Source organism: Dipodomys merriami, unplaced genomic scaffold (assembly GCF_024711535.1).
Source record: "Dipodomys merriami isolate MVZ:Mamm:240054 unplaced genomic scaffold, mDipMer1.0.p SCAF_129, whole genome shotgun sequence".
NCBI classification, from domain to species: Eukaryota; Metazoa; Chordata; class Mammalia; order Rodentia; family Heteromyidae; genus Dipodomys; species Dipodomys merriami.
The window spans coordinates 2698367-2770049 of record NW_027202593.1 but is presented as its reverse complement, the minus strand read 5'-3'; the positions used below and the strand labels follow the sequence as shown (position 1 = coordinate 2770049).

At 46.6% G+C, this 71683-nt stretch overlaps 1 protein-coding gene, 1 long non-coding RNA gene and 1 pseudogene across 6 annotated transcripts; 1 reads left to right on the top strand and 2 right to left on the bottom strand.

Annotated features, from left to right (window-relative positions):
- Nucleotides 1-18724: 18724 nt before the first annotated feature.
- Nucleotides 18725-24895, bottom strand: LOC138824430 (angiopoietin-related protein 5-like; annotated as a pseudogene).
- A 4815-nt stretch (nt 24896-29710) lies between these two features.
- On the bottom strand, nt 29711-35397 carry LOC138824464 (uncharacterized). The gene is made up of 3 exons (XR_011371090.1): nt 35319-35397; nt 31617-31827; nt 29711-30266 (listed from the first exon to the last, which is right to left on the bottom strand). It is a non-coding gene; the product is annotated as an uncharacterized lncRNA (long non-coding RNA).
- Nucleotides 35398-35669: 272 nt separating this feature from the next.
- On the top strand, nt 35670-70989 carry LOC138824463 (centrosomal protein of 126 kDa-like). 5 transcript variants are annotated; one of them, XM_070018348.1, is made up of 11 exons: nt 35670-35971; nt 40145-40264; nt 42266-42411; nt 43836-43947; nt 49729-49921; nt 51432-53511; nt 54915-55027; nt 55578-55653; nt 56774-56983; nt 58632-58696; nt 70720-70987. In XM_070018348.1, exons 1-11 carry the CDS (start codon nt 35889-35891, stop codon nt 70891-70893), a joined length of 3372 nt encoding a protein of 1123 aa, XP_069874449.1. In that variant the 5' UTR covers nt 35670-35888; the 3' UTR covers nt 70894-70987. The 5 variants fall into 5 exon arrangements, with proteins under 5 accessions (XP_069874449.1, XP_069874450.1, XP_069874451.1 ...); XM_070018349.1 differs by lacking the exon at nt 70720-70987 and adding an exon at nt 60870-61185; XM_070018350.1 differs by lacking the exon at nt 56774-56983 and having other exon boundaries at nt 70720-70989.
- The last annotated feature ends 694 nt before the right edge of the window (nt 70990-71683 follow it).

Below are 71683 nucleotides of genomic sequence, written 5' to 3'. Positions count from 1 at the left end.
GACTTTCACGCGCGGGTTGGCTGCGCGTTTGCGTCTCTGTGCAGTGATCGTCTCCGCAGTGGTGTTTAAGGTTACGTTGCCACCTGCTGGTCGCCGGTTAGGACTGTCCTGTAATGAGGTGACTTCCTACTCCTAACTCCTGTGCTCTGGAGGAGTACCTATTCCACTTTAAAATGGAAAGACAACACCTATTCCACTTTAAAATGGAAAGACAACGCCGGGGCCGTCCTATCACTGGCCGCAGTGCGAAGCGGGCGCTTTGCTTTCGTCGGTCGTGGGGCTTGAACTCGCGGCCTGGGCGCTGGCCCTGCGCTCTTCAGCTCTGCCGCCTGGGCCACGGCCCCACGTCCGGTTTTCTAGTGGTTCACTGGAGATCAGAGTCTCACGGACTTTCCTGCCCGGGCTGGCTTTGAACCGCGATCTTCAGATCTTTGTGAAGCCTGAGCCCGCGGCCGCCCAGCTCCAGGCCGGTCCCCCGGCTATCGGGCCCGGGCCGCCAGGAGCCAGCGGCTCGGCCAGAGCACGGGAGGAGAGAAGGGACCCGTCCAAGGACGGCACCGCGTGGAAACATCGCGGAGCAGACACACACCGTCCCGTTGGGCGCCCAGGACTCCGCCTGTCAGTAACTGCTTCCAAAGGCGGAGCTGCTGCCCGCGGCCGCCCCGTCCCTGTGAGGCAGGCCCCGGCTCCTCGTGAGGCAGACCCCAGCCCCGGCTCCTCGTGAGGCAGGCCCCGGCTCCTCGTGAGGCAGGCCCCGGCCCCGGCCCCGCGTGAGGCAGGCCCCGGCTCCTCGTGAGGCAGGCCCCAGCCCCGGCTCCTCGTGAGGCAGGCCCCGGCCCCGGCCCCGCGTGAGGCAGGCCTCGGCTCCTCCTTAGGCAGGCCCCGGCCCCGGCCCCGCGTAAGGCAGGCCCCAGCCCCGGCCCCGCGTAAGGCAGGCCCCAGCCCCGGCCCCGCGTGAGGCAGGCCTCGGCTCCCTCCTCGTGAGGCAGGCCCCAGCCCCCGCCCCGCGTGAGGCAGGCCTCGGCCCCGGCCCCGCATGGGGCAGGCCCCGGCTCCCTCCTCATGAGGCAGGCCCAAGCCCCGGCCCCGCGTGGGGCAGGCCTCGGCTCCCTCCTCGTGAGGCAGGCCCAAGCCCCGGCCCCGCGTGGGGCAGGCCCCGGCTCCTCATGAGGCAGGACCCGGCCCCGCGTGGGGCAGGCCCCCGGCCCTCGCGGCGTCCACGTTCCGCGCGAGGAAGGCCTGCCTGGCGCCGGGCCTCACCCATCACGGCGGTCAGGCAACGCGGTGTCCTCTGCCTCCTCAGGTTCCCTGGTTCCCACTGCCACCGAGATGGCCAACTGCCGAGGGCAGGACGCCGCCCGGGCCGGCGCCGGGCCCTCCACGGCGCAGGACTCACGCGTGGCATCGCCCCGCCCCGCCCCGCGCCCCGCCCCGCCCCGCCCCGCCCCGCCCCGCCCCGCGCCCCGCCCCGCCCCGGCCGCTGCTCTCCCTGCCTGCTGCGGGCGGAGGGCGGGCGCGGCTGCCCGGTCGGCGGGGCCGGCACCCGGGGGCGAGGCTCCCACCGAGGCGGCCTCCGCGGCCCCGACCTCCCCACGCAGCGGGTCGCGTGCGGAGAAAACCCTGCGGCTCGGGCGGGCTCGAGCGCCTTGAACGCGGCGTGGCGTCCCCGCGTGGCGTTCCGTGTCCTGTGTGCGGAGCGCGAGGACCTGACCCCGCCACGCACGAGGCCCTCACCAAACCCCTGAGCTGTGTCCCGCACGGACCAGGAAGCCAGTGAGACAGAGGAGCCCGGCCAGACCGCCGCCTGCGCCGCACCGCGGCCTGCACCGCACCGCACCGCACCGCCGCCTGCACCGCACCGCACCGCACCGCACCGCACCGCACCGCACCGCCGCCTGCACCGCACCGCACCGCACCGCCGCCTGCGCCGCACCGCACCGCACCGCCGCCTGCACCGCACCGCACCGCCGCCTGCACCGCACCGCCGCCTGCACCGCACCGCACCGCACCGCCGCCTGCACCGCACCGCACCGCACCGCACCGCACCGCACCGCCGCCTGCACCGCACCGCCGCCTGCACCGCACCGCGCCGCACCGCCGCCTGCGCCGCACCGCCGCCTGCGCCGCACCGCACCGCCGCCTGCACCGCACCGCACCGCACCGCCGCCTGCGCCGCACCGCGCACCGCCGCCTGCGCCGCACCGCACCGCACCGCCGCCTGCACCGCACCGCACCGCCGCCTGCACCGCACCGCACCGCCGCCTGCACCGCACCGCACCGCACCGCACCGCCGCCTGCACCGCACCGCACCGCACCGCCGCCTGCACCGCACCGCACCGCACCGCTGCCTGCACCGCACCGCCGCCTGCACCACACCACACCGCACCGCCGCCTGCACCGCACCGCACCGCCGCCTGCACCACACCGCACCGCACCGCCGCCTGCACCGCACCGCACCGCCGCCTGCACCGCACCGCACCGCCGCCTGCACCGCACCGCCGCCTGCACCGCACCGTCGCCTGCACCGCACCACCGCCTGCACCGCCGCCTGCACCGCACCGCCGCCTGCACCGCACCACCGCCTGCACCGCCGCCTGCACCGCACCGCCGCCTGCACCGCACCGCACCGCCGCCTGCACCACACCGCCGCCTGCACCGCCGCCTGCACCGCACCGCTGCCTGCACCGCACCGCCGCCTGCACCGCACCGCACCGCCGCCTGCACCGCACCGCAGCCTGCACCGCACCGCACCGCCGCCTGCACCGCACCGCCGCCTGCACCGCACCGCCGCCTGCACCGCACCGCACCGCTGCCTGCACCGCACCGCTGCCTGCACCGCACCACACCGCACCGCACCGCCGCCTGCACCACACCACACCGCACCGCCGCCTGCACCGCACCGCACCGCACCGCCGCCTGCACCACACCGCACCGCACCGCCGCCTGCACCGCACCGCACCGCCGCCTGCACCGCACCGCACCGCACCGCCGCCTGCACCGCACCGCCGCCTGCACCGCCGCCTGCACCGCACCGCCGCCTGCACCGCACCGCACCGCCGCCTGCACCACACCGCCGCCTGCACCGCCGCCTGCACCGCACCGCTGCCTGCACCGCACCGCCGCCTGCACCGCACCGCACCGCCGCCTGCACCGCACCGCACCGCCGCCTGCACCGCACCGCGGCCTGCACCGCGGCCTGCACCGCTGCCTACACTGCACCGCCACCTGCACCGCGGCCTGCACCGCTGCCTGCACCGTGGCCTGCACCGCTGCCTACACTGCACCGCCGCCTGCACCGCCGCCTGCACCGCACTGCCGCCTGCACCGCACTGCCGCCTGCACCGCTGCCTACACTGCACCGCGGCCTGCACCGCCGCCTGCACCGCACTGCCGCCTGCACCGCTGCCTACACTGCACCGCTGCCTGCACCGCCACCTGCACCGCGGCCTGCACCGCTGCCTGCACCGCCACCTGCACCGCGGCCTGCACCGCGGCCTGCACCGCACCGCACCGCACCGCCGCCTGCACTGCACCGCTGCCTGCACCGCCACCTGCACTGCGGCCTGCACCGCGGCCTGCACCGCGGCCTGCACCGCCACCTGCACCGCGGCCTGCACCGCCACCTGCACCGCGGCCTGCACCGCCACCTGCACCGTGGCCTGCACCGCGGCCTGCACTGTTGCCTGCGCCGCCCGGCTCCACCGGTGTCCAGCTCGGGCAGTACTACCCTGAGGACTGGGGTTGGTTTCTAACGTGTCCCACCGGTGTCCAGCTCGGGCAGTACTACCCTGAGGACTGGGGTTGGTTTCTAACGCGTCCAGTGAGTCCCGCGGGGACCCCACCTTAGCACCTCCACTAGCGTGGCAGCCCACCTCGTGCGTCCCTAGTAGAAACACGAAACCGTCAAGGCCGGCCATGAATTCCTGGAGAGCCGGGCTGCGCTGTGGCCCTCATCACAGTGGGGTTTGGAGGATCAAGACAGCAGGGCCCCTGACTCCAAACCACTCCTAAGTCCATTTCAAGAATAAATCAAAGACCATGCATCAGCTCTATTAGTGTCGCATCTCCAAAGTCTTGAGGAAATCCAGGGCTAGGATTCACATTGCTTCCCTGTTTGTCCAGCACAGGGCCTCGGGCTCTGTCCCTGAGCTTCTTTTGCTCAAACCTAGCAGGCTACCACTTGAGCCACAGCACCACTTCCAGCTTTTTCTGTGTATGTGGTACTGAGGAGTCAAACCCAGGGCTTCATGCATGCTAGGTAAGCGCTCTACCACTGAGCCACATTCCCAGCCCGCTTACTACTCTTGTGAAGAAAAACCTGACAGCATCTCACTGCAAGCAATTGTGACTCTTGGTGTAAAGGCTTCCTTTGGCTGCCACAGCCCACGGGACTATGTTCAGAATGGACCACAAGTACAAAAGGTTTAGCACACCCACTTAACAGCCATCAATCACACTTACGGGGCCCAGGATTGGGATAACTCCAGACAATCATTGAGACCTATGGAGACTGCCTACTCAGGAATCTAGCCCATAATGGTTCCCTTCTCTTCGTTTTAATCATTACCCTACTTCCTTGGTTCTCCTGAGATTCTCTTCCACATGGCCACAATGAACACAAACACATAATTCTCCAATAAAATACTTGCAAACCAAGTTGAACAACATGCTAAAAAGATCATGCACTACGGTTGATTTCATTTCAAGGATGCAAAAATGGCTCAAATACATAAATCAATCAATAATACAGTACATCAACTGAAATCAATCAATAATACAGTACATCAGCTGAATTAAGGACAAAAAAAATCACATAATCATTGTAAGGTCCGCTCCTGGATGGCGAGCAGACTCCACCCTCCTCGCAGCAAAGTCTCCACCCAGTACCTGCATTACCTAGGCAACTGGGACACCCGGAAGAGGTCACATCTGCATCCGCTGAGGTCACATCTGAATTTGATGTGGCCACACCTTTCCCCGCCCATACCCTAGATAAGGCCTAGCCCAGGCCCAGATGCTCTCTTGCTCTTGCTCTTGCTGCTCTCTTCTAGCTCTCTCTGTTCTATTCTAGCTCTCTCTCTGTTCTTTTCTTGCTCTCTCTTTCCCAGCCACGTGGAGTGCCAACCTTGCCTGGTCCCAGCAGGTCTACCCCTTACCTGAATACCACGTGAGTGCTACTGTTCTTACCCCTCTCTCTGCTCTTTTCTCTCTCTTTCCTCTCTTCCCAGCTCTCTCTCATTCCCAGGCCTTTCCCAGCCACGTGGAGTGCCAACCTTGCCTGGTCCCAGCAGGTCTACTGAATAAACCTACCCCTTACCTGAATACCACGTGCGTGCTGGTGCTGCTCTTACTCGGCTACCTCTTTTTAGAAACCTAACATAAATGGTGCCGTGACTCGGATAAAAGCTTAAAGTCAGGAAAGCTGGGATTTCTCTGTTTTTTTCCTCTTTTTTTTTTTTTTTGTTCTTCCCTTTTTGCTCTGAGGAATACCCGCAGTTCTGACGGCCTTTTGCGAACCAGTCTGTCTGCAGCGGAATCAACGCATCGATACCATTGCTGCCTTCACATCCAAGTCCACACCACATCTCTACTCTGGTGAGTGAAACTACTCTGTCGCTCAGTCTCTGTCCAGACGTGGCGCCACACCAGAGAGCTCCTACGGCCTTTAGCTGAAAGGCGGTCACCTCTGAAGCTGAGGACGCTTGGCTTTGGGGGCTTGGCCATTTCTCTCTAGAGGGCTCTGGGGGAAGTCGGGACGCCGCTTCTGCCTGGTCAGCTCTCCTTCACTCACCACACTGACTGTCCTACTCATTTAATGGGGTGCTATGAATCACGCCTGAGCCGTGAAACCCCTTTGAAATGTCTCCCTCGCTCCCTGGAAAGCCAGAGAGCCTCATTTTTATGCCATTCTCAGAAGTACACAGTTTTTGCTACTGCAATGGTAAATGATCAGAAGTCTGTTTACTTTCGGACTCTTTTCTCTCTCTCTGCCATTCATGGGCAACTTTCTACCCTTTTTTTCTACAACTTTTTGGCTTGTGCCTTGAAGAGTGCCACGCAGGCTGGGTCCCAGGGACCGCCCCCCCTCTAGGTTCCCTCTCAAAGGCTAGCCAATGTAGGCTTAATCTATTCAGGCTTTCTTTGCATTCTTTCAGAGATTCGCCATCTTGAATCCGCCATCTTGGCCACGTGGTGGGTTAAGGGATTGGCCCCATCTGACCCTTAACCTTCCACTAAGTTTACTACTCCATCTATTCTAAGGTGCCTTGCTAACAAGTTGCTCTTTTCACAGGCCCTGGTAACTGAGGCCCAACCATCTGATGTGCTTTGTTAGCAAAGATGTCTAAACGTTGTCGAAATTTTAGGTTTTAAGTTTTGCCTTTTTTGTTTGTGTTGTGTATTCTACTACTGACTACGTGGTTCTAAAATACTGGGCATATCTATGCTAAAATTTTCATCACATCTAATGAGTTTTGTCATTTCAGAATATTTGTTGGCAATTCTTGATAAGAACCAGGTAAGCTCTACTTATTCTACTTGATCTCCTTGTTGCTTTAATTGGAAATAATAAAGGGCTTTTGTGGCAAAGATTTCAGTTCAAAGCCATCTCGGGCTAAAAAATCCCTAAGACTCCGTCTCCCAGCTAAACTCTGCAAGTGGTACTATAACTCAAAGTGGTTCAGTGCTAGCCTTGAGCAGAAGTGCTCAGGGACAGTGCCAAGGCCTTGAGTTCAAACCTCCTTAAATACTAGTGGTACTATAACTCAAAGTGGTTCAGTGCTAGCCTTGAGCGGAAGCGCTCAGGGACAGTGCCCAGGCCTTGAGTTCAAATCTTGAATACCAACTGGGACAAGCCATCCCAGCAACGAGCACCTAGACTCAGCCAGTCTAGGGAACAAGAGAACGTGGAAAGGAGTAAGAGGAGATGATGTCACATCAGCTACTTTGTGCCTGCCCTTTCAAAATTAACCTGAGCCGGGAGGTCAGTAGAAGTAAGAAGCCTACCCAGCCAATGTCTATACCTGTCTACCTATTAACTGAACAGGAATTTATATTCTTGCCTTTGTCACCTGAATTCTCTACCTAGTCGCCAGATGTCAGAAGTAACTAGGGACATTTCTACCAACATTTTCAGCCCCAAGTCCTTCCTCTTGCCATTTATTTGCTCTCTAGTATTTTTTTCCAGCCCCTCAATGCTCATGAGACTTCTCCTGACTTCATCTAAGGATTCATGCCACCAAGGGACAGCTGCTGCTCACTGCCTTCTCTGGGAGACCAAATTCCAGCCTTTTATCCCTATTGTCGACACCCCTTGTCAGCAGGAAGTAGCCAGAGAGAATCCTCGTCCTATTTCATGATTATTAAAAGGCTGGAATGTAAGGTCTGCACCTGGATGGCGAGCAGACTCCACCCTCCTCACAGCAAAGTCTCCACCCAGTACCTGCGTTACCTAGGCAACTGGGACACCCGGAAGAGGTCACATCTGAATTTGATGTGGCCACACCTTTCCCCGCCCATACCCTACATAAGGCCTAACCCAGGCCCAGATGCTATCTTGCTCTTGCTGCTCTCTTCTTGCTCTCTCTGTTCTATTCTAGCTCTCTCTCTGTTCTTTTCTTGCTCTCTCTCTTTCCCAGCCACGTGGAGTGCCAACCTTGCCTGGTCCCAGCAGGTCTACCCCTTACCTGAATACCACGTGAGTGCTACTGTTCTTACCCCTCTCTCTGCTCTTTTCTGGCTCTTTTCTCTCTCTTTCCTCTCTTCCCAGCTCTCTCTCATTCCCAGGCCTTTCCCAGCCACGTGGAGTGCCAACCTTGCCTGGTCCCAGCAGGTCTACTGAATAAACCTACCCCTTACCTGAATATCACGTGCGTGCTGGTGCGGTTCTTACTTACCTACCTCTTTTTAAAAACCTAACAATCATCTCAATGGATGGAGAAAGAGCCTTTGACAAAACTCTATACTTAAAAACCGAGGAAGGCATTACAAGATCCATACACATAGATGTGCAGAATTAATATTGTGAAAATGGCTACAATACTAAATTCAGTCTATAGATCCAATGCATCAAAATCACAAAAACATTCTTTACAGAAAACAGGGGGGAAATTAATCATATGGAAACATAAAAGACCCCAAATAGCTAGAGACATCCTGATCACAGAGAACAATGCTGGAGGTATCATATCTGACCACAAATTATACAACAAAGCCATAGAATAATGGCACTGGGGCAAAAGCAGACACGTGATAGAAGACACAGGAAGCCATGCAGCTATAACCATCTGAATCTGGACAAAGATGCCAAACAGATGAGAAGAAAAGACACCCTATTCAATAAATGATACTGGGAAAACTGGTTATCTATACATAAAAGACTAAAATGAGACCTCTGTATACCCCACACCCTGCACAAAAATCAATTCAAAATGGATTGAAGACCTTCACATAAGAACTCAACCTTAGGGGCTGGGAAGGTGGCTCAGTGGTAGAGCGCTTGCCTCGCATGCCTGATGCCCTGGGTTCGATTCCTCAGCACCACATAAGCAAAAAGAAAAAAGCTGGAAGTGGCTCAAATGGTAGAGCGCTAGCCTTGAGCTGAAGAGCTGAGGGACAGCGCCCAGGCCCAGAGTTCAGGCCCCATTACCGGACCAAACAAAAAGAACTCCACCTTAGAAACTACTATAGGAAAACATAAGAAAATGACTTCAAGAGACAGGCACATGCAACTATTTCCTGAATAGAACTCTAGCAGCTCAGAAAACCTATCCAGAACAGACAAATGGGATTGGATATAATTTTAAAGCTTCTGCATAACAAAGGAAAAGTATCAGAATGATAAACCCACAGAATGGGAGAAAGATCCTTGCCACTGATTCACGTATTCAATGTCCAAAATATACCTCACGGTGAAAGACCCCCGTCGGCGTGGGGTGCCCTTCGATCTGAAGAGACCCTTCCCCAAGGAACAACGAGACCACTTGTGCGGATGCAAACAGCAAGAGGTTTATTCGGGCATGCCTCGGCTCCCAGGTGCACTCAACCTCGAGATCCACAAGGTTCGGGTTGAGTGTCTGGGAACCGGTTACACGGGTACCCGGGGCGACAAAGTCTATCGGGAGACTTGCGCCCCGAGTGCTTGAAAGCACCCTCCTTTTATGGACAGCAGAAGCAAGGTTACAGAAGCGAGATGCTTGGTTACAGAATATTGATTGGTTAATTTCAAATTACGCTCAGGGTGGGGATTGGTCAGGTTAAGCTGGCCAGATGGGGCAGGTGGGGTTGGGGGAAAGCTGACGTGTCGGTACTTGCCCCGGCAAGTCTGTGCTGGTCGTCATGCACCGAAACTGTTCGTTCCCTAATTTTGACAAGTGATTTATTACCTCCTGACCTACCCTGCCATTATAGCTAAGTTTTACAGGAAGGGACGGGAGGGTCGGCTATTTTTCAGGAATGCCTGGCTTTAGGGCATGTAATGACTTGCCTGTGTCCTGCTTCGCTCTCTTAGGTATGCAGGGGAAGGGGCAGCAGTTTTCCTTAAAGGGCTCAATGGGGGGCTCAATGGGTGAACATATACTGGAGTCTGGGGTCTTTTCATTCCCCCATTTTCTTTTTGCCTGAATGAAATCCTTCATTCAACTGGAGGTTCCTCCGTTAATTTAAGTTGATGATATTGTTGGGTTAATACTAGGGCCTGCACGACCGATAGGCGGTCCTTACAAATTGTATTAGGCGATTTACGATGCAGGGGCCCACAGTAAGGATTAACATGAGGAGTATTAGGGGTCCCATTAAGGATGATATTAGGGTAGTAAACCATGGAGTCCACAACCCTTCATACCAAGTTTGTTGAGACTCAAATTCTCGCTGTCTATTGTTTAATCTTTCTTGGAGTTTGTCTAGGGTCCTGATTACCACTCCTGTTTTGTTAGCATAAAAACAACATTCTTCCTTTAAGGCTGCACATAGGCCCCCTTCCTTTAGAAAAAGCAAGTCTAACCCCCTTCGATTTTGGAATGCTGAGTGCTGAGTGCGATTTTACGGAGTTTGTCAGCGCCCAGACAGACTAATGTAGAGGATAACAAACTTTTATCAGCAAAAGGTTATACAATCTTGCTGCAAGGCTTCGTTCTTGGATGGTCACCAGCTGGTCGCCTGATATACCAGCTGTACTTGTAAGCTCCAATTTTAAGACATACTCATACCATTTGCGACATACTTAAACTTTCTGAGGTTTGTCTTAAAGACAATCCTTACTTTTCAAATTTCCCCAATTCTCTTTCCAAGGCTTTCTTTACTTCCTTCTTTCTTTACAATTCCTTTCCCAAGGCTTTCATTACCACCCTCTTTTTTACAATCTCTTGACCATCTTTGTGGCTGTAGTTTAAAACTGCCCAATTTTTCCTTTGGCTTGCGGAACCTTTATCTTAGGACAGCCTTAAGGCACCACCGTGATGCAGAAGCTTGCTAGATTTTAAGGCTAAGAGTATTACCTCTATTGATAACACACTCAGGTTATTACCATATCAGAGTCAAACTAGGCTGTGACCCTAGAGTGGATTTTCAGTCACTATGCACTGAAGTGCCTAAGACAAGCAAGCCAGTGATATCCTTGTCCCCAATATCCACTGTGGGAAGAGAGGGTTTCTGGATATCACCCAAAAGAATGTCCCACAAGATCTTAGATTTAGCAGCTTTCAACCAGGAAGCAGACTCAGGTGATGGAATCAAGCAGGAGTTCCTCCAGGTGACTGTCAGGCCGTCGTTGAACTTTACCCATTACGGTGTACAGCAGCAGCAGCAACCGGAACAGCAGGGTCTCTCAGTGGCTCCAAGGGACTGTCGTCACACCTCATGCTGGGCTGTAAATTCCTACACAGACTGGTTAAAGATACATTGCCTAGGCTTGGCAGGCTTTGATCCTGCTGGTTTTTAAGATCTTTTAAACAATAGCTCAGGACAATTTACCAAAATCACAACTTTTTACTAACCAGATATTTTTGTAAATAGACACAGAAGGCTTAGTCTTGTAACCATCTCTGACAAATGCAGTCTCCACACCTTGCACATCTACAACAGTTAACACTATTTTTTATGCCCTTATTAAAAATTATTTTATCTATTTTGCCTCATTTTTCCAAAACTGACTCTGGACTCTTGATCTTAAAATGGGGGTAGAAGGGCGAAGGTCCATCTTCTGTAACTTCTTCAAGCTGACTTTAGGGGCGTTGATCTTACCTAGCCAGGAGCCTATAACCTTAGCCTATTTTACAAAGAGGCCATCAGGGTTAGAAGTCATTAAGAACAATATTTAACTTTTGACAACTGCACAGACCTTTTCTCCAGCTATAGCAGTATAGCTTGTTTAGCACTCTGGTTTGTAAAAGCATCTTTCTGGATGACTTAGGAATGTGATCTTTAGTAACCCTAACACAATGCCTGAGTTACCGTTGCAGGCCTTTAGACAGATATCAATAGAAACACACTCTCGGGTTTACAAACTTTTTCCTGAGAAGATGAATTTCATGTAACTGGTGTCAGCTCAATATTACTGCCAATTAGAGCTTTTGGCACATAAAGGGGTTAAGATTTAAACTACCCCCCACATTTTATAACATTAGCTTTTTACTATCACAGAGGACTGGCAAGTTCCTGTCCCTTACAAGGTAGTCATGAACATTAGGCATGCTTCCAAACTATCTTCCTATGACCTCCCGGCTCTGATCAGTTTTGAAGGGCCACGCACAAATGACTCTAGGATCTGACATTTCTGCCATCCAAGCAGTGGCTTACTGCCTCTGGATGCTCCACCATTGCTTTTTGTCCCAGGAGTGTCTTCTCTACATTGGGAGAAATGCCTCATTGGCATTTTCCTTAGCTGGTTGCTGGACTTGAACTCAGGGCCTGAGCACTGTCCCTCAGCTCTACAGCTCAAGGCTAGCACTCTGCCACTTTGAGTCCCAGACTCGGGGCTTGAATGCTGTCCCTTAACTCTTCAGTCCAGGGCTAGTACTCTGCCACTGTGAGTCCCAAAGCATTTCTGCTTGCTCTTTCAGCACTCTGCTGGCTGAGTAGAGGTGACAGTCTCACAGGGACCTTTTTGTGCCCGGGCTGGCTTTGAACCAGTTTGCAGATCAATGAGTCTTACAAAAGGCCATTTTACTCCAATTAAAAGCAACAAGGTGGTCAACATAGAAGTAGCTTTTAAGCATGCTCTTACCTGAAACTTATTAAGAGTCAAAGTTACATCTGACAACTTGTAAGAATCCTCTGTGCTTTGCTTTGGGCTTGCTGGAAACTTAAAAAACCTATAAGAGCAAACTAGAATAGCAATCATTTTGATAATCCTATTTTTTTTTTTTTGCACATTGAGGCCAATGTCATAAACTTTATATCAAAAAAATCCATTCCTAATTTTTAAAGCCTCTTATTAATCATTTTTAATATTTTATACTTTAGTTTTCATTTGCATTTTGAAAAGATCCCTTGAAATCTTGAGGCCAAGTGTCACTCATTGTCTCTTGGCTGCTTGTTTTAAAACAGACACACATTAAAAATTTTAAACTCAAATGACAATTTTCCTTAATGCAAGAATTACAATCACCTTTACTATACCACAAAGCTAGATTTAACATCTTTATAACTTTTAAAAACATCCTAATTGTAGAACATAATTGAAAGTAAGCCACATTATACAAATAATTTTTACCCTCTTTTTAAGGCCTTCCTAATTTTAATGTTAACACATCCAAGGGAAAGTTTTAGCAATACTAATCAGATCATCACATCATTTATTTTAACCATCATGTTTTCAGTGCCTATCTGCAGGGAAAAGAGACAGAACAACGATGGGCCACTTGGCCCCTCCTATGGAATAGGCAGGCACACACCCAATCTGACTCTTTAGGGTTAGATGAACTGCGTTTGTGCCAGTTTGCCTCATCATGCTTGGACTCCTCCCAGGGCCTGTCCCACTGCATGACCAGCTGAACTGCACTTCTGCTTGTTCACCCTTCACCCCTAAAGATAGGTCTTCGGTTGGTTTCTAAGTTTTTCCCCGTCTCTTCTCTTGGTTCTCAAATGAAATACAGTTTTAGGTAGACAGAACAGGTAACATCTTTGACAGTGTTAAACTAACCTTTACATTTAAATTTTTAATATTTATCCCAAATTTTAGCCAAGGGAATTAAATCCCGAACTGCCAATGCATTTTTGTTAAGCCAGATAACTTGATTACAGTATAAACAGTCTTATGCATTTTAAAACATTAGTTTTTAAAATACCAGATTTTTTTTTTTAATTTGCAAGTTAAAGAACCTTTTAAAAAGCCATTTAAAACAATGTGAAGATTTTAAAAAAAATTTTTGGTAATGTCCAAACCTCATAACCTTTTGAAATTTAAATCACCCAATTGTTACAGCATGCTGACATTTTTTTTTTTTTTATCTTTGAACACGTTCACAGACACACACAAAACACACAGATCTTAAAGCGCGCGAAAATCAAAATCAGTTGTACGTACACTTTCTAAAGGTTTTAAACAAAAAATTTAAGACAGTATTTCTTTTAGAACTAGGTACCTTTGTTGTGCTTCATTTTCACAGAGCTTGCTTGTTAGCAAGGCTTTTGAATCTCTTCTGAGTTGGAGGAGGGCTGAGGGAGGGAGTCACCTAAGACTAAACTGGCCTGATTTTTTTTTTTTTTTTTTAACCCAATTTTAGACAGAACTAGCTGAAAAGTCCAATCCAGGTACACAGCCTTCTACGCCCTCACCTGTCCTCCAGCAGCCTCCACTGGGAGAAGGTGCAGCCTGAGGCTTGAAGGGAACCAAACTAGCCCAGTAACCCTTCATGCCTCGCGGGGAGGGTGGGCATAGCAGGTCTGTGACCAGGCCCCGCTGGAACTTTTATTCCCTCAGAGATGTTTAAATAAATAAATAACAAAAACACAGATAAACACAAAAACCAAGGATCCACATTTAAAACTGGTACCAATTCTAAAAACAGAACTAGACAAGAACTGAAGGCTGAGTTGGGGACTAATGGGCCCCAGTTTATCCCTACCGGAACTCTGTGCTGTTCCCACTCAGCAAGCTGAATCCAGAGTCTGCTGGGTGAGCCTGCCACACTCACCCAGAACTTTCCTACCCCATAAAACAAACACACTAAAGTTAACAAGACAAACATGTGGCCACAAAGACAAAATCAAGTCTCAGTGAATGGGGCGACATCTCACCACCATTCACTTACCAGGGGACTCAACCCCCCTACTCACCTCCGGAGGATTTTTCTCTTAGAGTCCTGCAGACGTTGACCCGGGGGTCTTCCAAGGCAGAGGCGAATTCCCAGTCATCTTGGGGCAAGGGAAGGAGGTCCCTAGCGGCCGTTCCCTCAGACTGACAGGTTCTCCCCCACGCTCAGACCCCCCGAGCCAAGGCCCGAGGCTGAGATCTAACTGAGGCCACCTGCAGATGGTCAGTGGCAATTTCATAATTGACAAACAAGCAAGTTCCCAAAACCTGACAATCTCGGCTCAGGCTGTGACTTCCAGTGATCTATAGTCAGACTTAAGGGGGTTGTTAGTTGCTGCCCCATCCCTTTAAGGACAACAAAACAGACAACAGAAACAATTAACACTAAACAGAAACACAAAAACAGACAGGCGCCAAACAGAAAAAGCGACTTCAGATGGGAGTGGCCGACCATGGCTAAACTCCCCGGGAAGGAGAGAGAGCTGAGGTTGGGAAATTGGAGAGGGAAGGAGTGGGGGAGAGAGCTGAGGGGCAGATGGAAGGGTTAAGGGGGTAGGGATTTGGGGGGCCGGGGTAGATAAGAAGGGTTTCATCCACGGGGGAGGTTCTAAAATAAGAGCTTCCCAAGTAACAATATAAGGGACCTGGTCTGGGTGTCCGTGTGGTCCCGGGTCCATAACTTTGGCCTTGATCTGTAAGGCAATGGTTAGGTTAAAGGTTCCTTCACGTGGCCAGCCACAGTTGAAAGTGGGCCATTCTGATGAACAAAAAGTTATCCATTTTCTTTTTTTAACTTCTACTGAAAGATTGTGAGCTGATGTTTGCACATCCCTCCAGTTCTGTAAAGTAAGGTTAAGTGGTGTCGCGACAGTTTGTCCCATTTTAAAACTGTTAACGAACACAAAAACAATACAGACAACAATACAAACGACAATACAGACAACACTTGGCTTCGCTGCGCGCTGTTGTTAATAAACTGAAAGCAAAACCTGATAGAGACCTGTGTAGTTTTAACTTAAGGTTTAACTTAAGGAATAACACAAGACTATTCACAGTAACACACTCTCCCAAATTTTCCACAGCGAAGGCAAAGACAGCAGATCAACAGAAAAACAAACCACAAGGGCAGAAGCAATGCAAGCAACCAAAACTCTACAACAAACAACATTACAATTATAACTGGTCACGTTACTTTGTCGCTGCGCGGTTTCGACAATCAGCCGAAGGCAAAAACCAGGCGGAGACTGTTTTGAGAGTCTGGATCTCTCGTCTCCTAGGCAAATCACGCGTCTAAAAGAGGACTGAGTTCCAGATGGGCCACTTTTTCAGGCCACCCTGATGAGCCACTTTTTCAGGCTCCCTGACGGGCCAATATTTCAGGCCACCCTGACGGGCCAATATTTCAGGCCACCCTGACGGGCCAATATTTCAGGCCACCCTGATGAGCCACTTTTTCAGGCTCCCAGAAGCCCCCAGGACGTCTCCTGGGGACCGCGGTCGGGAGTACGAGCTCGTCAGCTCCTCCACGGGTCCGCCTGATACAGACGAGAACGGCCGAACTCACCAGATTCGCAAGCGCACAGAAATTGGCCACACGAGACTTCAGACAGCTTACAGGCAACACACAGACAATACACAGACAATACACAGACAATACACAGACGCTGGCCAGCTTACCTCCCGAAAATGGGTCGGTGGTCCCTGGGTGGGGGTCTCTATCCCGGACGAGCCCCCAGAATGAAAGACCCCCGTCGGCGTGGGGTGCCCTTCGATCTGAAGAGACCCTTCCCCAAGGAACAACGAGACCACTTGTGCGGATGCAAACAGCAAGAGGTTTATTCGGGCATGCCTCGGCTCCCAGGTGCACTCAACCTCGAGATCCACAAGGTTCGGGTTGAGTGTCTGGGAACCGGTTACACGGGTACCCGGGGCGACAAAGTCTATCGGGAGACTTGCGCCCCGAGTGCTTGAAAGCACCCTCCTTTTATGGACAGCAGAAGCAAGGTTACAGAAGCGAGATGCTTGGTTACAGAATATTGATTGGTTAATTTCAAATTACGCTCAGGGTGGGGATTGGTCAGGTTAAGCTGGCCAGATGGGGCAGGTGGGGTTGGGGGAAAGCTGACGTGTCGGTACTTGCCCCGGCAAGTCTGTGCTGGTCGTCATGCACCGAAACTGTTCGTTCCCTAATTTTGACAAGTGATTTATTACCTCCTGACCTACCCTGCCATTATAGCTAAGTTTTACAGGAAGGGACGGGAGGGTCGGCTATTTTTCAGGAATGCCTGGCTTTAGGGCATGTAATGACTTGCCTGTGTCCTGCTTCGCTCTCTTAGGTATGCAGGGGAAGGGGCAGCAGTTTTCCTTAAAGGGCTCAATGGGGGGCTCAATGGGTGAACATATACTGGAGTCTGGGGTCTTTTCAACGGGAGATGATTACTTCAGAAAATGTCTTTTCTATAAATAGTCAAAGTTTAAGGGAAAAAAAAAAAAGAATAAGTAACACATAACTTGAAGGGGCAGGGCTGTGCCGGGGAGAGGTCACTGGATGGTTCTCCTACATATAGGCCAGGAAAAGTCTTTGCTCACCTCCCAGTGCCTGGGACTCTGGCACTGACTCTTTGCTAAGATGTGGACAGTAAGCTTGTGATTTATAAGAAGTCTGTGTGTGGGCTGGGAAGGTAGCTCAGTGGTAGAGTGTTTGCCTTGCATGCATGAGGCCCTGGGTTCGATTCCTCAGCACCACATAAGCAAAAAAGAAAAAAGCTGGAAGTGGCGCTGTGGCTCAAGTGGTAGAGCGCTAGCCTTGAGCTGAAGAGCTGAGGGACAGCGCGCAGGCCGAGTTCAAGCCCCATGACTGGACCCAAAAAAAAAAAAGAAGTTTATGTGACTTAGATATCATCAAAGTTTTGTTTATCTCTTTTATGTTCTTTTCTGACATTTGTTTTCCATTTCAGTATTAAATAATAGAAATGCTTCTGTATTTGTGAAAAATAAAATACCTCAAGCCTTATTCCCAGCTGTTCAACTCATTTAATTGTTAAGTGCCTCATGACAAGTGGGGCCTGTGGGGCCTGAACTCTGGGCCTGGGCGCTGTCCCTCAGCTCTTCAGCTCAAGGCTAGTGCTCTACCACTTGAGCCACAGCGCCACTTCCGGCTTTTTTCTTTTTGCTTATGTGGTGCTGAGGAATTGAACCCAGTGCCTCAGGCATGCAAGGCAAGCGCTCTACCACTGAGCCACCTTCCCAGCCCCAGTATTTAATTTCTTAAACTCAGCTTCTATAGTAAACAGAAAGCATGAATTATATTTGGTGTCCAGAACCAGGACCAGTGGAAACAGCCTTTCATATAGTTCAGTATTACCTATTTTTTTGTCATTTCCGTTTCAAAGGGTTTGAGTTCTGCTGGTTGAGTTGAAAGCACCGGTCCTGTGAGCCCATATCATGGCGGCACAACGAAGCTGGAAGCAAGTCAGGGCAGGGCCAGACAAGCGGCCGCTAGCTGACCCAGCATGGCAGACGTGGGCAGACGTCGGAGCGCAAAGGACAGGAGAAGCGCTAGGCTCCAGCCCCATTCACTCACACATACGTGTCTCTTTGGCTCCAACTGTCTTCAGCAACAACTCCTTCGAACACAGTGTAAACACTAAACAAGTACCTAGCACCTCGTAAACACTAAATGTAGGCTACCTCTGAATGTTGGTCGCCCGTGTGTGGGTATGTCTGTGCTTCCTGACTATTCCTTCAGTCCAGTGATACATAAACTGTCACAAGACGATGAATGATATCACTCTGCAGTGTCTGTGCAAACATGGAAATGCTGACATTTCATTCTGACAGGAAACGCAGTACAGGTACATATTGTAGCATTGTCCAGATATAGTTACAAATTCTCAAAACCTGAAGCCATTATATTCATCCACATAAAAAGTTATCCCTTGCTGGGGGCCGGTGGCTCACGCCTGTTATCTGAGCTACTCAGGAGGCTAGGATCTGAGGATCGCAGTTCAAAGCCAGCCCAGGCAGAAAAGTCCATGAGACTCTTAACTCTAATAAACTATTCAGAAAAAGCCAGAAGTGGTGCTATGGTTCAAGTGGTAGAGTACTAGTGTTGAGCAAAAAAGCGCAGAGACAGCACTCAGGCCTGAAGTTCAAACCCAGGAGTGGCACCAAAAAAAAAAAAAAAATCCTTGAAAAGCACCATAAACATCAGAAATGATTCACTTGAGACAGACCACATGGCATATTGTTCATAAAGTTAGTAAAAAGAAATACAATGTGCCATGATTTCTGTTATAAATGCTTTTTTTCTAGAAGTTCTCTAAATTCACAATACCAAAATATCCATGATAGTTATATTTTGGCTACCCTGTTTAAAACCCTAAGTTTTAAAGAAAAGGGGGAAACCATGCAAAATCTTTAATATATTATCAAAAAACAATTCTGGAGCCAGCACTGTACTTTAAAATGAGGCTACTTAAAATCAGGACTGTGAGTCCTTCGGATGTTCATGGAGACGGCTCTGGTCCCCATGGTCCACTGGATGCCAGCCCGGGCGGCGTTCCCAGGGGAGGGAGGGATGCCACTGAGGTTTGCACTGCCCCACTGGCTGAACCACCAGCCAGTGCTGTTATGAAGGCGCCGGCAGCACTTCACAGACTGACCAATGGCAGGCACGCGGGGTGACAACCCTTATTGTCAACATCTGAAGGACACTGAAGGACTTTTGTGAGACCCCAGAAGGCATCACTGAAGTAAAACAGATTTTTTTTTAATTCCAGAATTATCTATCACCAGTCCATTATGAAAAAAAAAAAAAAATACATCTAGAAATAAGGCTTAAATTATTTTTTGACTCTGTTAAAATCTCTCACATCCAGACTGCAATATGCTAAAGTTTGATGATGAACTGACAGATGTCATAAAATAGATATGCTAATCAAAATGAAATGTATAGACTAAATAACTTAGGCGAATAATTTAGGTACAGACGTGTCATACTTAGAAATGACTGATACAATGCTGGATACTTTAAGGAAGGGAAACAATTTGCAAAGAGGCAGGCAAGATTTTTACCTTTGAGAAACTTAGATTCAGACAGAGAGAGTGAGAGAAGGGGTGGCAATGTGCTCTTTATCTGACTGTAACCCTCCATACATCACCTGGTAATCACAATAAAATACAAAAGAAGAAACATCCATAGTTTTAGAAGTTATTTGATTTTAGTTAAAGGCCATCAAGTTGATATAGAAGACCTAATTCACTCAAGAAAAATTCAAGTATACTCCTGAGGTGTGCTTTTCTTCATGGCTTTTCACATTCTCCATGAGCTAATTGTTTTCAAAGGGCTAACACTGTACATTGTGTGTATGACTATTAGTCACAATGCCTCCAAAGATTAAGTATCTTAGCCAAGACAACTCAGTCAACTAAGCAACCAGAGTAAAAGTCCATAAAATTAGGAAACTAAAAAGTTCTTAGCAAACCCATAACACCTACAGTCCACTCACATCCAAAAATATTTGACTAATATGCCTGAAGCACTATGTAAAACACAAAGGGATATCGAGGTCTATGTTTCATTATCCTTCTAAATGTTTGGCACCTCTTGAGATAAATATTTTGAAGAGCCTGAAAAAAAAATCACTAGTCATACATATCCCCAGCTCTGCTAATTATTAAAACTCTGTCTCTGCACTTGATAGGAAATAAAAGACATACATTGCAAATATATATATATATATATATGAAAATAAAATACAGTTCTCACAAACTACAATACCTTTCTAAAGTTCAGATTAGAAACATAATGCTTAGCAAGTAGTCCCTAAATTTTATGATTTCATGAATACTTTCCCTGGAAAAAACTGAATCATCAGAAAGATTATATAGCATATGGCCTCCTTGACAGATTATACCTAACCATCTGTTTAAAAATATTCCTTGAAAAGTAGTACAGAAGGGCTGGGAAGGTGTCTCGGTGGTAGAGCGCTTGCCTTGCATGCCTGAGGCCCTGGGTTCGATTCCTCAGCACCACATAAGCAAAAAAGAAAAAATCTGGAAGTGGCACTGTGGCTCAAAGTGGTAGAGTGCTAGCCTTGAGCTGAAGAGCTGAGGGACAGCGCCCAGGCCCAGAGTTCAGCCCCATAACGGACCCCCCCCCAAAAAGAGAAAAGTAGTACAGTACATTCACTCGCCCCCACCACGCTCATTAGTCAGAGACCGGGGCACCGTTGTCCCCAAGAACCCACAGGAAGCTCTCTCCAGTTTCATTATCAGGAATATTTGTACTTTGAATGAAACAACTGTGATGGCCAAATGCTCAAGCTTATACTTCTATTTTTGCTCAAAGTTAATAAGCCAAAGCCACGGTGTGCCCACATGCACCCCTTGTTTTACCTGTATCTCCGTCCTTACCTTCTGCCGGCACCTGTTTCCCTCACTGTTTTGATTAGAGTATGTGGGCGACAGCTGAAAGCTATTAACAACCACGGCCAACTCTGAAGGTCCCGTGGTGGAAAAAACGTGCTCTTAGAGATGGAATGGCCTCACTAGATCTGGTTTCTCTAGAGAACCTCGTCTGTACTCCCTGACACAGCATTTTCCACATTTAGCTAGTTCTTTACACGGAGAGAGGTGAAGCACTGAGAACTCTATGCTGTCGCTTTAAATATCTGAATTCCGTCCTCCACCTGAAGTCGGGACACTAGCCCCTCGAAGGCCACTCTGTTCCCGTCATCTTCCTCCCTCTATTCCCGGACACGGAGCTGCTGTTTGCCAACGCCATGTGCAAACACGATGCCATTCTCCATGGCCAGGCGGTGATGGTGATTCTCAACACGTGGCATCGGGCCGAGAGTGGCTGATCGGCTTCTGCAGGGCATGCGCATCAGAGAGAGCTGCCCTTCCATGGAGATGTCTACATGTCATCAGCTGGAATCACTCTTCTCTCTTTCACTGTCTTCCCCTCCTTCTCCCTCTCCTAAAACTTCCCTCCCTCCTTTCTCCCCCTCTCTCCTACCTCTCCTCTTCCCCTCCCCCCCACCCCGTTACTACCCAAACTCCATCAGCATTCTTGTCTCTAGTGTCTCCTCTCTTACCCTCTCTATTGTGATCAAAGGGCTGGGAACACAGAATTTGTTTTTTAATGTGTAACCCCGAAAATACAGAGCAAGGTACCACTGTCAGCAACAACTCTTCACTCTAATACCTATAGAATTCCAGAACTAATTATAAACTTAGCGCCAAGCATACCAACTTCTAACAAGTTAAATTTATTTGAAAATGAGTAAACGGACCAGAATAGAATGGAAAGAACACTACTTTGTCCTATCAACTTGGACTCTTGGGCCGATCATTTAAGTTTCAGGTTTCTGTTCTGTCCAGTAGAGAGGACGGGGAGCAATTGGCTCTTACGCTCTATGACTTCTGTCAGCCTCTCAGAAAATGGGAATATTACCCTCCCAACTGGGTGTCCATCCAAAAGAGAAGTGAGATTACAAATGGCAAATGGTTTTAAAGAATATAAAGCATAACAAAGTCATTTGGTGTTCCAAAGTTTAGAACAGAACTTCAAAGCCCCAGACTGTGTCAGCCTACCCTGTTACCAATTGTGTGTCATATATACATGTGTGATATGTAAATATACATATGTATTTATAGAAAAGAACATTATTTTTATCTCTGCCTGATATTGAATCCGTACTATTTCAGTCTTTTGGATAACAATAAAAATACAGAACTTACCAGCATTTCCTGAATACCTTCCTAGGTGCATTTTTTAAAATCTTGTCTCATCTTCTAACCAAAAATTATCATAGGATGCATAAGCAAAGGTGTCATCTTCAGATTCCAAAGTCACATACAACACAAAACTGATATTTTTCTGACTTACTATATAAAAAATCTTTTTTAGTCCTAGCCAAAATTCTTCTGTAAAAAAAAAAAAGGGGGAGAGAGAGAGCTTGGTTTGAATGTATTTAAATATAAATAAAAGGAACCCATTATCTTTGCATTTTAGCAACTGACTCGAGATGCATAAATAACCACAGGGAATGGCTGGCCTCACTCAAATTATCAGTGTTTACCACAAAGAGAAAAGTCTTCCTACTTCTACCCCGTTAGACTGGAGAAGATCAGACTGCTGCTTCCCCAAGTCAAATTCAAGAGCTCATTTAAAGACTAAGTGAAAAGCCAAGTTTTGCCTTGGGGCATGTCAACAGAAATTTACAAAACCATTGTGATGGTAACAAAACAATTTGTCCCATTAAATGCAGGCGATTCAACCTGTAAATTGCTGGGGTTTTTTTTTTTTTAATGCCTAAAAATAAGCCAGGCCCCAGGGTCTCAGGCCTGTAATTCTAGCTACTCAGGAGGCTGAGATCTGAGGGTTCAAAGCCAACAGGGGCAGGATCGTCTGTGAGACTCTTATGTCCAACCCCCTCTCCTCCCAGAAAAGAACCAAAGGTGAGATGTCCTCGGGGTCAGCAGGAAAACAGCCTCGGGTGAACCAGTGCAGCGCACTAGCAGAACAGCCCCGGATGAACTGCGCGAACACCCCCGGGCCACCACCAGAGCCCTCGCTTCCCCTTCAGTCTGGGCCCGTTCACTCCATAGGGCTGGACCCATCCATTCATTTATCAAATATTCATTAAGCAATTACTGTGTGTCAAATGCATAAAGTACCTGGCCTAGGAAGATAAGGATACATATAAAATAACCCAGACAAACCACTAATGTGCACTTTCCATGTCCACCCTGGAATAAAGCTGCAGCGCTTTGTAAGTGTGGTTATTTTGTTGTTAATTACTACACATGAAGTGGTAGAGCACAAAGAAGCTCAGGGACAGTGCCCAGGCCCTGAGTTCAAGCCCCAGGACCAGCAAAAAAAAAAAAAAAAAAAAAAAAAAAAAAAAAAGCCTAAACATGACTCAGTTGAAATCATTCATTTCCTCCAGTCCGGGAGGATGCTGGAACTGAACGTGAGCTCACGGGAGTTGTAGAGCGCCCCCTTCAGGCGTCGTGGTTGTCCATTCACATTCCAGCCAAGGCTCTTCTACATACCCTGGCACAGCCAGGTGCAGATATCCTCAGAAATTACAGAAGGGAAAAGAAACTAGACAAAACAACTCCAAAGGGTCTGAGGATAATACAACTGCACTGACCCGCTTAAAACTATAACTAAGGTATTAAGTCCTTTTCCAGGGCTTACAGGAGCCTTTTAGCTAGGAATTGAGTGGACTCAGTCCAGGCGGTGTTACGCGGCAGTCTACCTCTTCAGTTCAAGGGCCTCTGTCTTCTTTCCTCTTTATTCCAACTTCATATTTAAGATTGAACATGGTGGTTTCCTTCATCTCCAATGTGTTTTTTTTAACTACACCAAAGACAAGGCAGTCTCCATCTGGATGAGAAGTACCTGCCTTAATTAGGTACTAACTAAGAGGTACGCGTTTTGATTAATAATGAGGTAGTCAGAATGAGGTAGTACCATCACCCTAAAGAAAACAGCATCGGAGGCTACAATGCTTGATTAGAAATGTGCTCATTACCTTGCCCATGTAATTGTAACCCCTCTGTACAGTATTTTCACAATAAAAACAAATAAAATTAAATTTAAAAAAACAGCATGAAGTAAGGAAAAATGACGATTGGAAGCCTGTGTCAATCTATGACTGCTTAACTCAGGAGGGAACATTTGTGGGAAATCGAAGATAATGCTAATCAAACACAGTAATGGGCTGCATGCTGTACTGTGGCCATGATTTGACCATAAGCCAAATGCCTTCTAAAACTCCTTGTAAGGGCTGGGAATGTTGGCTTAGTGGTAGAGTGCTTGCTTAGCACACATGAAGCCCTGGGTCCAATTCCTCAGTACCACATACACAGAAAAAGCCAGAACTGGAGCTGTGGCTCAAGTGATAGAGTGCTAACTTTAAGCTGAAGAGCTTCAGGGACAATGCGCAGGCCCAGAGTTCAAGCCCCACAATTGACAAAAAAGGAGGAGGAAGAGGAGGAGGAGGAGGAGGAGGCCTTTTGACATCAATTGAAGACTGTTAAAAAACTGATGTGGGGGGGGAGGATAATTTAATTTCTATTTTGGTATTCACATAGATTTGCTTATTTGTAATGAAATTTTAACTAATTTTAACTATAGTCTATAGACATACCAAAACCAGAAGAGAATAATTAATATTGAGGAGAAATACATAAAAGTTGACCTAAAAGGTCTCCAAACCCATCCAGGTAATCACTCCATAATCTTTGGAAGTCAACTCCCCCATCAATCCTCTTCTGTATCACAGTCCATCCACATCCTCTGAAATCCATGTCACACATTACCTAAAAGAGGCCCAGAAATACCAACATGATACACAATTATTTTCATTATTTGACATTATGAAATTCATGCTTTATTCAAAGACTAGAGAAAGAGAAGAGCGTCCCACTGAAATTTTTCAACAATGATTTAAACCTCTAGAAATAGTACTATTATTTTTAAAAACAACAATCTTACATAAGTACATAATTCACTTAATGGTAGTCTTTATCACTCTTTCAAATGCATAATTGTAGCACTTTAAAGCTACCCTATTCTTCTTCAGCTTACGTTTTTTCTGCTCAGGAATAACATTACAAAATGTTGAATACGCCCTCTGCTGGCCTTCGATTGATCCTCTCCCACACACACCTTGAAGGCCTGTGCTCAGACACAAAGGGCGACGTGTGTTCCGCCTGCGGCGCTCACAGGAGCATCTGCTGGTGCTGTGAAAAATGTCCCGCAGGTACCCATCCAAGTGCAAGGGAAGAAACGAGAGCAATCATTCTCCTCAGAAACATCCCACGTACAGACCCAAAAATGTGTGGCGGAAGCTGGGGAAGCAACGCTTTGCCACATAAGAGTTAGTTATGCATCGCACCCTAAGTAAAATTAAGACGCCTTCTTCTCTGCAGCTGTTCAGATCCAGTTTTGAATCTGCGGGCAAAAGAATTTAAGTAATTTAAAATGACTTCCCACTTAGTTCCAAATTTTTGAATATTCTTGTCAAGAATATCTTAACTCAAAGAAGAAGCAGATAGTATCTACTTAGAATGATACTTTAATGGACAACAGATTTTTTTTTTTTTTGCTGGCCATGTTTTATTTGTTCTTTTTCTTCAAACAGGATAACCAACAATACAGACAGCAGACAACAGATTCTTAATAAAGGTGCAACACCACCAACTTTCTTATGCATGAAGTAAGTGTCCAGAATATATATATACATATATATATACACACATATCATATCTATACATATGACTGCACACACCTCACCCATCAGTGCACACATCAGTGTCTGGTGGAAATTTCTACTCCAAATCCCAGTACAGAATGCTCGGGGCAGATGTAGAGGGTCTCAGCTGAAGAATGGGTCCTCTCACTGAGGGAGATCTTCCTGGAACTCCAATAAGAGGTTTTATAAAATTATTCATGTCTTATACAATCATATGAAATCGCTTATCATCAAAAGAACGTGCAATCACAATAAACCCAAAGTAGTAAGCTCCAAAGCAAAGTACCTCATTATTTTCCAATCTCTGTAGGCTAAAAATTGATATTGTATAGTTCTGCAGCTATCTTTTTTCCTATCTTTAAGGTTAGCATAAACTGTACTTGCAAGAACAGAACTCAGTGGAAAAGCAAGGTACCCTCGGCCAGGGCCTCCCACTAAGTCAAGGTCTGGGCACTGGAACCGAAATCCAAAATACTGAATCTACAACTCTTACTAATGTGTTTTAAATTTTTCAATAAATAATAAATTTTTTAAACAATTAAAAACCATAATATTGATTGAAGTCGCTAAACATTTTGTGTAATAAAAGGAAAACTTTACCTCAAATGGGTGTAGGCATGAGCCTCTGGCACCCAGCAGAAATGTGCTCTTTATCTGACTTATATAACTAGAATCCCTCTTTACATCACTTTTATAATAACAATAATTTTTTTAAAAAACATGTATTCATTACTCATGACTCCGGATATGGGCTCTCATTCTAACAGCATCTGCTATTTCAGTAGCTAAGCGCTTCTTCTCCGCTTGGCTGGGCATCCCTGGGGTGCAGGTATGTTTTCACTGTGTTTGCCCACGGCTCTCCATGGTGCCTCCTCTACATAAGCACTTAACGAACAGACATCTGAACATGAGTGCACCAAAGACTGAAATGACTACACCTGCAGCTAACTGTGAGTCACTGTGCTCACCAGAGAGCAGCACGCTGCGGAAACACTGTACTTGATTGGATAAAGAATCCAAAGAGGCTTGTTGCTTCTTCATTGCATCCCTCAGGAGTTTCTTGGTACTTCGTGTGTAGCAAACAATAGAATTTTGCAGATTTCCTTAACCATAATAAAAATACTGCTAAATATTATAGTTATTGGAAACAATCATGGTGAAAAATAAAGAATTTCATATGATTTGGGATAAATGTATAAACATGAATATTCTAATTTATATCAAGTCATAACTGTATATTTAATTAGCATATGTTGCATTTAGCATAGGATTAACCATGAAAACAACTGTTTCAACATTCTTTCTTGTTGGGAGGGCTGTGCTGGGTTTGTACACCGGGCCTCAACACTTGCTAGACTACAAACAGAGCCATACCCCTGGCTCCCAACATTTTTTTTTTCTGGTCCTGGGCCTTGAACTCAGGGCCTGAACACCGTCCCCGAGTCTCTTTGTGCTCAAGGCTAGTGCTCTACCACTTCAGCCACAGTGCAACTTGCCGCCTTTTCTGAGTAGTTTATTGAAGGGAAGGGTTTCACAGACTTTCTTTCACAGGCTGGCTTCAAACCATGACCTTCAGATCTCAGCCTCCTGATTAGGTAGGATCACAGGCGTGAGCCACCAGCACCCAGTTCAACATTGTTAATAAAAAATAAACTGCATTTGCTGGTGCTGTGCAAAGAACCAGCCATGCTGAAGTGAGCTTTCTGAAGTTCCTTTCTGACAGATCAGAATAGGCCCGAGCCTCTGCTCCACTTTCCTCACCCCTTCCTCCTCTACATACATAAATACGGGCCAAAAAAATGGCGGCAGTGCAGAATCAGTGGAAAGCAGGTGAAAAATCACAGCAGAGGGGCTCATCAGCTGCACTGGGTATTGAGGGAATAGACGAGCAATTCAAGGGCCGCAGTGGGAGGGAGGGAATGAGAAAAAAGGAACAGCTGATACTAAGCAAAAGAATCATACACGTCACCCGATTTGTAAGAAACAGTTTTATTGTTAAAGGTCATAGCGTTCACAAGCTAAGTACGTTAAGGTAATGATGACTATCATTGTGAAGATTAAAAGATGCTTGTGACTTTAGCTAAGTCTAACTATGCCACAGTACTGTGAATTATGTAGTGACTTCATCTCAAAAAAGAAATATTCGAGGGGCTGGGAAGGTGGCTCAGTGGTAGAGCGCTTGCCTTGCATGCCTGAGGCTCTGGGTTCGATTCCTCAGCACTACATAAGCAAAAAAGAAAAAAGCCGGAAGTGGCGCTGTGGCTCAAGTGGTAGAGCACTAGCCTTGAGCTGAAGAGCTGAAGGACAGTGCCCAGGCCCAGAGTTCAGGCCCCATGACCCCCCAAAAAAAAGAAATATTTGAAAAAATGGTTGCAGTGATGCAGGAGCTCTCTCATTTGATGTGAAAACATTTTTTTTGTTATTTTGCTGCCTATTTTGTATTACACCTCCTACATTTCTTATTTTGAACTTAATGTAATATTCTAGTTTGTATAACCCCCTCTCCTCCCTGAAAAGAACCAAAGGTGAGATGTCCTCGGGGTCAGCAGGAAAACAGCCCTGGGTGAACCAGTGCAGCGCACTAGCAGAACAGCCCCGATGAACTGCGGTAACACCACCGGGATGAACGCGGTTAACACCACCAACGGGCCACCACCAGAGCCCTCGCTTCCCCTTCAGTCTGGGCCCGTTCACACCATAGGGTCGGACCCATCCATTCATTTACCAAATATTCATTAAGCAATTACTGTGTGTCAAATGCATAAAGTACCTGGCCTACGACGATAAGGATACATATAAAATAACCCAGACAAACCACTAATGCGCACTTTCCATGTCCACCCTGGAATAAAGCTGCAGTGCTTTGTAATTATGGCTATTTTGTTAAAACTCACTACACATGAAATGTTTTTCTTCTCTTGCAGTTTTAGCTTTAATCTCACAGGATTTGTCACAGTCTTCCTTACAAACCGTGTCATGACTCTAACTTTCATCTTTCGCATTAGGTACATCTTCTACAATATTAACTACTAGAGAACCCTATACATTAAAAAAAGAAAAATGCATAAAAATGATCTACTCCTAGTAAGACCCTACCTAGGAAAGACTGAAATTCAGGACATAAAATATATGAGCTGATAAGTTCAAATTTCCATAAATAGATGTTAGGGTAAATTTTGGACATGGATAACACGTATCTGTTAATTTAGTAACTCTACTGCCTTTCCTTCCCAAATTCCAAAATAATTTAAGGATCATTTCCACTCCTGTGACTCTGTGGCCTTTCCTTTTCACACTTGCAAATCCATGTGAGTAATAAAAGGCTGAGCCATCCCTCCTCAATGAATCTTGCAATTTGAACTTTTTTGAGATATCTACATTTCTAGCAAAATGGACTTTTTTTTTGCCACCAATTATTAGAAAACAGAGAGCCAGGAGCTCGTGGCTCACATCTGTAATCCTAGCTATTTAGGAGGCTGAGAGCTGAGAATCACAGTTGGAATCCTACCTGGGAAGAAGAGTCTGTGAGACTCTTATCTCCAATTAACCAGCATAAGGCTGGACTGGAGGTGTGACTCAAATGGTAGAGCAGCAGCCACGAGCATAAAAGCCAAAAGAGAGTGCAAGGTTTGAGTTCAAGCACCAGTACTAATACACAAAGAAGAGGGGAAGGAGGAAAGGAAGGGAGGGAGGGAGAGACTTATTGCTTTTGTACAAGTTATTTAAAGATTTTAAAGGTTAAGTGCTTTGAGATCTGAAAGCTATCAGGAAAAAAAGAAAAAGAAAAAGTGGAATTTTGCTTTGTAAAATCAACAGGTATCTGGAGCTGAGAATGTGGCTTAGTGGTAGAGTGCTTGCCTAGCATGAAGATCTGGGTTTGATTCCTCAGTACCACATAAACAGAAAAAGCCAGAAGTGGTGATATGGCTCAAGTGGTAGAGTGCTAGACTTGAGCAAAAGCTCAGGGACAGAGCCCAGGCTCAAGTCCAAGCCCCAGGACTGGCAAAATAAATAAACAAACAGGTATTATTAAAAGACCAACTACAGTTCATTCCAAAGGTTATCTGTATTTGTTGACACACTGTTAGTTTCTTTGATATTGAAACATTATTTGGTAAAAGTTATATATTTTAATAGCTTGTTAAATGAAATAATCAATTTTTCATTATTTACACTTACTGGGAATTATAGCAATCACTATGTATTTAAAGGTATTTGGCCCCCAAAAGACATAAACATTGTCACACAGCTCTATTTTAAACTCTTGATCTTTCTTTTAACCTCTGTAATATTTGATATGCCATGTTTTCAAAAATTCAAGTTGAAATGAGGCTCTTAAATGTTAGCAAGTGTTTTGCAAAATTAAATAACTAGTTTCTTTTGGTTTTCTTACACTTTTTTCTTGTTTTAAGTATGAAACTCCAGAAATTGGTTTTGAAATAATGCTAAATACATTTCATGGTACTTAAATATTATTAACCAAAAGCCTATAGCTTTTCTTTTTTTTTTTTTTTGTCGGTCGTGGGGCTTGAACTCTGGGCCTGGGCGCTGTCCCTCAGCTCTTCAGCTCAAGGCGAGCGCTCTACCACTTGAGCTACAGCGCCACTTCTGGTTTTCTGGTGGTTTATTGGAGATAGGAGTCTCAGTCTCTCCTGCCCGGGCTGGCTTTGAACCGCGATCCTCAGATCTCAGCCTCCTGAGTAGCTAGGATTACAGGCGTGAGCCACCAGCCTATAGCTTTTCTTAAAGAAAGAAAAGTTCACAGGTTAAGTTTAAAATAGCATTTAAGCAGTCTCAACATTTTGAGATAAGCATTTCAATTGTCCCATAAGTTATATTTCACGGAATAATTTGCCTTTTCAAACTTCTGATAAGCCTCTTAACTCACAAGGCCATCATAGCTAAAATAATATTGCTGAGATTTTTACCACAGGATAATGAGCACAGAGCCTTTGGATGGCTTCTCCACAAATAAAAACATACATTCAACCACCAGAATAAAGCCTGAGATGGAGTTATTATGCTTTTCCTGGATAAATGAAAACACTTCTTCAAATACCAGTCCCATCTCAGTGGAAAGAACTACACCCCATAGTCTTGGGCTAGAAACTTCTGGAAGGTGTACAACAAAAATAGAAGCCAAGACTTGCTGGTTTCCAGGCTCTCTCCACCCTTCATCTGAAAAACAAGGCAGCCTCTAGAGAGCTGCCCTCCTTTTGGCCATAGAAAGACTTTTTATGTTTCATCTCTACACCCCCAGTCCATGCTTTTGCTAGAAAGGCAATGGACTGTCAGCTAAGGCATGGTTTTTTAAAAAATTTGTCTAGTTTTTTGTGAATCAGACTTTATCTTTGTAAGAAAAAAGGGTTTGAAGGTATGGCTCAGGAGATAGAACATCAGCCAATGAGTGAAAAATGCCTCTCAAAGGGCAATTTACACCGTATCTCAGTAACTGTGAAACAGTGTACACAAAAAAGTAAGGCAGCAGAACTGGCTGATGGGGAGGGGAGGATATTACATTAGTTATTATTTCTCAAAACTAAGTAAAAGTGTTTCAGTGAGGTCATCCAAAACTGGTAATTCAGACATCGTATGTTTTGTGTTTAGCTAAACTATTAATCATCCTATGAACCACACCGAATTTACATGATTCCGATTGATTTGTATGTTCACAGATATACTGCTTAGAATTTGCTTATGCAACCAACAGTGTTGCTATTGAAAATTACTATCTTCTGGGTGGTCCTAGATTCATGTCCATGATAGCTTAAAATTTTCCTTGAAAATGGCTCCTTCTCTTTGTTCTGGAAACATGCCTAGGAAATTACTATTTTAAAACTAAAAGGTAAAGTAAAACTTCCTAACTTGGATGCTGCTCCTCCATCTCTCCGACTGAGGACCATGCCACAGTTTTCACAGTAGGAGCTAGTGCCTGATACACAGTATGCTCACAAATGTTTGCTTCATGAAGAGATACATCTCTCTCTTCAGAACTCACTATGTAAAAGTGGCAGCTGGACTACAGGCCGCCCTGTTAGCATCTGGACTTCATCACCCCCTTACTGTGACCTAACCTTCTACAGGTTAATTACCTCCTTGTAGAGTGGGGATTAAATGGCTTCAGCTTTTGGGCACACGTAGACACCGTGCAATGGGAAACCAAAGGAATCAAGTTGTAGGTGGATCTCTACTGCTATTTCGCTGGTTCTGTGTGCAGTTCCAACACTGACACACTGATGACCTGAATCATCCGTAACAGGAACAGAGCTTTCATTTCAAGCTTCTCCTTGAAGTCTTGTGTAACTGAAGTAAAGAAGACACAGCGTTCGCCGTTTGAATAACCTGCGCATTAAAATTCTTGGTTCTTTTACAGCTTGCTGAGACATAGATTCAGAAAACTGCTACCGAGCAAGAATCGACTTCTGTAGATGATGGGGGAAAATAGCCTCAGGGAAGACAACAGGGAAAGAGTGAGGCCGCTGCCTGGCAAGGTTCTAACCGATATTAAACCAACTGGAGGGCCTGGGTGGGCCTCCCGCGCTGTGGATTCCCCTCCAGTGAGCAAATGCATAAATACCCTTTGAGGCGGTCAGCTGGGCCACCAGCACACACCAGCAGCACACACCAGCAGCACACACCAGCAGCACACACCAGCAGCACACACCAGCACACACCAGCGGCACACACCAGGACACACCAAGACACACCAGCAGCACACACCAGCACACACCAGCAGCACACACTAGGACACACCAGCAGCACACACTAGGACACACCAGCAGCACACACCAGCAGCACACACCAGCAGCACACACCAGGACACACCAGCAGCACACACCAGCAGCACACACCAGGACACACCAGCAGCACACACTAGGACACACCAGCAGCACACACTAGGACACACCAGCAGCACACATCGGCACACACCAGCAGCACACATCGGCACACACCAGCAGCACACATCAGGACACACCAGCAGCACACACCAGCAGCACACACCAGCAGCACACACTAGGACACACCAGCAGCACACATCAGCACACACCAGCAGCACACACTAGGACACACCAGCAGCACACACCAGCAGCACACATCAGCACACACCAGCGGCACACATCAGCACACACCAGCAGCACACACTAGGACACACCAGCAGCACACACTAGGACACACCAGCAGCACACACCAGCACACACCAGCAGCACACATCAGCACACACCAGCAGCACACACCAGCAGCACACACCAGGACACACCAGCAGCACACACCAGCAGCACACACCAGCAGCACACATCAGCACACACCAGCGGCACACACCAGGACACACCAGCAGCACACACCAGCAGCACACACCAGCAGCACACATCAGCACACACCAGTGGCACACACCAGCAGCACACACCAGCAGACACCAGCGGCACACACCAGCGGCACACACCAGCAGCACACACCAGCAGACACCAGCGGCACACACCAGCAGACACCAGCGGCACACACCAGCGGCACACACCAGCACACACCAGCAGCACACACCAGCGGCACACACCAGCAGCACACACCAGCGGCACACACCAGCAGCACACACCAGCGGCACACATCAGCACACACCAGCGGCACACATCAGCACACACCAGCGGCACACACTAGGACACACCAGCAGCACACATCAGCACACACCAGCGGCACACATCAGCACACACCAGCAGCACACACCAGCAGCACACACCAGCAGCACACATCAGCACACACCAGCAGCACACACCAGCGGCACACATCAGCACACACCAGCGGCACACATCAGCACACACCAGCGGCACACACTAGGACACACCAGCAGCACACATCAGCACACACCAGCGGCACACACTAGGACACACCAGCAGCACACACCAGCACACACCAGCAGCACACACTAGGACACACCAGCAGCACACACCAGCAGCACACATCAGCACACACCAGCGGCACACATCAGCACACACCAGCAGCACACATCAGCACACACCAGCAGCACACACCAGGACACACCAGCAGCACACATCAGCACACACCAGCAGCACACATCAGCACACACCAGCAGCACACACCAGCAGCACACATCAGCACACACCAGGACACACCAGCAGCACACACCAGCAGACACTAGCAGCACACATCAGCACACACCAGGACACACCAGCAGCACACATCAGCACACACCAGCAGCACACACCAGCGGCACACACCAGCGGCACACATCAGCACACACTAGGACACACCAGCAGCACACACCAGCACACACCAGCGGCACACACCAGCACACACCAGCAGCACACACCAGCACACACCAGCAGCACACACCAGCACACACCAGCGGCGGGCCTCGCCGGGGGCAGGGGCGGTTTGGGCCGGGGCGTGTGGGCCGGTGCCTCCCTCCCACCCTGAATGCTAGTGGATCCGCCGACCACTGCGCGACCACGTGGCTGGGGCTTCCGGCTGACCACGCGGCAAAAAAGAGCTGACGCTTCAGGGAAGTGAGAATACGCCACCGGAGGACCGCCGCGGGGAGACGGCTCGCGGCAGGCCGGGCCTGCGTCCAAACCGGCGGGCGCGCGGGCGGGGGCGCGGGGCCCGGGGTGCGGGCCTGGAGGTGCGGGGCCTGGGTGCGGGCCCGGAGGTGCGGGCCCGGGGTGCGGGGCCTGGGGTGCGGGCCGGGGGCGCGGGCCAGGGGTGCGGGCCTGGAGGTGCGGGGCCTGGGGTGCGGGCCGGGGGCGCGGGCCGGGGGTACGGGCCAGGGGTGCGGGGCCTGGGGTGCGGGCCTGGAGGTGCGGGGCCTGGGTGCGGGCCCGGAGGTACGGGGCCTGGGGTGCGGGCCTGGGGCGCGGGCCGGGGATGCGGGCGGGGGGCGCGGGGCCCGGGGTGTGGGCCGGGGGCGCGGGCCCGGGGACTGGGGTGCGGGCCGGGGGTGTGGTCCGGGGGTGCGGGCCCGGGGTGTGGGCCGGGGATGCGGGCCCGGGGTGTGGGCCGGGGGTGCGGGCAGGGGGCGCGGGGCCCGGGGTGCGGGGCCCGGGGTGTGGGCCGGGGGTGCGGGGCCCGGGGTGCGGGCGGGGGGCCTGGGGTGCGGGCCTGGGGTGCGGGGCCCGGGGTGCGGGGCCCGGGGTGCGGGCCGGGGGTGCGGGGCCCGGGGTGCGGGCGGGGGGCGCGGGGCCCGGGGTGCGGGCCCGGGGCCTGGGGTGCGGGCCCGGGGTGCGGGGCCCGGGGTGCGGACCCGGGGCGCGCTCACCGCCTTTGCGTGCCGGGCTGCCTGCGTTCACAGGAAAACAGGCACCAGACAGCGCGTCCCAGCCAGACGCGCGCGTGCTCGCGCTGGACAGCTGGGCTCCTCGTGGGACTTGGGGAAGACAGACGGACAGACGGACGGACGCATTCCCACGTGCACTCAAGTCTGCACAAAGTCCGTCCGGCTTTCCGGCTGGGAAGCCCAACAACGAAGGGACATTCGACGGGGGCCGGGGGTCTTGAACGGGCCCCGCAGCGCGGGTCCGACGGTTGGAACCCAGGCTGCACCGGGACCGAGGCCGGGGCGACAGCGGCGCCCCCCCCCCCCGCATCTGGACTTCCGCTCGGGCGGTCGGCTGACGGTGCGGCCCGAGGCCGGGGCGGGCGAGGGCCTCGGGGCCTCCGTGACCGGGGCGGTGCGGGGCGGTGCGGCGGGGCGGGGGGCCTCGAGGGAGGACGGAGGGGAGGAAATTTCCACGCGGCGCCCCGCCCCGCGGGACGACTCCGTACTGAACAGAGCACGCCCAAATTACCCCGGAAAACGTCGGCTCGGCTCCTGCTGGTAACACGGGCCTGGGGATTTTCCACTCGGTCTCCGCGACTCCCCCCACCCCCTGGAAAACACGCGCTCCGCGAAGGCAGAGCCGGGCCGGCGCCAGCGCAAGGGGAGCTCCGCAAACCTCCCGGGACCCCCGGCGCGCGGAGCAGCTCCGCGCCGGCGCCGGCGCCTCCCATTGGCTGTCCGAGCGACAGCCCCGCCTTCGCACCCTTCCATTGGCTGCCCTGGCGCCAGCCCCGCCGCCGCCTCCTTCCATTGGCTTCCGGGGCGGAGGCCCGCCCCCTGGATTCCGTCGCGAAGGACGCGGCGTCCGTTGGTTGTCAAGATGGCCGCGGCGAGGTCGCAGCCGCAGCCTCCGCTCTCGCCAAGCTCGGTCGCCGCCGTCGCCCCTGCAGCCGCCAGTGCCGCCGCGAAGCCAGGCTTGCCACGACCGAGCCCCGGGCGCCCGTGACGCGGGGCGGGGCGGGGTGCGGGCGAGGCGGCGGCCGGGGCTGCCATGCCGGAGGCGCCCGCGGCGAGCGCGGCGGCGGCGCCCAGGTGAAGGATGGCGGCGGCGAGGCCGGGCGCTCTGGGCTTGGGCCCGGACGGCCGCGAGAGCTGCGGGCGGCCGCGGCCCGGCACCTACCTGTATCCTTGCGGGCGGAGGCCGGGGCGGGGGCCGGGTCTTGGTCGGAGTCGGGGTCTAGATCTAGACCGGGGGCCATGGCCGGGAATCGTTTGGGATGGGGCTGGGTCTAGATCGGGGTCGGGGTCTAGATAGGAGGCCATGGCCGGGTCTAGATTGGGATGGGGGCTGGGTCTAGATCAGGGCTGTGGCCGAGTCTAGAGCCGGGTCAGGGGTCGGGTCTAGATCAGGACTGTGGCTATGGCAGTGTCTAGATCGGGGTCGGGGGCTGGGTCTAGATCAGGGTTAGTGGTCGGGTCTAGACCAGAGATGTGGCCGTGGCCGAGTCTAGATCGGGGTCGGGGGCCGTGGCTGGGTCTAGATTGGAGTGGGGGCCATGGTCGGGTCTAGATCTAGATCAGGATCGGGGGCCATGGCTGGGGCTAGATCTATATTTGGGGCCGTGGCTGGGTGGGTCTGGATTGGAGTGGGGCCATGGCCTGGTCGAGATCTAGATTAGGGCCGTGGCCGGGTCTAGATCTAGATCGGGGCCGTGGCTGGGTCTAAATCTATATCTGGGGCCGTGGCTGGGTCTAGATCTATATCTGGGGCCGTGGCTGGGTCTAGATCTATATCTGGGGCCGTGGCTGGGTCTAGATCTGTATCTGGGGCCGTGGCTGGGTCTAGATCTATATCTGGGGCCGTGGCTGGGTCTAGATCTATATCTGGGGCCGTGGCTGGGTCTAGATCTATATCTGGGGCCGTGGCTGGGTCTAGATCTATATCTGGGGCCGTGGCTGGGTCTAGATCTAGATCGGGGTTGGGGGCCGTGGCTGGGTCTAGATCTATATCTGGGGCCGTGGCTGGGTCTAGATTGGAGTGGGGGCCATGGTTGGGTCTAGATCTAGATCGGGGTTGGGGGCTGTGGCTGGGTCTAGATCTAGACCTGGGGCCGTGGCTGGGTCTAGATCTAGATCGGGGTCAGGGGCCGGGTCTGGATTGGGTGGGGGCCGGGGCAGGGTGCGGGTAAAGGGGGGCGCGGGTCAAGGCGGGGATGGGGCAGGGTCGGCTGGGAGCGGCCTGGCCCACCCCCCTCCCCGGGTGTGGGAGGGCCATTGTCCCGTAGCACCCCTCCCCAGCTGTGCGCCCACCCCTGCTACACCCTCCTTCCGACTTGCGGGTGGGACGTGTCCTTTGGGGAGCTGCCTGGCCACCAGGCACATTACCCACTGGCCACCCAGCTAACCATGGCCCTGCAGGAGGCCGCGCACGGCCAGTGATCGGAATTGTCCTAAGAGGCCCCGGCCTGAGACGGCCCTGGAGAGGGAGAGGTACCGGGACGTTCACACTCGGCGCTTAGTTCTGAGCTTTCCCAAAGATTTGAGTGAGACCACATTGAGTGCGGGTGACACTGTAGAAAACTGAAGTAGAGCCTGCTATTCCTTCCCAGAACCTTGGATAATTAGGGTGCCGTCTTTTCTCAGAGTTGGCAGGGATGGTCCGTCGAAACCACCATCTTCCTTCTCAGGAAACAGTTTCCCTTTCCAAACTGATCATGAATATCCCTTCCCCCTTTTGCTTAACCGCACTGTCTCCAACTTGGGGTTGCTGCTTTCATTTTTAAGGAAGACTGGTGTGGGCGCAGAGCTCCACAGAGGTGACACACACTCAGAGGTGACACACACTCAGGCTTCTCTGCCTCTCCTCCTTGAGCCAAGTTCATGAACCAGACCTTGCAGCAGGAGTTCATGGCTCCTCTCATCTCCATTATTCACCCCTAGGGGTTTGTCATTTGCTCTTGCTGCTCCCCTAAATTGCCTTTTCAGAGGTAGTCTATGAATGTGATTCATCCCCTTGACGTTGTAGCTTCTTGAGCACTGAACTACTGTGACACTAATTTGTCTCGAATCAGAATACAGGGGAAATAGCTCATTGAAAAAACATATGTGTTTTCATCATTTTCATTTTTTTAAATAAATGTCATGTGAACATTGACATAAACACACACACACAAATTATGAATACATCAGCAATTTACTACTCTATCAGGTGAATATTACCCAAAAGACTTTATTCTAGCCAGGCACTGGTGGCTCATGCCTGTTATCCTAGCTACTCGGGAGGCTGAGATCTGAGGATCCCAATTCAAACCCAGCACAGCAGGAAAGTCCCTTGGAGAGACTCTAATCTCCAATTAACTGCCAAAAAATCAGAAATGGAGCTGTGACTCCAAGTGGTGGAACACTGGCTTCCTGCAGAAGAGCTCAGGGAAGCGCCCAGGCTGAACTCCAGCCCTAGGACCGGCTCAAGAACATAAAAGTGCTTTATTCTAGAATTGTGATAACTTCCTATATTATTAAAATATACATAATATATAGCTAAAGTAAACAAATTGTTACTGATCAGTAGACAACCAAAAGGCCAAAAAATAAAATCAGATGTGTGTTGGCTTATATTTTTGCTAGTATACATAAAGATTATATATAATTTTATATAATATATGTGTGTGTATTACATATATATATTAAAACTATATATGTAGAGATAGAGGGAGAGAAGTGCTTTCATTTTAATCTGTTTAAGAGCCAGGAATCACGGCTAACACCTGTAATTCTAGCTACAGGAAGCTAAAATTGGGAGGACTGTGATTCAGAGCCACCCTGAGCAAAAATTTCAGAAGACTCAACAGAAAAACTGGGTGTGTTGGTATGTACCTGTCACCTCAGCTACTTTGGAGAGTATAATAGGAAGATCTCAGTCTAATCCTAGTTAAAAAAAAAAAATTTAAAGAAAATCAAGATTCCATCTCAAATATATCCACAGCAAAAAGGGCCCACGCTGTATTGTGCCTGACTAGCAACCATGAGGCCCTATGTTCAAATCCCAGGACCTCCAGGGGTATTGCATGCCTATAATGCCAGGTACTTGTCCAAAAGGGAGGATCACAGACCAAGGCAAGCCTAAGCAAAATCAAAAGACTCCATACAAGGGCTACCTTCAGTATAGTTGCACATGTTTCTACTTAGTGATGAGTCATTGAATAATTACATGGCAATGACTGTTTTCATTCAAAATAACAAGAGAAAAACACTGATAAATCATGGTAATCAAAACAAATAAATTAGGGAAGTCAACAATATTAGTAAGGGGCTGGGAAGGTGGCTCGGTGGTAGAGCGCTTGCCTTGCATGCATGAGGCCATGAGTTCAATTCCTCAGCACCACATAAACCGAAAAGGTTGGAAGTGGCACTGTGGCTCAAGTGTTGAACACTAGCCTTGAGCTGAAGAGCTGAGGGATAGCGCTCAGGCCTCTATAACCAAGCAAAAAACAAAAACAATATTAGTAATTTTAGGAAAGTTTATAGTTATATATGATAACTTTCAACTGATAATCAAAATATGCCATTTCTTCTCTCAGAACTTTTGCATTAACACGTGACTATATATGATTGTCCAGGTGTGTTTTTTTCTTAGCCTATAAGTAAATAGATAAATCATATTTCCAAACATTGCAAATAAGTTGTTTGATCTTTAAATATTTGGATATTAATTTGATACTTTAAAGGATCAGTTGAAACATTTAATTCATCTGGTTTATTTTTTTATTTTATTTTGTTTTTGTCGGTTGTGGGGCTTGAACTCTGGGCCTGGGCGCTGTCCCTCAGCTCTTCAACTCAAAGTGAGCGCTCTGCTGCTTGAGCCATAGCGCCACTTCCAGTTTTCTAGTAGTTTACTGGAGATAAGAGTCTCGAGGACTTTCCTGCCCTGGCTGGCTTTGAACTGAGATCCTCAGATCTCAGCTCCTGAGTAGCTAGGATGACAGGCATGAGCCACCGGTACCCGGCTTGTCTACTTTATACTAGGGAAATGTAGCCTTTCATTTGTTTATATACCTGCTTAAGAAAGTAACATTAGTAAATTTTCAAATATCTGTGTAATAAAGATCAGCAGTCTCCTTATTGAGCTCATGATTTCTAAAAGTAATCCCCTCCCACACCAGAGAAAGTGGTGTATACCTTATATTTCAATACCAGTTAAAGAATTTTTATATAAAACACTTTCTGATCATATACTAACACTAATGTTCCAAACAAACACCATTACATCATTAGCACAGGTGGTAATTATATTTGTCTGCTCATCACCATACCCACTGAAGACTTAAACTGTTGTTCTTAACTTACTGCTGGCATCAGAGACATGAAAATCCATCTAGAGAAAAACTTAGAAGAAGAGCGTCAAATATTACTGCAGCAACAAAAAATATGTCGAAACCAAGCTCGTAAATATTTTATGGAGTCTAACCGGAGAAAAAAGTGAGTCACTGTGCTTTCTCCAGAAGTATAGAAAGCGCAAGCGAGGAGGCATCGGGTCTTCCTTTCGTAACGCGCTGCGAATCCAGTCATGACAGTGCTTTGTAAAACACCGATCAAGATTCAAATGGCTTTTTCAGTTGTGCTACTGATTTTCTGCAAAGGCAGCAAGATAGCAGGTTTTGTCTAGTTTGCTGACTTGTAACTGTGATAGTCTTTCCTTGTTAAGCCATGGACACAGCTCTAAATCACGATTAAATATCTTTATTTTCAGTATCACACTGTGATGATTAAAAATTATGATTACTTAATTTCTAATATTTGCTTTATATCATTTTCCTACTGTACAATCCTCATTCATTTACTTACAAAAATGGAAGAAACTGGAAGGGCAGAAATGTGATTGACAGATTAATAACTTCCTCCCAAAACTAAAAAGCTTTATAAACTGCAAAGTAAAATAAAACTATCCAATTGCTGCTTAACATGTTTAGTTTTAAACAAATAAAGACAGCAGCCGGGCGCTGGTGGCTCACGCCTGTAATCCTAGCTACTCAGGAGGCTGAGATCTGAGGATCTCGGTTCAAAGCCAGCCCGGGCAGGAGAGACCGTGAGACTCCTATCTCCAATAAACCACCAGAAAACCGGAAGTGGCGCTGTAGCTCAAGTGGTAGAGTGCTCGCCTTGAGCTGAAGAGCTGAGGGACTGCGCCCAGGCCCAGAGTTCAAGCCCAATGACCGACAAAAAAAAATAAATAAATAAAAATAAAAATAAAGACAGCAGTTCTGTATTTTTTCTTGTTTTTCCCTGCCTTTCCTGCATTTTTTTTTTTTTTTGGGGTCCGGTCGTGGGGCCTGAACTCTGGGCCTGGGCGCTGTCCCTCAGCTCTTCAGCTCAAGGCTAGTGCTCTACCACTTGAGCCATAGCGCCACTTCTGGCTTTTTTCCTTTTTGCTTATGTGGTGCTGAGGAATCGAACCCAGGGCCTCATGCATGCAAGGCAAGCGCTCTACCACAAGCCACCTTCCCAGCCCTCCTGCATTCTTATAACACCCAAGTAACAGAAAATCCCTGGAGTTTATTAACTGCATCACTGGATATATGCTGCAAACCACACGTGGGAAGATACAATTGTCTACCTGTAATTTTTTCTGACGTCGTATTTCTCTTTAACACTTTCTTTATTCAAGTGGTTGAAATTAATTACTCTTATTTACTGTGTATCTCATACCTTTCACTGTTATTGTTTATCTATACCTTTTAACTTCTGAATCCAAAAGTACATGACCCAAGTGTTTGATAAAGATGGTGACAGATTTTCATCTAAGTATGTTTTATGTACTAAAGTGTGATCACAACATTTCTTAAAGTATTATTTTCTCCATTTGTCATCCACACTGACACCTTCAGTTCTTGTTCCCAGTGGTGGTCAGTAGGAAACATTCCAAAATTAAATGCTGGCTGTTTCCCCCAGCTGCTTGAAATCATGTTTATTTTCTTCTTAGTATATTCTTGCTAGCATTTTCCCAAATATATATATCGGGGCTGGGAAGGTGGCTCAGTGGTAGAGTGCTTGCCTTGCATGCATGAGGCCCTGGGTTCGATACCTCAACACCACATAAGCAGAAAAAGTCAGAAGTGGTGCTGTGGCTCTAGTGGTAGAGTGCTAGCCTTGAGCTGAAGGGCTGAGGGACAGCGCCCAGGCCCTGTCAAAAAACAAAAACTATATATATATACAACTTCCAAGGGCGAGAGGCCTTGGTGGAAACTGCAGGTACTCTTGGCACAGCCCATCCCTGCCCGCCACCCACCCTGAAACCTCTGACCTGCTCTTCTCCCTCTTGCAAGTCTGTGCAGCATGTCTAGTGAACGTGATTGACATACGTAACTTACGCAACATTCCATACTACAAAACACTTATTAATAGGACAGTGTTTTAAGACTATGTTTCTGGGTTAAGTTTTTATTTTAACTTACTATTCCTTTTTATTTATTTTTGGAATAGAGCTTTTGAAGATAAACGAAAAGAACAAGAAGAAAGAGAATACCAAATTAGAGAACATATACTTCAACAGCGAAAACAGAAGTTTGAAGAAGTTACTGAAAAATTCCAGCGTGCTCATGTCCCCCTCTCACAGAGGAGGAGAGCAGGTACCTACCTTCTAGAACAAAAATGAAAAGAAAGAGGTTATCGGTCTGTGAAAGGTCACTTGCACTGATTTTGGGGTCCTTGTTTCCCATCTATATGAAAAAATCAAATCAGCACCTAAAAATATGGGTCTGAACTACAAGAGAAAGTCATGGAGTAAGAGTATATACTAGCTGGGTGCTGGTGGTTCACACCTGTAATCCTAGCTATTCAAGAGGCTGAGATCTAGCCAGGCACCGGGGGCTTATGCCTATAATCCTAGCTACACAGGAGGCTGAGAACTGAGGATCACAGTTCAAAGCCAGCCTGGGCAGGAAAGTCCCGTGAGACTCTTATCTCCAATAAACCACTAGAAAACTGGAAGTGGTGCTGTGGGTCAAGCGGTAGAGTACTCGCCTTGAGCTGAAGAGTGCAGGGACAGCACCCAAGCCCAGAGTTCAAGCCCCACGACTGACAAAAGAAAAAAAAAAGAGACAGAGATCTGAGGATCACAGTTTGAGGCCAGTCTGGGCAGGAAAGTCTTATCTCTTATCTCCAATTAATCACTAGAAAACTGGAAGTAGAGCTGTGGCTCAAAGTGGTAGAGCGCTAGCCTTGAGCAAAAAAAGTTTAGGGACAGTGTCTAGGCTCTGATTTGAAGCCCCACAACCACCACCACCAGCACCAACCAAAAAGAATGTATGCTTGCCCAACACTGGTAGCTCATGCCTATAATCCTAGCTACTCAGGAGGCTGAGATCTGAGAATTGCTGTTCAAAGCCAGCCCAAGCAGAAAGTCTATGACACTCTTATCTACAACTAATCACAGAAAAAGCTAGAAGTGGTGCTGTGGCTCAAGTGGTATAGAGTGCTAGTCTTGAGCAAAAAGGAGCTCAGGGACAGTGCCCAGGACCAGAGCTCAAGCCCCAGGACTGGCAGGCACACACACACAATTTATGCGTACGAGTAGCCAGTGGATAGATGTACAGTTGATAATGGAAATAATGAGAAAGAGTAGCTAAGTTGACCAGAGTATATGTGAATGCCAATCAGACTCTGCATCGCTTTGACGGAGTACATAGCATGAAACCAAAGAGCAGAAGGTTTATTTTAGCTCCAAGTCTCAGAAGCTGCAGGCGATAGTCCTTGTTCTAACAATCCTGGGCCCAGGCCAAGGCAGAGCATTGAGCAACAGGAGCGAGGTCGGGAGGAAGCCAAAGTTTGTTGAGATGGGGGTCTTGCTAACATTTTCCTGACCCATGATCCTTCTGATCTCTGCCTTTTGCCAAGTAGCTGGGACTACAAACATGGGCAACCATGTCTGTAGAAATCTGTTCTCTTTATACAAGCATTTAAAAATACTATTTTCTTACTGACCAATTGGATTATAAAAAGACCATTGAATATAGAGTGAGTCTTTACTATTTGACCTTTACTCTCCTTGTAGTTTTTCAAAAACCAGTTCCTCCATTAGAAGAGGCCCTCAAACAAATTCAGGAATCCAATTTAAATCCAGAAGTAAACATTCCCTTTTCTCACAGACCAGCAGTAAACTGGAGGTAAGTATTACTGTTTTAATTAGTATATTTTTTATTAGTAGTTGTATATTATAATGTATGGCTTTCTTGATGCTGAATGTGTAGGTCTGTTCAACTCGGGCCCCTGCACTGGCTACAGGCAAATGCTCTGTCACTGTGCTCTGTTCCAGTCCAAGACTACTACTGTTCTCTGCTTTAGATTGTTTTGTTTATTTATTTGGGAAGAATAGAATTTCTACAAGAGTGAAATTAGAATGCTAATTCATTATCTTAAAAGTCTTTGACATTAAAAAATACTGCCCATATTAAACACTGTGGAAACAATTATCAAAGTTGTTTTAATAATTTTTTATTAATGTTTGCTTGGAAAATGAAATTGCTTTAAACTGTAATAGATTTAGTTTTAAAAAAGACTAACTTAGTGGTAGATATGCCACAAAGTTAAAAAGAACCTTTTCCTTACTAAAAGTATTTTCAGTAAGGAAAATTCTTTCCTACATCTCAAAAAGGTCTTCTGGTTTCACTCCAAACTTTGATGAGTGAGTCATTTAAAGCACAGAATAGACCGCCCCGATAGATATCCCCGGTATCTGGGAGAAGGACAGGCACGAGTGACAGTGTGCTTGCCTTGTCATGAGGCGCGGGTCTGACCCAGCACAGACAAGAAAAAGAGGAAGAAAAGGTAGAAAAATGCCAAATTAGTGATGATAGTACTTAACATTTATGTACATGAAAGTATTCTAATGAATTATGTTATTCTGTTTCCTGTATATAACATTCCATTTTTAAAATTCAACTGGTCAGTAATTCCCTTGATTAGGGCTAAAAGCAAACAAAAACTGCATCCCCTCACATTTCACTCAAGTTTAGAAAAGACCTCATGAAATGGAGAAGTCTTTTGTGTGTGTGTGTGCCAGTCCTGGGGCTTGAACTTAGGGCCTGTATGCAGTCCCTGAGCCTTTTTTTTTTTTTCTCAAGTCTAGTGCTCTACCACTTGAGCCACAGCTCACTTACAACTTTTTGCCGGTTGATTGGAGATAAGAGTCTCATGTACTTTCCTGTCCAGGCTGGCTTCAAACCATGATCCTCAGATCTCAGCCTCCTGAGAAGCTCGGGTTACAAAAGTCAGCCACTGGCACCCAACTTTAGCAAAACTTTGAAGAAAATAGGAGTTAACCCTGGAGGATGTGGGTGGAGCATGGGCAAAGCAGTGTACTGCAAGCAGTGAGAATGTGGGTGAATCAGAACACAAAATTCTGAAAGTCTGGCTAGCCATGAGATGGGAAAAGAAAGTGCACCTGTATGTTAAGAAATACAAAAGTTAAGGTAAGAGGATTTTAAGTAGTTGAGTAAAATCAAAATATTTAAAACTTACCATGGCAGTTTATCATGAACAATTGTGAATAATGGAGTGAAAGAAGGGGCTCTGTCAACAAACACAGAAAATATGTGATTCAGAGTTCATGAGGAAGACCTGAGCTAATGTGAAGTGGAGGCAGCGGCTGTTACGGGCTGTGAAGCAGGTGCGCCGTGGCAGGGGCCGCCTGTGCAGAGCGGGAGGCAGAGGCTGCACTCAGGACAGCCGGGACAGCCAGGGTCACTGCTAGGCTGTGGAAAGGGATGCCTTCGCAGAAACTAAGGAAAAAGTAGTTGACAGAAAACAAATGGCTTCTAAAGAATCCTGAAGGAAGTGGCACTGTAGCTCAAGTGGTAGAGCGCCTGCCTTAAGCTGAAAATGCTGAGGGACAGCGCCCAGGCCCTGAGATCAAGCTCTATGACTGACCAAAAAAAAAAAGTTCAAATTTTGCCAGGCGCCAGTGGCTCACGCCTGTCATCCTAGCTACTCAGGAGGCTGAGACCTGAGGATCACGGTTCAAAGCCAGCCTGGGCAGGAAAGTCTGTGAAACTCTAATAAACCACCAGAAAACCAGAAGTGGTGCTGTAGCTCAAGTGGTAGAGCGCTCGCCTTGAGCTGAAGAGCTGAGGGACAGCGCCCAGGCCCAGAGTTCAAGCCCCACGACCAACAAAAAAAAAAAAAAAAAAAAAATCCTGAAGTAGTAGCATAACAACTTGTATCAGTCATGATCCTGGAAGGAAACAGGCACAAAGTAGTGTTTAGTTCAGTGCAAAGTACTTTGGAAGTTGTCAATAAATAATGAAGAAAGACCAGGGCTGTGAGTACTTCCAGAAGGGCATAAACATGGCCAGAAGTTTAACAGATGAAAAGCATATTTTTTTAGAGACTGATTAAAAAAACTTGAGACAGAAAAAAAAAGAACTGTGTTAAAAGAGGCGGGAGAGGATGCGCTTGCTAAGGTAACTTCAGACGGTTTAATCCAGCTGGTGTGGACAGTGAGAAGAAAGTAGTGGGCAGGTGGGTTAGGAGGGAGGCCTTGAATCACACCTATGTTCTAGAAATGGTGACTGAAAACTTTGAAGCAGGCATGCAGCATGCATTTATTTTGTGTAAGCGTTGCCAGAATAGAAAGAACTAGAAGCAACTCAAAAGTGAAGAGAAAGAGCCAGAGCTTTCCCCTGGGCTTGAGCAGAGTAGGGGGTATGAGTTAAAACATTAACGACTGTGGAGGAAAGGTCAATAGGGTCAGGGGAGGAAAACGTGAAAGGGGACGATAAGTTGTGAATCTGACTTCATGATACCCATATCTGTCTGTGTGTATAAATATCACATGAATGTTATATGTTTAAAAATCAACAAAGCATGATGAAGCTACAGAGAGAACACTATGGTTTTATACTTGAAAAATTAGAATTCTCTCCACAGATATTTAATAGTATTAGTAATATATGTGGAAGTACCTTGTAAACTATTAACACTGTACAAATATGAGATAGTAGAATATTAAGGATTAGGTATTAGGTTGATGGAAATATTTTTATTATAAACATAACTAAACTACAAAAATCAAAGTGTTTTATGAACATAAAAACTGCTTCAGGAAATAGTGAGATGTAGGAGTATCAATAAGGGACTAGAATTCTAAACATACAATAAGTCTTCCTAGTTCCTGAGAGTAAAAGATGGTATATTCTCACTCATATTCAGTGCTCCCTCTTTAATAAAATGAGATTATTAGATATCTATCTCCAATATCCATGTATTTTGGTGAGAAGGATGCTTCTAGAACCACATGCTACCCTGAAAAGGCTATCCAGAGGTGACCTTTATTTGCCTTTTGTACCAGTGTTTTAAACAAAATTGTCCAGCCCATGTTTGTGTGAACGTATGACTAACAGACTTCTGGAAATGCTCTGAGCTCAAGGACTGAGCAGAGGGAGCCTGGCTGGGCTGTGTACATCTCAGCCTCTGAGCTCAAGGACTGAGCAGAGCCTGGCTGTCCTGTGTACTTCTCAACCCCTGGGAAAGGCTCTGGCTGACCATGGAAGATCATGCCTCCAGCCTAAGGACAAAAATGACAGCCACACCCACAGAGGCAGCCCAGCACATGGTTCTACATCATAACAAGGCTCTTTCTCCCTGCCTGTCCCATGCTTTCCACTTGTGCAGGTCCATCCCTTCCTGTCCAGCTATCTCCACACCCAATCCCGGCTTGTTTGATCAGCTGCCCCCTTCCCGGGCCCCCGTGTCATCCCACCACTCCCAAATTCTTCCTAGCTACCCAGCTGTGTCTCCCACCCGCCAGACCCGTCCCCTGCCATCTGTCCCCTCCACTCTCTCAAAGGCCTGTCTGCCAGCCCCCTTCCCGTCCTACCCACTCAAACATCTCCCGCGTCCGCCAGCCCCAGCTACACCCAGCTTTTCTAACAGTTTCCCTCGTCCCCCAGCCCCTGTTCCCTCTGACCCACCTAACTTTCGACCACACCCATCCTTAAGTTCTCCAGTTATTCCTGATCCTGACTCACAGAACAAGTTATTTCATAAAACTTTAAGACCCAAACGTCTCCTTCCAGCACCGCGTTCTACCCCAGCCTCCCTAGTGCCTGCCCTTGCTCGCCGGTCCCTTCCCGCTCGACTGGGTGCTTCCCCCGCCCCTCTGGAAGCGCTCCCTAGTTTGAAGCCTTCCTGCGTGTCCGCTCAGCCTCCTCAGCCTCTCTCCACCCTGTCTCGGGTCCATCCATTGCCTGAACGTCTTTTCCAGTCGGTTCAGCAATCTGTTCTACAAGCCACATGGTCACACCAACCACAGGTCTTTGCAGACCAGCCCCCTGCCCCAGTTCTCTCCCATCCACCGCCCTGTGGCTCTCCATCTGCTGTGCCTTCACCACGCTCCATGTCAGCATCATCCTCTCCACCCTCCCTAGTGCTCTCCGCCCCCTCCTCTCCTTCCCCCCCCTTGCCTTCCTCTTCTCCCTCATCTGCCCCTCTTGTGCCCTCTCCCTTGCAGTCATCTTCCTCTCCATGTTTGTCCCCAACTTACTTTGCTTTTCCCTCGCCAGTGTCTCCTGTTTCTTCTTCCTTTGTGATTTCTTCTTTCCCTCCCATGCTTCACTCTCCTTCTCTCTCCACCTCTCCCTCTCCTTTCACTCCTATCCATCCATTCAGTCTTCCTCACGGGGGAAAGAAGGTAGAGAAGAGAAGAGAAGAAAGTCGAGTAGAGAAGAAAGGAATAGAGAAGAAAAAGTTGAGAGACGACAACTTTAAAGGTAAATAATTGGAGTTTATTAGACATTTTGTAGACTTAGCTTTATTTTATTTGGAAAGGATGACTGAAAGGGAAGAATTCTGTAGAAGCAGGGAAGCATATATAAAAGGAAGAGACAGAAATAGACCCTCAATGTTCAGGAACTTGCTCTTCTGATCTCCCCATTAGAACAAAGAGATAGGAATGGAATTATTACTGACCTCGACTATTTTGGTTGGTCCAAATAAAGATACATATGGGTTTTGGAGATAGATATATGTTACTTGCAGCCCTATGTCCCTTGCCAAAACGTTTTTATCCTCATCGAGTTGGTAAGGAGTGAATTGAACCTGGTAATCAACGCCCTAGGACCCGAACCAGCAGCCACAGTGCACAGGCAGTCAGCTTTCTATTATCCACATTTCTGTCCCATCCTCCCCAACGAAGTCTCACTAAACTCTTTGCTTTGCACTGTATCCGGAAATGAAGTATGCTATTGGTTTCCAGGTGATAGAAGATAAGGTAATCTTGATGTGATACCTTGGCACATAAGTAAATGCTGTATTGAAGATACCTCTTCTATAGCGTCCAATTACATTTGCTTTTCTGAAACCATTGTAAAAACAAATGTTGGTAGAGCACTAGCCAGCGAGTAAATGTGTCAGGTACCAAGTTTGAGTTCCAGTCTCAGACCAAAAACAAACACTGTTTATTAAGAGCCAAGTTCCCAAACCTCCTTAAGCACCGTTCATTATTTCTATCTGCTTGAGTCTTCAGCTTTCTTCAGTTGTAGGAGAATGGATTAGCCTGGTTTTAACTCAGAACAAAGGGTAATGAGGACTGTTTTTGTCCATACGGGGATACTCTTAAAGAACCAAGCATGGGACCTGACACCATTTACAGGAGATACTTCTACTCCACCAGATGATAAAAGAAGGGGTGGGATAAGGTCGTGAGTAATTGGGCATTCCTACCTGACAGTCTCCATTATTGGCACAGTGGTCTCACAACCATTTTTGTTTTTGTTTTTTGTATTATTGAATGCTTTCAGTTCACCATTCTAATATATCTATATATTTCTCCAATATCCTTATATGAGATTATCTGACACATGCACTCCTATAACACAAATGTATCATTTGTCTACTTATAGAAACTAATTTTATTTAAATGTGCTAAGTATCTGTATGTCTGTTCACAGAGCTCTAGATTCTGCCTTGTCTTCAGCCTTGTCAAATGACAAGCATAAGAAACATCTCAGATCCAAAACCAATTGTGATAAAGACGTGAAGGACCACAGCACGGCAAACATGGCTGCTAACAGGAGCACGTTTCAGCTGCAGTTGGAGGAGACGCAGAAGCGCCTAGAAGACCAGCGCTTGAGCAGCTTGCAAGTATGAAACTGTAAATGTGCCGCTAAGACTTCGGTCCAGTGTTCTCTATCACAGAAGTGTATCTTGTTGGTTAAGTGTGGGCCGGAGAGGGTGTGAGGTACTCAACACAGATTTATCACAGACACTGGAAAAAAACTTTAGGGTTTACTTTTTCTTATGTTTTTCCCAAGTTCCTTTCTTTTTCTTCTATTCTTCTTTTTTCACTTCCTATTTCAAAAATACTGTGCTTACTGAGTGTTACTTTATGACAAACATGTAAGCTATTTGAAAGTACAATGTAAAGGAAGTATGAGTAATAGAGCTCATTATAAAAAGGAACCTTAAAATTGTATCACATGTTGTATGAGATTCTTATTTGAAATGTAACAGAAGTTACTAATCTCTCCTAGCAGGGCATTTATTTTGATCTTTTTTTGTTCCACAAATGAGTATCAGCCGATTCCTTCCTGTAAATATTTTCACACATTTATGAGATTGTCAGTTGGTCAATATCAAGATTAAATCCATCCTATAGTTATAGTTAGTTACCTAGGAGAATTTTAAAAATAATACTTTTGTTGTTGTTGTTGTTCGGTCATGGGGCTTGAACTCTGGGCTTGGGCGCTGTCCCTGTGCTCTTCAGCTCAAGGCCAGCGCTCTACTACTTAAGCCACAGCACCACTTCAGGTTTTCTAGTTGGTTTATTGGAGATAAGCGTCTCACGGACTTTCTTGCCCAGGCTGGCTTTGAACTGCGATCCTCAGATCTCAGCCTCCTGAGTAGCTAGGCTTACAGGTGTGAGCCACTGACGCTGAGCTAAAAATACCATTTTTATGGGCCCCCTCCAAATGTTAAATCATCAGGGCCCAGGAATAGATATTCTGACTAAGTGCCTATGTGAGCTGACAAGCAAGCAGGTCTACTGCAGACCACAGGCTCCCCTCTGCAGGACAGGGCAACTCCCCTTCCAGCACAAGGGCAAATTCAAGGCTTAAAGCGTTTAGCAGTCTCATTCAAGCTCAATGACTGTCTCAGGAAAAAAGTACAGTTTTTAAATAACTATTTTCCAAAGTTTTACTTGCTATTACAAAACATTCAAAAGCCCAGAGTTGAGTGATAGTTGCCATTTTCATTACTTTGGTATATTTACTGGTAGCATTATTGAGGCCAGAAAGTGACTTTGCTTGTCTGAAATAAACTCTCAGCCATTCAATCTCTAGTTAGAAAGAAAGAAGAAAACTCCACATTTGAAATAGAATAGCAGCACAAAAATTAATTCTAAGCCATATTATGTTTAAAATAATTGGAAAAGTTAGGAGTTGAAATTAAAGTCCGCATATATTTCTATAGATCTTTGCTACTCCCCTGTTTTTCCCCTGAGAGATGGAGAGTCCTCACGAGCCTTACCACTGTATTCATATTCTTCTGTTAATAGGCCAGTATTTAGACTTCAGTAACAACAGTGTAAGTCATTAAAGTTTGCCATTTAAAACATTTTAAGGTATAAAACAATGTTCTTTTTCTCCCCTAGAAATTTTATGACCAAGTTCATCAGATCACCAATTCTGAGACCCTCTCAAGTATAGACAGTCTGGAGGCTGGTGAGCGCGAAGAGGTGTACCTAACATTTAATGAAGCGCCGTCAGCACAAGAGGATTCTGCTCCCCTCTTATCAGCAAATATACAGTCAGCTCATCTAAACTGCTCTGATGATAATAAACTGTTTTTCTCAAAAGTTCAACATATAAATAATTGGCTTACAAATTTGGATGCTCATGGTACTCAAAATGTCACACCTTCCCCAGATATTTCCAATAAGCCTATTGTTGCCCCTCCCCAGGAGCATCTCGGTAGTAAAGAGCAAAATCCATGTGCTGTGAGTGGAACTGTGGATGGAGCTGTGAGTGCTGCCAGGAGTCCCGTCGTCTTTGTGTACAGCCCACCTGTAGCAGCGCTGGATAGGAAGGACAAGAAGAGCTCTGGAACTGCCACCTGGAGGCGCAAGGAGAGGGGCTCGGTCACGGAGCGCGCTCCGGTCCCAGTCAGCAGAACCTGGACCAGCTCGCCCGCTGCCGCTCAGAAAGCAGCCACGCCCTCACACCAAAAGAAATTACCTGAGTCAACTCAAGGAAATGGAACATCCTCAGGCCCGGCTTCATGTGTACCAAGGGCAACAGCTTTCTTTCCTCCATCTAATCGACAGTGTGCCAGGACTGTACCGATGAGCAATATGCACATAAAAGAAATTGACCCAGTGCAGTGTTCAGATAAGCTAGATGAATTGGAAGACATGCAAGAAGAAAAGATAAAATATTTCAATTGTAATAAAGAAGAGTTGCCTTTCTTTTCAGACAGTTTCAAAGCTACCGCTATACCTCAAAATCCTGATTCAAAAGACAAAAAACAAAAGGCATCATTGTCTAATGTAAACGACTTACTTGACCAGCACAAGAAAATGAAATATGATAGCCATGAGCAAAGTAGTGTGAGGTTTCTTAAAAGCATCTTAAAGAAAGATTCTAAATACAAGCATAATTATCTGCAGACACTGATCACAAATCAAGGCTTTAAGTTTAGAAACCAAAAAGCAGCAGCTATCAGGGATAGTATTGAACTAACAAAGGTAAAGGAAAAAGGCGCAGAGATTCCAAAGATGAGTAAAAAACTAAGGTGGTTTGATGAAAGTGAGCATCAAGCGGAGAGTGCTGAGGACTGCGGCTTCCTGAGGGACCGAGCGGGAACGACTCCACAGTGTCCAGGGCAGAGTGACGCTGGCAGCCACGCAGCCAGCGCCCCCGCCCATGCTGTAAGTTCTGTGGATGGATCGAATCCCAAGCTTGATTCTGTCTCTGGAGATGTTGCTAATTTAGAAGGATCTGGAACAGACCACGTGCCTTTGAACTGCTCTACGCCTTCAGGTTATAACTTCATTAAACAAGCCTGGGCGGCATCTAAAAAAGAAGAAAGCAAAGCCCCTGCACAGAGTGGAGTTTCTAAAACCCAGAAAGGTAATCCTCCCCCAGGCGGAGCGAAGGCCACTGGGAGAGCCGGATCTGCAAGAGCCCAGTCCACCTTTGTGTATGTGAACAGGAAAGGCACTGTCGTCCAGACACAGTCCACAAGCAGAGGCAACTCCTTTGTACAGACTCAGGGCAGACTAATCATACCTCATCCTCCTCCCAAACCAACAGCAAAGATCCAAAGTGGTGAAAATACACACATGTGCCAGTGTCAATCCGCAATGCCTGCAGGTTCCCCAAACGCGATTACACAGAACTGTTGTAATTCAAAATACGTCCTTCCAGCAGAACACAGCCTGAATCCATGGAGCCAGGAAAGTGATCCTCCCCAGCCAGATGCTCACTCAGACCTGGTCACTGTGATGCCCTCTCCCCCATCCTACTATTCTTCCCAGTGCCACACCTTCACGAAAGCAAGTCACCCAAACAGCCCGCACGTGGTCGCCCCGCAGGGTGACACTCACTGCCCCCAAACAAGTCCTGCTTATGAGGGACGTTATCAGTCAATGTATCTTAGAAATACTAAAGAACAGCTGATTCCCTCGTGGAAAAAAGAGAATACTATTCTGTGCCAAAGCGAGAGAGCCACTGGTAAGAAAGCTTTTGCACAACTTTTCCTTACTGGTATTAAATTAACAGTTTGGTCTTATAAAAATAACTTGTCTCCCTAATAATTGGATCCAGGAGTTAAAGCTTGGCCTAACCTGTGCTGAACTAAGAAACTCTTTCCAGCCTCCATTTTTTTATGACATCTCAAGACATTTTCAAGAACACGGAATAGGATCTCTTCTTGTCCCATACTAGTCTGACATGACCAGTGTAGCCACACACTCTATAAAAGTGTGCACAGTGGAAAACACTGTTTAAATTATCCTAAGTAAGTGAATATTAGAGCATATTCCTTTATTTTTCTTTAAAATTATTAAAGAGCTATAAGCTAATAGATGTGCCTAAACCCCTCCCCACTTTACAAAATAGTGACAACTCAGATTTGATCTGCTCTATACCTCATTCGAGGAATAAAATGATACCATTATCTTAAGCTTTTTCAAAATTCTCGAGAAAAAAAATATGCATTGTATTCATACACTGCTTTCTTAAATGGCAGCTCCTTTGTACAACTATTTAAAGATAATTTTTAGTACTTCTCATCTATTAAAAAAGGTCAGTTAAATGCCATTGCTCTTAGTGGTGCTCAGCCGTCCCCGCGTCACCTACCCTTGCCAAGTACCTGCCCCTCCCCTTCAGTAGTGACCGTTGCACATCTAGAGAAAGCCCTGAAGATGTGCTTTCAGCACCTTCCCCTTTTGTGAGGGCTTGTTTGGGCACTGCAATAGATGAAATCCTGCTCAAACGAGCCCCGCACCAAGCCCCAGAGCTCTGAGGCCAGCCGGCCCTCACCTTGGCCTCTGCGGCGCAGCTGCCGCAGTGAGCCCGCGCATCGCAGGAAGCAGGCTTCCTTCTTCAATAGAAGTGTAGCCTGGAATTCCAATATGCTCTTCCTGCACACCAGTGGCCTGTCTCACCTGCCTGCCTCCCAGGACCTCTGGAGGTCACGGCTTTAACCATAAAACCCTTCAGGAGCAAGACAGTTTTTCTATTTTTCTTTTTTTTTTTTTAATCAGTCATGGGCTTGAACTCTGGGCTTGGGCGCTGTCCCTCAGCTCTTCAGCTCAAGGCAAATGCTCTACCACTTGAGCCACAGCACCACTTCTGGTTTTCTAGTGGTTTATTGGAAATAAGAGTCTCGCAGACTTTCCTGCCCAGGCTGGCTTTGAACTGTGATCCCAGATCTCAGTCTCCTGAGTAGTTAGGATGACAGGTGTGAGCCACCAGTGCCCAGCTTCAAATGTTTTGAACTGTGCCCTGTATAGAACAAGTATATGAAATGTACAGTTTTCTGTGACATTGGAAGGCACCTGGACATTTGTAATAGATACATACTATCTACTCAACTTGCATAATTGTTGACCCTGTGCTGGCATTTGTTTAAGGTTCTACTGTTACAAGAAGAAAACGAATTGTTGATAATAAACGGAGAACTCTTTTAGAGCAGGAAAGAAAAATCCGTGGGCGTGCAGGACAGAAGTACAGTGAGCAAAAGATTGTAAGTATGGTATTAATAAAAAGTTTGCAAGAATGAAAAATCACTTGAAAAGCGAATGCTCTTCAAGTACTTACTGGGCTCTTGCTAACCGCTATTTACCCCAACCACAGAGAGCTACCATGGGGCTCTCATTGGCGGCTGTTTGCATTTCCTGGCTGTGTTCTGTTTGACCGCAATGGCCCAGTTACCAGCGAAGATTCTAAACCAACTGTAAGAAAGCATGGAGGGGCACACCTGTAATCCCAGCACTCTGCCAGCCTCCATCGCAAACCCTGTCTCAACATGGGAGGGAAGGAATGTCCAAGACAACTCTACTATCTGAAATTTCCCATTGTACATAAGATACTTCTAAAATACTTGGGACCCTAGAAAAGCCGTAATCTAGTGGTAGCTATTAGTTTCCAAAATTAAACAAGTAAAAGAACCAAGTTACATGAATAATGGTAGTTTAAAATACAGATAAAGATAAAGCAATTAAAAGCTCTCAGTGTCCATGTATCGCAAATTTCAAATGTGAAATTAAATTGACTGAATATTTTATTTGTTACAGAATTTTGGACAAAATGTCCAACTAACTTTAAGTGAGCCACAATATACTAAAAGTGGTTCTCCTAACATGGAAGAAGGTATGTAATATTGAAGAAGGTAGGTTTTACTTAAATGTTCTCAGAGCTTTTTTTAAACCTTTGTTTTCCACGTATTTTCTCAAGTGTTTATGATTATGTGATTGCAAAAGCACCACTGGGACCTGAACTCGCCTCACCCCCCAGCATCTTCTGTTTATTACCAGATTTTCATGAACTAATAATATTGTGCTCAATATTTTCTACATCAAAGTATCTTCTAAATTGTCAATTATTTCTGTAAGATTTACAGAATTAAAATTACAGTACTTGGTAGCTATAACCAATAAATATTTGTTGAATAAAACTGAATATTAAATGAATACTGGATTAAAGGAAATAATCATTGATAGGGATATATATATTATATATATATATATATATATATATATATATATATATATATATATGTTAAAGTATTTTCCTGAAAAGTATTATCATTCAGCTGGGTGCCTGTGGCGCACACCTGTAATCCTAGCTACTCAGGAGGCCAAGATCTGAGGATTGCAGTTTGAAGCCAGCCCAGGCAGAAAAGTCCCTGAGAGACTCTTATCTCCAATAAACCACTCAGAAACTAGAAGTGGCTCAAGTGACAGCATCCAGGTCCTGATTGATTCCAAGCCCCACAACTGACAAAAAAAAAAAAGTATTATCATTCAAGATTCCTTCAGTGATAGGTGTTAACTTTAGGCACAATCACTTCTTGTTTTTGCTTATGTGATAGGCAAATAGTTATTATTGTTGATTTAGACTTTGATATTCTTTTTATTAACAATAGACTTCTTTTTGGTGAACTGACTCTTCATATTCTTTTTCCCCGTATAGTACAGCTTTGCTATTTTCTTTCTGATTCCTGCAAATTACTGGAATACTTCATATTCTAAGTATTAGAAATAATCTTAGCATTATAAATATTAGTTGCAAGTTTTTTACTATTTTACTTTTTCTGCTACTTTAATTTTTCATTAGTATCTTACTATTAGTAAAAAAAAAAATTTACTATTCCTTTTTTTCCACCTCTAGAATATGTGTGTTTTTCTGTATGCCTTCACAGCTAAGCATATTAGAAGGGCTGATCCCCAGACAAAAAGATCAAAGAATAATTGATGGCAAGTTTCTGTAGTTTCAGATAGTACCCTCGCGTTTTTGATGGCTGAAAAGCTAGTGAAAACTTCACTGCCTGAGGATGAAATTCTTACTGTCTTGAATAGCAAGCAGCTACAGACACCAAGCCTGGCTTTAAGTAAAACCCAGCAGTCCAATATCTCTGCACTGTCAGCTGAAGAAGAGAAGATCCTGCACTCCCTTGAGCACCTCGACGAAAGGCTGCACTGTGAGTGTGGAGCAGCGTCCTCTGCGAGAAGCGTGGCATTACGGGCCCAGGCTACCTCACTTACAGATCCCATGGCGTCTGTCACCTGTCCCACAGAGCACAGGGCTCAGGCCTGTAAGCTTAACCATTCAGGTGGCTGAGATCTGAATATTGATTGCAGCCAACCAAGACAGGAAAGGCCAGGACATGCTTATCTCTAATTAATCACCAACAAACCAGAAGTTGGAATTGTAGCTCAAGTAGCAGACTCCCAGTCTTGAGCAAAAAAGCTCAGGGACATTGCTCAGGCTCTGAGTTCAAACCCCAGTATGGGTACAAACAAAAACAAAAATTAGGATACCCAAATCAAGTTAACTTGGGGAAATTTTTCATTTCTATTAGACATTCCTAGTTTTTTTGTTTGAGGGGCGTGTGTGTGTCTGTGTGTCTGTGTGTGTAAGAGAGAGAGAGAGAGAGAGACAAAGACAGACAGTAGATAGGGCCTTTCACTTGCTAGGCAGGTCCTTCACCACTTGAGCCATACCCTCCTCCCATTTATCTGTCAGTTTTTTCTGGTAGGGTGTGTGGTTTTGACCTGGCTCAGCCCAGACCACAGACTAGGCTTTACCTCCTGGGTTTCTGGATTACAAATGTCAGCCACTCCACCCAGCATACATGTCTGTATATTTGAATGCTTCATATGAAAGATTCTGCTCAAATTATTTTCAGTCATATTCTTCTCTACTTATTACTATGTGGACTAAATAGCCTAACAGCTAAAAAGATGAGTATTGATCAAATTACTCACATTTTATGCCTTAGAAGTTAAGTGAGCAATTCTCTTTTTCCTTAGGTGCTGCAAGGATGAAATTTACTTTTTTTAAAAAAAAGATAAAGATGGGGCTGGGAAGGTGGCTCAGTGGTAGAGCGCTTGCTTCCCATGCATGAGGCCCTGGGTTCAATTCCTCAGCACCACATAAGCAGAAAAAGCCGGAAGTGGTGCTGTGGCTCAAGTGGTAGAGCACTAGCCTTGAGATGAAGAGCTGAGGGACAGTGCCAGGCCCAGAGTTCAGGCCCCACGACTGGACCCCCCCCCCAAAAAAAAGATAAAGATAAAAAGGGAGTAAAGTACAACATTTGAATGAAGATTATCGTAAAATAGTCAAAGTACTAGGAATTCACCTTTATCAACCTAAATTTTGTGTGACTCTAATTACTTTTATTGGACTGGAGTATGTCTAAAGTGGTAGAAAAAGCACTACCAACAATAAATATTCTGGGCTGGGAAGGTGGCTCAGTGGTAGAGCGCTTGCCTTGCATACCTGAGGCCCTGGGTTCAATTCCTCAGCACCACATAAGCAAAAAGAAAAAAGCCAGAAGTGGTGCTGTGGCTCAAGTGGTAGAGCGCTAGCCTTGAGCTGAAGAGCTGAGGGACAGCGCTCAGGCCCAGAGTTCAGGCCCCATGACTGGACCCCCAAAAAAAATAAAAATAAAAAAAAAATATTCTATGTTTGGACCTAATTTAAGTATAGGCTGTAGTCAATAGAAAATGAGTCTTGCTCAGTTTTAAATATTTGACACATAAGACTTTAACATTGAGTTATTTTAGTTTTATCTTTTCTCTTTATGTAATTAACTGAATTTTTTGTCTCATGGTACAATTTTTCAGATGTACAAGAAATAATTTACAGAAATCCATCTATCAGAAATACTTTACAATTACTACCAGTTCTGGTAAGTACTTAAGGAAGGTCTTCGCTTCTGTTTAGGTAATAGCATGATGTGACGCGTCAGTACAGTAAGACCTTGCTTAACTTTTTTTTAATGGTAAGAACTCTTTGTTGACGTTGAAGTTCCAGACTTTTAGGTAGGTAATCTGTTTGGAAACTCCCAGGAAGTTGACATCTGGCCATGACCGCTGCCCCTCCACATACAGGTTCCTGGTGGGGTCAAAACTAAACATTACTATTGGGAATCTTGTGAAGCTGCATATGTAAATCAAAACAGTCTCTGCGGCCTAATGCAGAGACAGACACACACAGGTGGTACTGGAGCGCGGCTGCGGTGTGGGGAAGTATGGTTTCCCACACTGAAGAGCGCGCCAGTCTTCCCCAGTGCTCAGAGCTGCTTGCTGACAGCTGGGACTTACACATTACATTCCCCCACAAAACCTGCCCTCCTTCATAATCCTTATTTCAGTCAGTGCCATCTTCCACCAGATTTCCAGACAAATATTTTCCTCACTGGACTTCTCACTGTTGCATACCCAAAGTCTGCAAGTCTTCCTGACTTTATGGACCAAATGCACCTCGTCTCCGTCCACTCCTAATGGTAGTGTACTAGTTTAGGAATTTGGAAGTGGAGGTGTGGCTCAATGGTAGATTGCCAGCCTTGAGCAGAGAAAGCCAAATGAGAGCAGAAGGTTCTGAGTTCAAGTCCCAGTACTGGCACAAACAAAACAAAAAAAAAAAAAAAGAGAATTTCTCCATCTAGAGTCATGGTGATGTGCTTACTCTGGCTTCAGTCCTAGTACCACAGAAAGAAGACCGCATCGTGTTCACAGTAATAGGTATCTAGAAGAGGAGGACTGGATGCTCACAAAGTCATAAGGAGAGGGAAATATTTACTACCTTGATTTGAAAAGTACACGTTTTACGTGAAAAGTTTGAGGAGCAGAGGTACAGCTCACCGGTGGAGTGTTTATCTAGTGTGCACGAGACCCGGAGAGTTCAATTCCCAACCACATCCACACAAAAGTTTAAGAAAATGGAAATATTCACTATCGTCATTTGATTATTAAACATTATGTACATATGTTAAATTGTCACACCACATCTCCAAAACATGTACACTTACAACAATAATGTGTTAATGTGCTTAAGAAGAATTGTCACATTTCATCTGGACCATTTCAAATATCTCTAGATTTGATCTCCCAACTCATCTTTCACACCACCATCTCCAGAATAATCTCTTTTAAATAGCAATGTGAACACAGCACTCTCCTCAGAAAACTTACTGTCAGTAGTCGTCTGTCGCCTAAAAGAGCAAAGCCAAGTACCCGAGAGAGGCATTCAGACCTTCCAGCTTTGCTCCCAGCTCACACTTCACCCTAGGCTGAGTAGCTGGCAGATCTCCACTGTCATCCACCTGGGAAGGCTCGCGCTGCCCAGGCTTCGTCCTAAAATTTAGAATCTCCCTTTTGGCAATCATACAGCTTTTCTTTTTTAGTTTCTCTTCATTCAATCAGCAAGCAGTACCTGAGTTGTTTCCGCTGTGTCAGGCCCTCTGCAAGGGCTTTGAGTGGGGGGGCGGAGGGGGGGGGACAGCGTGCGGGCCTCAGGGTCAGGGCTGCTGCGGGGCACGGCTGGAAGTGAGCTTCCACTCCTCAGAACTGCAATCTCAGAGGCGGAAGCTTACTTGATATAAAATTAACGTGCTCTTAACAATCACCCTCCCGTTAACTTAATTCTTTTGTCTTAAATAAGTTGTTAAACACTCCTAGAATCTAGTACAGTTTCCCAGGGCTTCTGTAGAAAATAAAATCATTCAGCTTGACTGTTTACACAACAGATGATAGAAATCTCATCAATGTCACCAATAGCAAAGAATAAAGATGATCATGGATTGTTGATATGATGCCTTACCTAGTAGCACTCAGCTTTGTTAAAATAGATTTATAGCATTTAGCAGTTTGGTTTAAGAAACATGGCATGAAGGTGCACACCTATAATCTCAACACTCAGGAAGGATCAAGAATCTCAGGATGGCTATACAGCAAAACCCTGTCCCGAAAAAAGGTTCAGTTATTAGTTCAGTCTTGTTAAAACTATAATCTAGTAGGAGATTCACCTGTTACAAGTCTCTGCATATCACAGTAAAGGAATGTTCTGGAACTGTTTTACAGAATAGCCAGCCAAGGGCCAGTCCACTTCCTGGTGTTGGATCCAGAACGCAAAGAAAATGCTGATGAAGTATGAAATAACTATATTGAACTGAATCATTCTTTTTGAGAATTCCCTGTACATATATATTTCTGCATTCGTCAATGATTTAAAACACTATAAAAATAAGACAGAACATAGGTAATGGAGATAAATTGGCTAGTTTACACTTATACCACAAATTATACTTTATTACGTATTTTATTGATACATTTTTAAATGAATGGAAATATATTGTTTTCAGCAAGCATGCTGCTATATAAATTATATTTAAAAATAAGAGGCTATTTTGTTATTCAAATTATGTATTAGTTGCAGTTGCGAAGCTTTGTTTTCTGAAATTCGTAATAAATTCTATTAAATTTTTGCACAGTGGTATATAATTAATAACATCCCATATAAATAGCAGCTGTTCAAGGTTTTGTAGGATCTGCATACTTCAGGAATGTTACAAAGTGGTCTTGTTATCAACTCTGCATGCTAGACAGTTAATAGTGCCACTTTATCTGGGTAATTCATCTTTTTTTTTTTGGTCGGTCTTGGGGCTTGAACTCTGGGCCTGGGCGCTGTCCCTCAGCTCTTCAGCTCAAGGCAAGCGCTCTACCACTTGAGCACCACTTCCGGTTTTCTAGTGGTTTATTGGAAATAAGAGTCTCGCAGACTTTCCTGCCCAGGCTAGCTTTGAACCGCCTCAAATCTCAGCCTCCTGAGTAGCTAGGATGACAGGCGTGAGCCACCAGTGCCCGGATGGGTAATTCATCTTTAGGAAGCTGACCATATTTAAAACTCAAAGGGACTGAGTGTGATAACATAAACATGAACGGTGGCCCCAGCTAGATAACTTGCTTTGTGGTGGGCTTATTTTAGAAGGAATATCAACTTGGGAAAACACTTATTAGAAGTTCACTTTTCAAAACATGAATGCAAAGCCATAACTTGTATGATCTTAATGGGTGTTTTCATAAAATTATAGCCCCATACATCTTTTTATTTTTCCTCCACGGTTTCTATGCCTGGATTATTTCCAGCTAAATTGCTTACTGCTAAGTGGGAATGAAGTGGTCAGAGTGAAAGGCCGTCCTATTGAACCAGTTTACCACCTCCCTCCTGCTACGGGAGACAATGTGCTCTTCTGTGGCTCTGAGTCAACCCCTGCTTACCTAACACTTGTGTCTACACACATGCTTTATGTCAGCCTACAAGGCTCCACTCCTAGTCTGTCTTCACAGTATACTTTTTCTTTTATGTCCTGTTCAGGTTGGTCTTTCTCCATTTTTAAAAAACCATAATCTCTATCATCTCCTCCAAAATTAACTTCATTTGTACCCTGAACTAAATTTATAAACTCATAATAGTTTTGTGTAAAACAAGATAGCAAGCCAGTGAGCTTAGTGTTGGGTGGATTTTGATGGCCGCCGTCTGCAGGCATACCTGCAGATAGGGCCTCCACAGCAACTCAGGTGGTGATGAGGACATTCACCACCAGAAGGTGGTGATGCTGTGCAGTGAGCATCAGGCTGGTTGCTGTGGTTTGGGGCTGTGAGTCCACCTCAACAATCGGGAGCTGATAGTTGCCTGAGCCTTGGTCCTAGCCCAGTGCATTGCTGCTCTGGACAGGCTGTGAGTTCAGGGTGTCATACAGATGGGCAGTACTGGTCACTGTAGGCGTGACAGGCCCGCCACTGGCCCATTCTCAAGGACTGCCCAGAGCAGCCAGAGAGTGCCTCACCACAAGCCCACAAATGGATGCAACATCTGATAAGTTTCTGAGGACAGACAACTCATCCTAGATAGTCTAGTTAGTTCTGACTATACCGATAATTTGGGACAAATTTGGGCTTGGATTGCCCTCTAGTGTGTAAACAGCTATAGTGCAACAATACCAGACTCCTTGAAAACTTACACCGTTCAGGGCTAAAATAATGCAATACAAGCTCAGGAGAAAACTGAGCAGATAGTTTAGAATTGTTGGGACAAAAAAAAAAAAAAGCCAGATTAATGAATGAATACCTAAAACTTCAATGCCAAGATGACACTACACTAAGCATCAAGAGCTCAGAGGAAAACATGAACTCCTGGAATCCGCAAGGTACCTGGCAAAGACCAGATTGTGACTAGTATAGGAAAAGCTCTCAGAGAATTTAAGACAGTTGTTTTAAAGATACTCAATGAGCTTGAACTACAAGAGAAAAACCTAAAAGAGATGGAAGCAAATGTTTTTGCTTTCTGAAGTAGTTGTATAAGGAGGTTACAATTGCATACTTTTTTTTTCGGTCTGTTTGGAGGTTTGAACTCGGCCTGGGCACTGTCCCTGAGCTCTTCAGCTCAAGGCGAGCATTCTACCACTTGAGCCACAGCACCACTTCCAGTTTTCTGGTGGTTAATTGGAGAATTAACCCACTTCCATACAAATTTTTTATGTGAAGCATCTGTTCAGAGTTGAGGGAGGTCAATTCAGCAATACACACAAACACACATACACCTAATGTTATAAAGTATTAAAGCAGCCAGGTGCCAGAGGCTCATATATGAAGTCCTAGCTACTCAGGAGGCTGAGATCTGAGGATTGTGGTTCAAAGCCAGCCCAGGCAGCAAAGTCCGTGAGACTCTTATCTCCAATTAACAACCAAAACACTGGAAGTAGTGCTATGGCTCAAGTAGTAGAGTGCTAGCCTTGAGCTGAAGAGCTCAGAGACAGTGCCCAGGCCCAGAGTTCAAGCCCCATGACAGAACCAAAATAAATAGATGAAAATGGAGACACAATATACCAAAGGGATACAGTAAAAGCAATACTAAGGGAAGCTTCAAGCAATCAACATCCATGTAAAAATTGTATCATAAGAAACAAGTGAAAGCAAATGAACCCCAAAGGTTGTAAGAAGAAAGCAACCAGCACTTGATCATCACTGGGAGTCCCAGCCTGAGAGATCCAAAGGGGAGAACCCATGGTTCTGATTCAGGTGGCTATATTTTATATGGCTCTCAAAGGAACTCTTAGAACCAATATATGAATTCAGCAAAGTTGCACCATACAAAATGTACATACAGGGGCTGGAAGGTGGCTCAGTGGTAGAGTGCTTGCCTCGCATGCATGAGGCTCAGGGTTCATTCCTCAGCGCACATAAACAGAAAAAGCCAGAAGTGGTGCTGTGGCTCAAGTGGTAAAGTGCTAGCCTTGAGCTGAGGGACAGCGCCCAGGCACAGCGTTCAAGCCCCATAACCAACAAAAAAAAAAAACAAAACAAAAAACAAAAATCAGCAATGTTCTTGCATGCCCGTCTGAAGTAGTGATGAAAGCATGCTATTTTGCTACCCAAATATACATAGGAGTAAATTTGACCCACGATGTGAAACAATGCCAGAATAAGCCAGGTGCCACTGGCTCACACCTGTAGTCCTAGCTCCTAAAGAGGCTGAGATCTGAGGATCCCTGTTTGAAGCCAGCCTGGGCAGGAAAGGCCCTATGAGACTCATCTCCAACCACTCAAAAATCAGAGATAACACTGTGGCTGAAGTGGTAGAGTGCTAGTCTTGAGTACAAAGATGGCTCAGACAGTGCCCAAGCACTGAGTTCAAGCCCTAAAACCACCACCAACAAAAAGAATACCAGGAGGGCTGGGAACGTGGCTCAGTGGTAGAGTGCTTGCCTTGCATGCATGAGGTCCTGGGTTCGATTCCTCAGCACCACATAAGCAAAAAGAAAAAAGCTGGAAGTGGCGCTATGGCTCAAGTGGTAGAGCGCTAGCCTGCGCCCAGGCCCAGAGTTCAGGCCCCAGGACTGGACCAAAAAAAAACAATACCAGGATAAGCGCTGTGGTAGTGGGCTGGAGATGGAATTAGTGTGCTTAGAGAGGCACCCGCGTGACTTCGTGCATTTGAAATCTGCATGAGTGGGTACAGGAAGAGGTTTGTGTGCGCACATATGGGCTGCTACGCATACTTGTGTTTCTTTGTCTTCTAAGAAGCGCTGACACTCAGAGCTAAATACAACATGATAAAAGGAACCAAGGATTTTAGTGATGTGATTACTGGAGCAGGGAAAGTTCAAGATAGGTTTAGCATAGAGACATTCTGAATAAAAAATCCTAAATTAAAAGTGGAGACATCCCCAAAGAACACAGGAGCCAAACTGAGGTGGGAAATTTTGGTAAATAAAATAATAATATTAGATTACTACCTGAAGAAAAAATAGTGTAGCAATGTAGATCAATGAATAGTTAAGTGATTAAATAGATGGAGAAGGAACTTTTTTTTGGGGGGGGGGGTCAGTCATGGGGCTTGAACTCTGGGTCTGGGCGCTGTCCCTCAGCTCTTCAGCTCAAGGCGAGCTCTCTATCACTTGAGCCACAGCGCCACTTCTGGTTTTCTGGTGGTTCATTGGAGGTAAGAGTCTCACAGAGTTTCCTGCCTGGGCTGGCTTTGAACTGCGACCCTCAGATCTCAGCCTCCTAAGTAGCTAGGATGACAGGCGTGAGCCACCGGCGCCTGGCTATTTTTCTCTCTGCATTGTGGGGATGGAATGGGCATCGAGGGCTCAGGTTTTGTTGACTGCAGCTGCTGTGTGAGGTGTCCACGGGCACAGCAGGATGACAAATGTCAAATTATTTTCAAGTAAACTGACAATTAGAAAAATTGTCAAAATGTTTTAAATCTAGAATCCTATGTTCCAGTTTTAGGATCAGGGGGAAAAAAAGTCCCTACTACTACATAAAACCAAAACATACACTTGGGCTGGGAAGGTGGCTCAGTGGTAGAGCACTTGCCTTGCATGCATGAGACCCTGGGTTGGATTCCTCAGCACCACATAACCAGAAAAAGCTGGAAGTGGCGCTGTGGCTCAAGTGGTAGAGTGCTCGCCTTGATCTGAAGAGCTGAGGGACAGCGCCCAGGCCCAGAGTTCAAGTCCAGGACTGGCAACAACAATAGCAGCAAAAAGCATACACTTTATGGTTAGTTTAGAATGAATGAAGCCCCTTTGTACACTTGGCATTCAGGGTGATATGCCAAAATGCTTGTAACCACATGCCAAACCTAGCACCCAAGACTTAGAGGTCTCACTGTGGCCACTACAGGTCCCAGGACACTGAAGTGCCCATGGCCAGCCCCAGAGCACGGGCAAGGGGTGCCAAGAGACTTCGGGAGCCTGGACAGCCCTGTGGGCCGCAGCCAGGCTCCGAGGTCAAGCATTCATTCCACAGAGCATGTCTTACCAAAATGATTATTACAGATCCTCTCCCGCCACCGTAGGGAAAATGCCAACTAAGTTCTGGATGTTTGCAAGAGAAAAAAAGTACACTTGCCATAGGGGTGAAGTGCTTTTACACTAAAGATCTTTGAATAGTAGTTAACAGTTCTCAAAAGCTTACAATACACCCAGCTATTTATCTGTGGGATCTGGTCTAATTCCCCTGGCAACTCCAGGCGGCTATTTACTGTTGTGTCTATATTTAAAATGTGTAACACTGTTGAGTAATGGGCCCAAGGTCAGGAAGCCAGGAAAAGATCCATCCAAAAATCCAACAAAAGTCTGACTTCAGAGTCGGCTTAATCCTAAGAATGTATAACCAGTCCTCTCTGCAAAGTGGAATTTTTAGGTTGTTGCAAGTATGGGCTTATTTACAAGATTTAGACCTTGCTGAAATATTCTTTAACCTTTCACAAACATGATTAAGTTTGTATAAACAAACACATGTACTATTCAGATGACTAGTTGTTTAATTTGCTTCTTGTGTACTTAAGACATGTGGAGACTTGACTCTAAATCCTTTAAGCTTTGGTAGACAGTGAGGGGAAGGTACTGGCATCCTGTCTCCTTAATCCTGACGGTATCCAGGTCTTACTACTGCCCCTCACCTACTGGGCTGGGCAAACACTGAAGGCGGAAGGAAGGGATGGAAGGACAGGGTTAATTGCCTTAGCTGTTGTATTTCTAAAGTGATCGTCTTCCAGCTGTTAGCAAACCTAAATGTCAGGGTTTCAAAGTGGGGTGAAGTATCAGAGACTTGGTCCTCAGCTGGCAATGCTGTGTTAGGAGAGTTGAAATCCCACCCCTCCCTCCCTCCTCCGCCTTCCCCCTCCCTCCTTCCCTCCTTCCTGACCACCATGATGGGAGGTGCTCTGCTCCACACACTCTCCCCACGGTCATGGGCAGATGCCTGTGAAGCTGTGAGCCAAAATGATAAATGATGAATCCTTCAGTTGTCTCTCCCATGCATGTGGTCGCAGCTATGAGAAAATCCCACGCACACTAAATTCTCCTCCCACGTTCCCTTCCCCTTTCATACTTAGCAGAGCCCAACTTCTTTCTGCCATCACCAAAGCAGTTGGCTTCAGTTGGCTTTGAAAGCTGGATGATTGCTTTTTTATTTATTTTTTATGAGTCATGGGGTCTGAACTCTGGGCTGGGCGCTGTCCCTCAGCTCTTCAGCTCAAGGCTAGTGCTCTACCACTTGAGCCACAGCGCCACTTCGTTTTCTGGATGTCAACTGGAGATAAAAGTCTCATGGACTTTCCTGCCTAGGCTGGCTAGGAGGAGCCACCGGTGCACAGTTTAACTGTCTTTTTAGATGTAATGTTACATGTATCATAATCAGGCCAACTTGTATTAAAACTGTAAGGAAAAAAATGTGACATACCACCCTCTAGTGGTTACAAAGTGAATCATCTCTTGTTGGTGGGTTTCCCTCCTTCCCCACCCAGTTGTTTTGTTTTTTTCTTTTTAGCAGGCTGGCCTTGAACAATACAGGAGCCTCCTGAGTGCTGGAATTACAGGAATACACGTTTTTAATAACAAAACACAAGTAAGGCCAGGCACCTGTGGCTTATATCTGTAATCCTAGCTACTCAGAAAGCTGAGCTCTGAGGATCACAGCTGAGGCCAGTGCCCGTAGGAAAGTTCCTGAGATTCTTATCTCCAAGAAACCACCAAATGCAAGTGAAGCTGTGGCTCAAGTGGTAGAGCACTAGCCCTGAACAAAGCAAGCTCAGGGACAGCACCCAGGCCCTGAGTTCAAGCCCCTGAGTTCAGCACACACACATACACACACCTTAAGGAAAACACTGTTTTTGTTTTATTGCATTTTATCAATCATATTAGCTAATAAATGAAAATAGCCCATGTTCATCAACAAATTTAAACAGATAAATGTGTGTCTATATGTTGGAATATTATTCAGCAATATAAAAGAATTTCTGATATAAAATGGATGAATCATGAAAACACTATGCTAAGTAAAAGAAGCCAGTCCAAACAAGCCATACTCTACCTGATTACATTTATATGAAATGTCTGTGATATGAGAATTCACAGAAGCAGAAAATAGATTATAATCTTGCCAGCAGCCGGTGAGGGTGAAACAGAAAATGAGTGTTACTGGCTATGGTTTTCTATTTTCTATTTGGGCTTAGGAAAATCATCTAAAAAAGTGATGGCTAAGCGGGGCATCGGTGGCTCGTGCCTGTCATGCTAGCTACTCAGAAGGCAGAGATCTGGATCACAGTTCAAAGCCAATCTGGGCAGAACAGCCAGCAGAAAAGTCCGTGAGACTCTATAATTAATCACCAGAAAACTGGAAGTAGCACTGTGGCGCAAGTGGTAGAGTGCTAGCCTTGAGCTGAAGAGCTGAAGGACAGTGTTTGGGCCCAGAGTTCAAGCCCCATGACCGACCAAAAAAAAAAAAAAAAGTGATGGCTACACAACTTTACCCATTGAAAGCCACAGAACTGTGTACTTTACACAGCATTGTATACTTTACACAGAACTGTACTTTACAGGAGTGAGTGTTATGGTGTGTGCATAAGATTTCAATACATAGAGTAAAATAAAACGGTAAAGGACAAGACCATACAAAAGAAAGTAAACAGCCAGGAGAAATGTATGGAAGTACTACTGGTGAACAAGAAACAAGAGCAAATGCCACAATTCAGAGATCAATTGTATGGCTAAGCAAATGAGGGATGAACAGTACGATTCTCTCGTGGGGGCCACACCTTGAAGGCCCTGTCTCAAACACAGGAAGGAAGCACAGCATCATATTTCCTTTGATATGTTGCATTTGGTGGGTTTTGTTGTTGTTGTTGTTTGTTTCCTGGTGCTTTAACTCAGGGCCAGAGCACTGTCCCTGAGCTTCTTTTGTTCACTCTACCACTTGAGCCACAGAACCACTCTAGCTTTTTCTGTGTATGTGGTACTGAGGAATTGAACCCAGGGCTTCAAGCATACTAGGCAAGCACTCTACCACTAAGCCACATTCCCAGCCATTGATGTGTTATATTTGTATACAAAATTTTCTATTTTATATAGCAATTACCACTGTTCAAAGTTCAAATAGTCAAGAGTATGGAGTTTAAAAAACACATAGATCTGTTTCTTCTAGACTAGAGAGTAGAATAAAAATGCTATCACGAAAGCTATTCCATCAACAGAGAGTTAGGGCTATTTTCTCTTTGGCTTGAGAAAAAAACAAAGGCTAAATGGGATATATATATATATATATATATATATATATATATATATATATATATCTTAAAACAATGTATTAAAGCCATGGGCTAGCAAGCAGATGCCAGATTCCTAGGAGGACCTGGCTGAGGCCCCACACAGCAGCATATCCCATTGTTATCTGTTTAGATTGCCTTCCAAATGTGCACAGGACCTGGGCAAAGGCTTTCAGCTAGCTTTTCCCCAATGGATTGGAAAGCAAAAATACCATCAAAGCCGCAGAGATGCTATCAGAACATCACAAGAAAAGACTTGGAAAGCATGTGTGGCTAGGGAGCCAAGAGAGCCCTTCAACCAAATAAATCACCAGCCAAATGCTGCCTTTTAAATGGAACAGAATGAAAGCAGCCCTTTGGGTACAGCCAGATCACTAGTTTTTGGTTTCTTTTCGTGGCTGACTAGCTAGAAATGAGATTTCATTGATGATGTTAGTTCTTTCATCACGTTTGAGTCAGTTTTGTACATCCAATGTAAACAAACAGTAATTTCCTCCCAGAAATGACTGCTAGAACCCTAAGGCTCTTAGGATGCCTTCTCCCCACCCCCCCTCTCCCCCCCCCCCCGCCTGCCCCCCTCTCCCCTCCCCCCCACCCCCTCTCCCCTCCCCCCCACCCCTGCCTCCCCCGCCTGCCCCCCCCCCCCCCCCCCCCCCGCCTGCCCCACCTCAGGCCTCAGGTCCGTGTGAAGCTGCCAGTCCAGCTCTCAATGGCACACAGGGGACACAGCTCTGGGAAGTTTTAAATAATTAACCTCACTTCATCTTTCAGCACTAGTACCTAAACAAGCATCAAGTGAAACACAAATGAAAATAAAAACAAAAAAATGTATTATTCTAAGTGATAAGGTATTCAAGCACTGCATTTCTGACATATGAAAAGCAGAAATGTATGTACGCCTTCTAATCCCATCTAAACATCCACCTCCTAAATATTTTTGATTGTTATGAGTCAGAAAATCCATAGCAATATTAAAGTCTACCTTTTCTATGTATATTCTTGTTAAAAATAATTAAATGCTTCTATTGGGGTATCTCTCTTTGACAAGTTCTCACTTTCAAAAACAATGATTTTTTATATCCCCTGATTTCCAGAAAGATTAATTCTAAAGTAAAATTAAAGTTTCTTTTGAATGACTTATGTTGACCTACCTTTTTTGGATTAAAACCAAAGTAACTTCATTGACAGTTGATCTCACATCCATGGCCCAACAGGAGAGGTGCACGTAAGAGGAAAGAGAACTCAGCTGAAACAGAGTCTGCGTTTGCAGGGCCTACGTCGTAGTGGTCAGGACTGACGGATGTTTGCCATTTGCAGGCCTTGGGACAGACACCACACTGCCACGGACAGACACGCACTGCCCTGGACAGACACCCCACTGCCACTGAGGACACTGCACTGTCACGGACAGACATCCCACTGCCACGGACGGACACCCTGCTGTCACGGACACTGCACTGTCACAGACGGACACCGCACTGTAATGGCTGATGGGCCAATGCAGAGACAAAAGGAATTGGTGGCACTGGTATTTTATCCCTACTTTAGCAGTGGTGGTCATCTTGAAAAAATAGCCCCAGTTCAAGCCCCATGGTGGATAAAAGTTGTAAAACACTTTAAAGCCAAATGATTGTTACAGGGAGAGAAATCTTATCTAGTTTCTTTTTTGTTGTTGTTGTTGGTCATGGGGCTTGAACTTGGCCTGGGCGCTGTCCCTCAGCTCTTCAGCTCAAGGCGAGCACTCTACCACCTGAGCTACAGCGCCACTTCTGGTTTTCTGGTGGTTCATTGGAGGTAAGAGTCTCACGGAGTTTCCTGCCTGCGCTGGCTTTGAACCGCGATCCTCAGATCTCGGCCTCCTGAGTAGCTAGGATGACAGGCGTGAGCCACCCGGCGCCTGGCGATCTTATCTAGTTTCTAACGTAACATTAGAGCTGCTCCTGAAGTGCAGAGAAAGCCGTACTCCCCTTCCTATACCACCCAGAAGAGACCCGAGACACTTCCAAACTGCTCTGGAATCCAGGGAAGACCGAGGGAGTGGATGCGTGGCATGGGCCAGCAGGACCTCTCTTCCAGAGGGCGTTCAACAGCATGTCCAGTGAGGTGCTTGCAGACACGGCCAGGCCTGGGTTAGACGATGGTCCATGAAGATCTGTCATCTGCAAAGGGTTTCAGTTATGCCAGAGGCTTTCTGTATCTGGTCTTACTGCATTCAACATTTTTCATCAATAGCTTGAAGACACTTATGGAAGGTCTGACATAAAACAAGATGGAGCACAGT

Coding starts and splice junctions, on each gene's coding strand:
- LOC138824463 (XM_070018348.1), top strand. CDS start 35,889: ATGGCGGCGGCGAGGCCGGGCGCTCTGGGCTTGGGCCCGGACGGCCGC. Junction 42,412..43,835: donor CTCACAGAGGAGGAGAGCAG/GTACCTACCTTC, acceptor CTCTCCTTGTAG/TTTTTCAAAAACCAGTTCCT. Junction 55,028..55,577: donor AGTACAGTGAGCAAAAGATT/GTAAGTATGGTA, acceptor TATTTGTTACAG/AATTTTGGACAAAATGTCCA.